The sequence below is a fragment of the Arachis hypogaea genome, chromosome 18 (assembly GCF_003086295.3).
Source record: "Arachis hypogaea cultivar Tifrunner chromosome 18, arahy.Tifrunner.gnm2.J5K5, whole genome shotgun sequence".
In the NCBI taxonomy this organism is placed as follows: domain Eukaryota; kingdom Viridiplantae; phylum Streptophyta; class Magnoliopsida; order Fabales; family Fabaceae; genus Arachis; species Arachis hypogaea.
In genome coordinates, this window is record NC_092053.1 from 74,884,757 (window position 1) to 74,956,845 (window position 72,089).

The 72,089-nt window shown below is 37.8% G+C and overlaps 2 non-coding genes across 2 annotated transcripts; both read left to right on the plus strand.

Moving 5' to 3' along the window:
- The first annotated feature begins 17,260 nt into the window (after positions 1–17,260).
- On the plus strand, positions 17,261–17,368 carry LOC112773527 (small nucleolar RNA R71). Its single transcript, XR_003188074.1, has one exon. It is a non-coding gene; the product is annotated as a small nucleolar RNA R71 (small nucleolar RNA).
- A 17,415-nt stretch (positions 17,369–34,783) lies between these two features.
- Positions 34,784–34,891, plus strand: LOC112774335 (small nucleolar RNA R71). Its single transcript, XR_003188829.1, has one exon. It is a non-coding gene; the product is annotated as a small nucleolar RNA R71 (small nucleolar RNA).
- Positions 34,892–72,089: the final 37,198 nt, after the last annotated feature.

Here is a 72,089-nt window from a genome sequence, read left to right on the forward strand (position 1 = left end):
GTGGACTTGAAATTTGAATCTTTGATCAACTTAAACTTCTCACCTAACCTATGACAACCTATACAATTCAAAACTAACCTAACTACCCATTTTTTACTTTTTGACATACTCAGGCATTTCCCTTTTCATTTCACAACTCATATGCATTGATTTTATTTAGCTTCACTTTGGGGCATTTTCTTCCTTTTTATTTCTTTCTTTTTTTCTTTTCTAATTTTTCTTCTTTTATTCAAATTGTTTTCTTTCTTCTTTTTTTCTTTTTCTTTTTCTTTTCCTTTTGTTTTTCTCATTTTTCTTCTTTCAAACTATATACAAGAACATCAATGCATAAGGTCTATACATTTAATCAATACATGAGTATGCACCCAATTCCCAAATATAGAAATACAAAACACCCTTTTATCCCACCAATGTCCTAAGTTTCCCCATACTTGAATGATAAACACACTCACTAGCCTAAGCTAATCAAAGATCCAAATTAAGGACATTTATTGTTTTCTGCTTTAAGGCTTGTAATGTGCTAATATTAAGAACTAGTGGGTTAATCGTAGGCTCAAATTGGCTAATAATGGAAGATAAAAGGTAAGGCCATTTGGTTAAGTGAGCTAAATGAAATGATGGCCTCAATCATATAAATGCATGTATACATGGAATAATGGACATAAAGAATCAAACAAATCAAAGATTACAATTATAGAAAGAGACTAGTGCACACAAGAAGGGAAAATAAGTGGTTATAAGATGTAACCACATCGTTAGGCTCAAATCTCACATGCTTGTGTTCTTAGCTCAAAAATCATGTTCCACAATATATATATATAATTCAAGCAAGTTCAATAAAAGATTTTTACTCAAATCAATTGGAATGTCAATGCCCTATAGATAAATTCTTGAAAAATTTAATTATTTTGACTAAGCTTATTATGTATATATATATATATATATATATATATATATATATATATATATATATATATATATATATATATATATATATATATATATATATATATATGCAAAAATAAGAAAATGTAATTAAAAGTAAAAATCCTGAAAGACCTAAAAAATGAAATGCAAAAGTGTTGGGATTAGAAATTTGTCACCCAAAAGCGCCGAACGGTCGGACGACCTCCCCACACTTAAAAGTTTGCACCGTCCTCGGTGCATTTAAAGATGAGCAAGCGGGTACGACGACCCTCCAGATTGCCACCTTCAGCTGGCAGATCAACCGGTGCTGCGTGTTCTTTCTCCCGCTTCCGTTTTTGCTTGTGGTGCATCATTCATGAAAAATTGAAAGTAACACCATAAGATAAAAAAATACAAAGGCAAGGAAGCATACATTATTGGTATGAGGTAAATCACTAGAATTGAGTGAGTGAGTTAGTGTGACATTAATGAAACTAGGTGTGTGAGTTCTAAATTATGCGCGGTTTGGAATACACACTAGCATGAAAGGCGATGTCACAAAAGAAGCATACACTTTACACATTCTAGTGTGCTTGAGACACTTTAAGTAAGCTTGTAAGTTGAGACAAGCTATAAAGAAGCGCAAGAGTATTCAAGCCAAACACATATGAATGCATATAATCAAGGAACACAATGCAATTTAAGGTAAATGCATAATCATCCATCATTAAGAATTTGCCTAATTAAAGAATAGGATTCAAAACACATGGTAGCCAAATCATGCAATTCAAAAGAGTTAAAGTGCTTGGAGGCAAAGTTATATGTACTTGGTGTTCTCAAAATTTAAGCATAAAAAATACAAAACCAAGTAATGAAGTGTAACCTCAACAAGAGAATCCAACAACTAATAACAACAGTGATTATGCTAAGATAGCATTCAATTAGTAATAAGTAGCAAGCTATGGTAAACAAAATAAATAATCCAACACGTTGATAAACCCCATTTTTAGGGTTTATCTTGTATTGAATTTAGATGATTTTGTCAACTTTTCTCCCATGTATCCTTTGAAATAGCATGGTTTTGTAAATTCTCCTTTAATTGTGCTTGAGAGTGAAAACATGTTTTTTAGGACTTAAAATAGCTAAATTTAATTCACCTTGATTCTATTAGATGCCTTGATGTGTTTTCTAAGTGATTTCAGGTTTAGGAGGCAAAGATTGGATCAAGGGAATGAAGGAAAAGCATGTAGAAATGGAGAACTCATGAAGAAATGAAGGAATCGCAAAGCTGTCAAGCCCGACCTCTTTGTACTTAATCGTCTATAACTTCAGCTACAGAGGTCCAAATGATGCGGTTCCAGTTGCGTTGGAAAGCTAACATCCGAGGCTTCAAAATGATATAAGATTTGTCATATTTTCATCACGTATAGGGACCCGTACATGCACTGTACGTGTATGCACTGATGGCTGCACGTGATTCACTTAATGCAACTCGTGGCCAGCAATTTTAGGAGCATTTTGGGCCCAATCCAACTCATTTTTGATGCTATTTAAGCCAAGGATTGAAGGGGAATCACACACTTTACACATCTAGTCATTATTAGTTTAGTTTAGATTAGTTTTGGAGGGAAAGTTAGTTTTAGAGAGAGAAGCTCTCACTTCTCTCTAGGATTAGGATTATGTTAGATCTAGATTAGAATTTCTTACATCTAGGTTAATTTCATGCTTAGATTTACTTTTTCTTTATCAATTCTTCTTCCTCTACTTCTCCTCTCTCTGGTTTTGTATTTCAATTCTTGTAATTCTCTACTTTCATGTTGATGCACTTTTGTTCTTCTATTTTCCTTTAATGCAATTTATGATTCATGTTCCTTTATTGTTGATTTGATTTGTTGTTATTTAATTCCTTGCAATTGAGTAGTGTAGATTTACTTTTCGTGCGATTTTACTATGCTTTTTTTTTATGCCTTCCAAGTGTTTGATGAAATGCTTGGAAGGATGTTAGAGTAGAATTTTATGCTCCTGGCTTGGGAAGGTAACTTATGGATTTGGATTGATATAGCTCACTTGACTTTCCTTTACTACTAGTTAGAGGATGACTTAGTGGGATTGATCCTTATCAATTCTCATGTTGTGGTAGAGATCCTTGACCACCAACCTTTGCCAAGACCTTTGTAGCTATTAGTTTACTTCCTTGCCATTTATCTTTCATGTTTTTTATCAAAACTCTAAACATAACTCATAACTAATAACAAGGACACTGATACGTGAAAACTGTCTCTCGACAAATTTCCTTTCAGCAAGTGCACCGGATTGTCGTCAAGTAAAAACTCACTGTAGAGTGAGGTCAAATCCCACAGGGATTGGTAGATCGAGCACATATAATTGAAGAATTATGCTAGTTGAGCGAAATCAGAATTTAATCGGAATTACAGAAAGTAAAAATGGCGGGAAACTTAAATTGTAGAAAATTTAAGGAACAGAGAATTAAATTGCAGGAAATTAAAGTGCAGAAGCTTAAATTGCAAGAAAGTAAATGGGAATGGGGATTTAGCATGAAATTAAATAAGCAGAATATAAAAGAATGGGTAGATCAGAGAATGGGGAATTCATTAGGTTCAGGAGATGTATAATTCTCCGGATCAAATTCATTTTCATCTCTTCCGCAATCAATGCATTCATTGATCTCCTTGGCAATCTTAAGTGATTAGATCCCAATTCCTTGGCTCACCAATCTCTCTAAGCATGAATAATTGCCCAATTCCTTGATTTAAGTGCTCATGGGAAGAGATGAAGTTTGGTCACTGATTATGGGCTGGGCATCGCGAACGTTGGAGGCAGCGTTTGATGCAACGTTACACCTCCAACGTTAGGTTATGGCACGTACGCATATCGTGCGCTTCTAGGCATATGGGTCAAAATTACTCATTTACGCGTACACGTGATGCACGCTTCCGCGCGGATGTCAAAAATTACTTTTCACGCGTACGCGTCATGGACGCTTACGCGCCACTCAAAAATCTTTCAGCCCCAGAATTGATCATTTTCTCACAAAGTTGGGGTTAACGTTGGACCCCCAACACCACCTACAACGTGAACATTAGCCATGTTACAGAGAAGTGCTCTGTTTTTCTTCTAACATTTGAGGCAACGTTGGTGGTCAAACTTGGCCACCAACGTTGCTTCCCCTTCATCCTTTCCATGCTCCTTCTTCAACCTTCCTCCATGCTTTCCTTCACCTATCATCAACCAATGAATACATCAAAGCTGTGCTAAAATCATGAGAATTCTTATCAATCTTAGCATACAAGTAATCATAGCATAAATCCTCATGAAAATGCATCAAATTACTCATGGTTGAATGAATCTAGGCATACATCAATTTTTATCCAATTTTCTTACTTATAGCTCAAGAAAGTGTATAAAATCTATCAAAAACCAAGAAAAAAGCTAGTGAAACTAGCCTAAGATGCCCTGGCATCACAACACCAAACTTAAATCTTGCTTGTCCCTAAGCGAGTACTGAATTATTATGAAGAAAGAATGAAACAGAAGCGAGTATTCACATCAGCAAAGCATTATTTCATAGTTGATGGGGTTTTATGCAGAAAATGCAGTAGCTAACTTCTTATTGATCTTTAAGCACAGAATGTCTCCTTCAAGCATCAATTAACACACTGCTATGACCTCTTATTATTTACTTATCCTCGATAATTGCTTTTCTTCATTTTCTTTTCCTGTAAACTTTAGCTCAGTGTCATGTGTGTAGCAATTTCTCAACTTATTTGTGCTCAACACATTATTCACTATAGACACTTGGCTCACATTTCTTCTTAGAACATTGATGCCCAGCACCTCTTTGGGTTACTAAATATCTTGTAACTAGGTTGCTCTTGATAATGGACTTTTGGTTGATAATCCCGGGTTAGTTAACCCAAGTTACCAAGTGTTAAAGCACTCCATAGAATTTAATCATCCAAGCAGATCCTAGTACACAGACACTACAGGCATATGTCCTAAGGTCCAAGCTATTAGTGTCTAGCCTTATTTATTGCTTTCTTTTGTTTTTGCTGCCACTTTGGCTTCTCTTTTCTTCTTCTTTTTTTTTCTCCAAGGACTTTTATTTGCTAAGGTTCATAGACAGCTTTATAAGTGAGCTACTACACAATCAAACATATATACCACCACTTACTGTTATTTCACTACTTGCTAAAAAGGAACTATTCACTTCTTGTTCAAACATTTCTTTTATTTAATTGAAAAAGACTTGGGAAACAAGACAAGCATTTAACAAGTGAAAGTGAAAGCACACACACTTAGGCTAGTACACTTATTGCAAGATTAAACATAATAGGATGTAAAACAACTAAGACTAAAGGTTATTGTCAACAGGGGAACATTCATACTTCTAATTCAGAGCAGTTTAAAACGGATGGAATTAAGTGACAATACAACCTCTTGGTAGTGCCTGCTAGTTGCTTCCTCTCTGCTATCACCATCTGTGGCTTTAGTGTCCCTTGACGATAATGCCTAATTCTTCCACAGGTTGATTGAATTCTTGCAAAATCTACTGAAAACTTCTCGTTCCCCAAGCACTTGCGAGATTGTTAGCATGCATGTATATTTGTAGGCTTTTAAACTTAGATTGGTGTGTGAACACCAAACTTGGTTTCTTGCCTTATGCAGCAAATTGAATCTATGCAAATAATCATCAAGTACTTTTATTTAAGAAAGTAAACTATGGACCATAGACTGACTAAAGACTACATAGCAGACTAAAAACTAGAAAGCAAACTATTGTTAAGTAGTTTCCTTAATTGGCTGGAGCTAGTGACTAGTCATGCGGAGGGTTACAATATGTTCTTTTAATGACATCTTTGGTGGAACACCAAACTTAGAATTACACATTCTCCCTTGGATTGTTTTGGTGTGGAATACCAAACTTGCTCCCTGCAATACAGAGAATTTACTTAGCTCTTTTATTGACAAGCTATAAAAAGAAAATTACCTTTGGTTGGGTTGCTTCCCAACAAGCGCTCTTTTATCGTCACTAGCTTGATGTTCCTCTTTGTCATGGTGGATTGTAATGCCTTAGGTCTTCTCTCCTTACAGTGAAGCAGTCTCCACTTGATTCCTTAATGATTTCTACATGCTCTAGGGAGAGGACCTTTCTAATGGTGAACACTTGAGGTAATTGAGATGGAATGGTTGGAAAATGGGGTGGGATTGGTAGATGATGGGCTGATATCACTTTGGCTACTGGGGAAAAACCCTCTGTAAGAATCTTTTTATTTCTCCATCCCCTTGGTAATTTCTTCACAACTCTTCCCTCTTCTTCCAGTGGAGCTCCCATGAGTGTTGTGTCATGAAGTCCGTTGCTAGCTGCTCCTCTCAACTCTTGTGGCTTTGGCTCTTCCTTGAACTCCATTGGTTGCTTTTTCTCTTGAGCTTCTTGTTTATCCATTAAGAAAAGCTCCAGATGCTGCCCTTGTTGTTCATTTCTGTTCTCTTTCAGGGGGCTCTCAATGTGCTCCTCTTTTAATTCCTTGCTCTCTTGTTCAGAATCATGAACGGGTTTGAAGGCTTGGAAAGTGAGCTGCTCATCATGTATTCTCAATATCAATTCTCCTTGTTCTACATCAATGAGAGCTTTTCCAGTAGCTAGAAATGGCCTCCCCAGAATAATGGGATGGAGGTAGCTTTCCTCCATATCCAGAATAATAAAGTCAGTGGGGAGAAAGTAGTTTCCTACTTTCACCAATACGTTTTCAATTAGTCCTTCAGCCTTCTTCTAAGTTTTATCTGCCAATTAGACGATTACATCCGTAGATCTCAGCTCATTGATTTGCAACTTCTTCATAAGAGATAGAGGCATTACATTTATGCTAGTTCCTAAGTCGCAGAATCCTCTGTCAATTTTTGTCTCCCCTATGGCACATGGAATATGAAAACTCCCTGGATCTTTTTCTTCATGAGTATGTCTTTCTTGATGAGGGCACTGCATTCCTTGTTCATTGTCACTATTTGTCCCCCTTTTAGGGTTCCTTTCTTGATCAACAATTCTTTCATGCACCTGATGTATGTTGGCATCTGTTGAAGAATTTTGATGAAGGGGATGTTGACACTGAGTGTTGCAAAAATGTCTAGGAATCTTGAATATAACATGTCTTCCTCATTTCCTTTGAGTCTCTGTGGGAATGGTGCTTGTGGCACAAAGGGCTCGAGGTATTCTTTCTCTTTTTGTTCTCTCCTCTGTTCAGGGCTAGCCATTTCTTCTATCTCTCTTACATCCTTCTTTGGTTTTTGATGAGCGGATAATTTATACGCTTTTTGACATTGTTTTTAGTATGTTTTTAGTAGGATCTAGTTACTTTTAGGGATGTTTTCATTAGTTTTTATGTTAAATTCACATTTCTGGACTTTACTATGAGATTGTGTATTTTTCTGTGATTTCAGGTATTTTCTGGCTGAAATTGAGGGACTTGAGCAGAAATCAGATTCAGAGGTTGAAGAAGGACTGCTGATGCTGTTGGATTCTGACCTCCCTGCACTCAAAATGGATTTTCTGGAGCTACCGAACTCGAAATGGCGCGCTTCCAATTGCGTTGGAAAGTAGACATCCAGGGCTTTCCAGAAATATATAATAGTCTATACTTTGGCCAGGAATAGATGACGTAAACTGGCGTTCAACGCCAGCTCTCTGCCCAAATCTGGCGTTTAGCGCCAGAAAAGGATCCAAAACCAGAGTTGAACGCCCAAACTGGCACAAAAACTGGTGTTCAACTCCACAAATGGCCTCTGCACGTAGAAAACTAAAGCCCAGCCCAAGCACACACCAAGTGGGCCCCGGAAGTGGATTTATGCATCAATTACTTACTCATGTAAACCCTAGTAGCTAGTTTATTATAAATAGGATCTTTTACTATTGTATTTGACATCTTTGGTCTCAATTTTAATTCATTATTCATCTTAGGAGACTATTGATCACGTTTTAGGGGGCTGGCCATCTCGGCCATGCCTGGACTTTTCACTTATATATTTTCAATGGTAGAGTTTCTACACTCCATAGATTAAGGTGTGGAGCTCTGCTGTTCCTCAAAGATTAATGCAAGTACTACTGTTTTCTACTCAATTCATCTTATTTCGCTTCTAAGATATCCATTCACACCCAAGAATGTGATGAAGGTGATGATTATGTGTGACGCTCATCACCATCTCCCCTATGAACACGTGCCTGACAAACACTTCCGTTCTACATGAAATAAGCTAGAATGAATATCTCTTAGATCTCTTAATCAGAATCTTCGTGGCGTACGCTAGAATGATGGCGGCATTCAAGAGAATCCGGAAAGTCTAAACCTTGTCTGTGGTATTCCGAGTAGGATTCAATGATTGAATGACTGTGACGAGCTTCAAACTCGCGATTGTTGGGCGTTAGTGACAAACGCAAAAGGAGGGTGAATCCTATTCCAGCATGATCGAGAACCGACAGATGAATAGCCGTGCCGTGACAGGGTGCGTGAGCATATTATTCACTGAGAGGAGGGGATGTAGCCACTGACAACGGTGATGCCCTTGCATAAAGCCAGCCATGGAAAGGAGTAAGACTGATTGGATGAAGATAGCAGGAAAGCAGAGGTTCAGAGGAACGAAAAGCATCTCCATTCGCTTATCTGAAATTCCTACCAATGATTTACATAAGTATTTCTATCCCTATTCTATAAATAAATTTCGAAAACCTCATTACTATTTTATATCTGCCTGACTGAGATTTGCAAGGTGACCATAGCTTGCTTCATACCAACAATCTCCGTGGGATTCGACCCTTACTCACGTAAGGTATTACTTGGACGACCCAGTGCACTTGCTGGTTAGTTGTATCGAAGTTGTATCTCTCTCTCTCTCTAATTTTTGAAAATATCTTCCCTCTTTTTCAAAAATTTCTTTTTAATTAACTAATTATTCTTATTTTTATTTTAAAAAAAAAATTTTCGAAAAAAATACTAACAATTTTCAAAAACCATTTTCGAAAATCACTAACTCTTTTTCAAAATAATTTTCGAAAATTATCCCTCCCCCATCTTATTCTATTTATTCATTCATATCCTAACATCTCACCTCACATCTCTGCCATCCTCACAGTTGTGTTTCTTCCATTATATTACATTCTTTGTCTCCCCCTCTTCTTCTACTCACACAGGGATCCCTATACTGTGGTATAAAGGATCTTTATTATTATTATTATTTTTCTGTGCCTTCTTCTTTGTCATATGAGCAGGAGCAAGGATAAGAACATTCTTGTGGAAGCAGATCCAGAACCTGAAAGGACTCTAAAAATGAAACTAAGAGAAGCTAAAATACAACAATCCAGAGATAACCTTTCAGAAATTTTCGAACAGGCAGAGGAGATGGCAGCCGAAAATAATAATAATGTAAGGAAGATGCTTGGTGACTTTACTGCACCTAATTCCAATTTACATGGAAGAAGCATCTCCATTCCTGCCATTGGAGCAAACAACTTTGAGCTGAAACCTCAATTAGTTTCTCTGATGCAGCAGAATTGCAAGTTTCATGGACTTCCATCTGAAGATCCTTTTCAGTTCTTAACTGAATTCTTGCAGATATGTGATACTGTTAAGACTAATGGAGTAGATCCTGAAGTCTACAGGCTCATGCTTTTCCCTTTTGCTGTAAGAGACAGAGCTAGATTATGGTTGGATTCTCAACCCAAAGACAGCCTGAACTCTTGGGATAAGCTGGTCACGGCTTTCTTAGCCAAGTACTTTCCTCCTCAAAAGCTGAGCAAGCTTAGAGCTGATGTTCAAACCTTCAGACAGAAAGAAGGTGAATCCCTCTATCAAGCTTGGGAAAGATACAAACAGTTGACCAAAAAGTGTCCTTCTGACATGCTTTCAGAATGGACCATCCTGGATATATTCTATGATGGTTTATCTGAGCTATCAAAGATGTCACTGGACACTTCTGCAGGTGGATCCATTCACCTAAAGAAAACGCCTGCAGAAGCTCAAGAACTCATTGACATGGTTGCTAATAACCAGTTCATGTACACTTCTGAAAGGAATCCTGTGAGTAATGAGACGCCTATGAAGAAGGGAGTTCTTGAAGTTGATACTCTGAATGCCATATTGGCTCAGAATAAAATATTGACTCAGCAAGTCAATATGATCTCTCAGAGTCTGCATGGAATGCAAGCTGCATCTAACAGTACTCAAGAGGCATCTTCTGAAGAAGAAGCTTATGATCCTGAGAACCCTGCAATAGCAGAGGTAAATTACTTAGGTGAACCTTATGGAAACACCTATAACTCAACATGGAGAAATCATCCAAATTTCTCATGGAAGGATCAAAAGCCCCAACAAGGCTTTAATAATGGTGGAAGAAACAGGTTTAGCAATAGCAAGCCTTTTCCATCATCAACTCAGCAACAGACAGAAAACTCCGAACAAAATGCTTCTAATTTAGCAAACTTAGTCTCTGATCTGTCTAAGGCCACTGTAAGTTTCATGAATGAAACAAGATCTTCCATTAGAAATCTGGAAGCACAAGTGGGCCAGCTGAGTAAAAGGATCACTAAAATCCCTCCTAGTACTCTCCCAAGCAATACAGAAGAGAATCCAAAAGGAGAGTGCAAGGCCATTGACATAAGCGCCATGGCCGAACCCAATGAGGGAGAGGAGGACGTGAACCCCAAGGAGGAAGACCTCTTGGGACGTCCAGTGACCAATAAGGAGCTTCCCTCTGAGGAACCAAAGGAATCTGAGACTCATCTAGAGACCATAGAGATTCCATTGAACCTCCTTATGCCCTTCATGAGCTCTGATGAGTATTCCTCTTCTGAAGAGAATGAGGATGTTACTGAAGAGCAAACTGCCAAGTTTCTTGGTGCAATCATGAAGCTAAATGCCAAATTATTTGGCATTGATACTTGGGAAGTTGAACCTTCCTTGTTCATCAATGAACTAAGTGATCTGGATCAACTGACATTGCCTCAGAAGAGACAGGATCCTGGAAAGTTCATAATACCCTGTACCATAGGCACCATGATCTTTAAGGCTCTGTGTGACCTTAGTTCAGGGATAAACCTCATGCCCCTCTCTGTAATAGAGAAACTGAGAATCTATGGGGTGCAAGCTGCTAAAATCTCATTAGAGATGGCAGACAGTTCAAGAAAACAGGCTTATGGAAAAGTAGAGGACGTGTTAGTAAAGGTTGAAGGCCTTTACATCCCTGCTGATTTCATAGTCCTGGATACTGGAAAGGAAGAGGATGAATCCATCATCCTAGGAAGACCTTTCCTGGCCACAGCAAGAGCTGTGATTGATGTTGACAGAGGTGAACTAGTCCTTCAATGGAATGAGGACTCCCTTGTGTTTAAAACTCAAGGATCTCCCTCTGAAACCATGGAGAGGAAGCATGAAAAGCTTCTCTCAAAGCAGAGTCAACCCAAGCCCCCACAGTCAAACTCTAAGTTTGGTGTTGGGAGGCCTCAACCAAACTCTAAGTTTGGTGTTGAACTCCCATATCCAAACTCTAAGTTTGGTGTTGGAGAGTCTCAACAAAGCTCTGCATATCTGTGAGGCTCCATGAGAGCCCACTGTCAAGCTATTGACACTAAAGAAGCGCTTGTTGGGAGGCAACCCAATTTTTATTTATCTAACTATATTTTCCTTAGTTATAAGTCTTTGTAGGTTCATGATCATGTGGAGTCACAAAATAAATATAAAAATTGAAAACGGAATCAAAAACAGCAGAAGAAAAATCACACCCTGGAGGAGCATCTGTCTGGCGTTCAGCGCCAGAACAGAGCATGGTGCTGGCGCTGAACGCCCAAAATGGGCAGCTTCTGGGCGCTGAATGCCAGAACAGGCATGGTTCTGGCGTTCAACGCCAGAAATGGCATACAAATGGGCGTTGAACGCCCAAAATGGCCACCAACCTTGCGCTGAACGCCCAGAGTTGGTTGGGTACAAAGGCATTTTTACATGCCTAATGGGTGCAGGGATGTAAATCCTTGAACACCTCAGGATCTGTGGACCCCACAGGATCCCCACCTACCTCCACTCACTTCTTCTCACCACTTTCTTTCACACAACCCCATAAACACTCTTCCCCAAAAACCCTTCACCAATCACCTCAAACTCTCTTCCCCATCACCTCTTCACCACTCACATCCATCCACTCTTCCCCATAAACCTACCTCATAAACTCCACCTACCTTCAAAATTCAAAACCAATTTCCCACCCAAACCCACCCATATGGCCGAACCTTAACTCCCCCTCCCTTCCCTATATAAAGCCCTCCATTCTTCTTCAAACTCACACAACACAACCCCTCTATACCCTTCTTGGCCGAACCACATCACCCTCTCCCTCTCCTCCATTTCTTCTTCTTCTTCATCTATTGTTTTGTTTATTACTCGAGGGCGAGCAATATTCTAAGTTTGGTGTGGTAAAAGCATAGCTTTTTTGTTTTTCCATTACCATTGATGGCATCTAAGACCGGAGAATCCTCTAGAAGAGGGAAAGGGAAGACAAAAGCTTCCACATCCTAGTCATGGGAGATGGAAAGGTTCATCTCCAAAGCCCATCAAGACCACTTCTATGATGTTGTGGCCAAGAAGAAGGTGATCCCTGAGGTCCCTTTCAAACTCAAAAGAAATGAGTATCCGGAGATCCGACATGAAATTCAAAGAAGAGGTTGGGAAGTTCTAACAAATCCCATCCAACAAGTCGGCATCCTAATGGTTCAAGAGTTCTATGCCAATGCATGGATCACCAAGAACCATGATCAAAGTAAGAACCCGGATCCAAAGAACTATGTTACAATGGTTCGGGGGAAATACTTAGATTTTAGTCCGGAAAATGTGAGGTTGGCGTTCAACTTGCCATACATGGAAGAGAACGCACGCCCCTACACAAGGAGAGTCAACTTTGATCAAAGGTTGGATCAAGTCCTTATGGACATATGTGTAGAAGGAGCTCAATCGAAGATTGACTCCAAAGGCAAGCCGGTTCAACTAAGAAGATTGGACCTCAAGCCTGTAGCTAGAGGATGGTTGGAGTTCATTCAATGCTCAATCATTCCCACTAGCAACCGGTCTGAAGTTACTATAGACCGGGCCATCATGATTCATAGCATCATGATTGGAGAAGAGGTGGAAGTTCATGAGAATATACCTCAAGAACTCTACAAGGTGGCTGACAAGGCTTCCACTATGGCAAGGTTAGCCTTTCCTCACCTCATTTGCCACCTATGCAATTCGGTTGGGATTGACATAGAGGGAGATATCCTCATCAAAGAGGACAAGCCCATCACTAAGAAAAAGATGGAGCAAGCAAGAGAGTCCAGTCATGGAGCTCAAGAGGCGCAAGAAGCTCATTTCTATGAGATCCCGGAGATGCATCAAATGCACTTTCCTCCACAAAATTATTGGGAGCAAATCAACACTTCCCTAGGAGAATTGAGTTCCAATATGGGACAACTAAGGGTGGAACATCAAGAGCACTCCATCATGCTTCATGAAATAAGAGAAGATCAAAAAGCAATGAGGGAGGAGCAACAAAGACAAGGAAGAGACATAGAAGAGCTCAAGGACATCATTGGTTCCTCAAGAAGGAAATGCCACCATCACTAAGGTGGATTCATTCCTTGTTCTTCTTTCTTCTGTTTTTCGTTTTCTATGTTATATGCCTATCTATGTTTGTGTCTTCATTACATGATCATTAGTAGTTAGTGACTTTGTCTTAAAGTTATAAATGTCCTATGAATCCATCACCTCTCTTAAAGGAAAAATGTTTTAATTCAAAAGAACAAGAAGAACATGAGTTTCGAATTTATCCTTGAACTTAGCTTAATTATATTGATGTGGTGACAATGCTTCTTGTTTTCTGAATGAATGCTTGAACAGTGCATATGTCTTTTGAAGTTGTTGTTTAAGAATGTTAAATATGTTGGCTCTTGAAAGAATGATGACTAGGAGACATGTTATTTGATAATCTGAAAAATCATAAAAATGATTCTTGAAGCAAAAAAAAAAGCAGCAAAGAACAAAGCTTGCAGAAAAAAAAAATATAGGCGAAAAAAAATAGAAAGAAGAAGAAAAAGCAAGCAGAAAAAGCCAAAAGCTTTTAAAACCAAGAGGCAAGAGCAAAAAGCCAATAACCCTTAAAACCAAAAGGCAAGGGCAAATAAAAAGGATCCCAAGGCTTTGAGCATCAGTGGATAGGAGGGCCTAAAGGAATAAAATCCTAGTCTAAGCGGCTAAACCAAGCTGTCCCTAACCATGTGCTTGTGGCGTGTAGGTGTCAAGTGAAAACTTGAGACTGAGCGGTTAAAGTCAAGGTCCAAAGCAAAAAAAGAGTGTGCTTAAGAACCCTGGACACCTCTAATTGGGGACTTTAGCAAAGCTGAGTCACAATCTGAAAAGGTTCACCCAATTATGTGTCTGTGGCATTTATGTATCCGGTGGTAATACTGGAAAACAAAGTGCTTAGGGCCACGGCCAAGACTCATAAAGAAGCTGTGTTCAAGAATCATCATACTGAACTAGGAGAGTCAATAACACTATTCGAAATCTGAAGTTCCTATAGATGCCAATCATTCTGAACCCCAATGGATAAAGTGAGATGCCAAAACTATATTCTCTTCTTTTTATCCTATTTGATTTTCAGTTGCTTGGGGACAAGCAACAATTTAAGTTTGGTGTTGTGATGAGCGAATAATTTATACGCTTTTTGACATTATTTTTAGTATGTTTTTAGTAGGATCTAGTTACTTTTAGGGATGTTTTCATTAGTTTTTATGTTAAATTCACATTTCTGGACTTTACTATGAGATTGTGTGTTTTTCTGTGATTTCAGGTATTTTCTGGCTGAAATTGAGGGACTTGAGCAGAAATCAGATTCAGAGGTTGAAGAAGGACTGCTGATGCTGTTGGATTCTGACCTCCCTGCACTCAAAATGGATTTTCTGGAGCTACAGAACTCGAAATGGCGCGTTTCTAATTGCTTTGGAAAGTAGACATCCAGGGATTTTCAACAATATATAATAGTCCATACTTTGGCCAAGAATAGATGATGTAAACTGGCGTTCAACGCCAGCTCTCTGCCCAAATCTGGCGTTCAGCGCCAGAAAAGGATCCAAAACCAGAGTTGAACGCCCAAACTGGCACAAAAACTGGCGTTCAACTCCACAAATGGCCTCTGCACGTAGAAAACTAAAGCCCAACCCAAGCACACACCAAGTGGGCCCCAGAAGTGGATTTATGCATCAATTACTTACTCATGTAAACCCTAGTAGCTAGTTTATTATAAATAGGACCTTTTACTATTGTATTTGACATCTTTGGTCTCAGTTTTAATTCATTATTCATCTTAGGAGACTATTGATCACGTTTTAGGGGGCTAGCTATCTCGGCCATGCCTGGACCTTTCACTTATGTATTTTCAACGGTAGAGTTTCTACACTCCATAGATTAAGGTGTGGAGCTCTGCTGTTCCTCAAAGATTAATGCAAGTACTACTGTTTTCTATTCAATTCATCTTATTTCGCTTCTAAGATATCCATTTGCACCCAAGAATGTGATGAAGGTGATGATTATGTGTGACGCTCATCACCATCTCCCCTATGAACACGTGCCTGACAAACACTTCCGTTCTACATGAAATAAGCTAGAATGAATATCTCTTAGATCTCTTAATCAGAATCTTCGTGGCGTACGCTAGAATGATGGCGGCATTCAAGAGAATCCGGAAAGTCTAAACCTTGTCTGTGGTATTCCGAGTAGGATTCAATGATTGAATGACTGTGACGAGCTTCAAACTCGCGATTGTTGGGCGTTAGTGACAAACGCAAAAGGAGGGTGAATCCTATTCCAGCATGATCGAGAACCGACAGATGAATAGCCGTGCCGTGACAGGGTGCGTGAGCATATTATTCACTGAGAGGAGGGGATGTAGCCACTGACAACGGTGATGCCCTTGCATAAAGCCAGCCATGGAAAGGAGTAAGACTGATTGGATGAAGATAGCAGGAAAGCAGAGGTTCAGAGGAACGAAAAGCATCTCCATTCGCTTATCTGAAATTCCTACCAATGATTTACATAAGTATTTCTATCCCTATTCTATAAATAAATTTCGAAAACCTCATTACTATTTTATATCTGCCTGACTGAGATTTGCAAGGTGACCATAGCTTGCTTCATACCAACAATCTCCGTGGGATTCGACCCTTACTCACGTAAGGTATTACTTGGACGACCCAGTGCACTTGCTGGTTAGTTGTATCGAAGTTGTGACAAATTATGAATGTGTAATCACGATTACGCGTACCAAGTAGCTCACGTGCCAGGTATTGTTTGAACCTGGATATCACAATTTCGTGCACCAGTTTTCCTTCATCATGCTCTGAGTGTATGGAGCATTCTTCCTTCAGCCTTTCTTCACTGCTTAGATTGATTGACTTGCATTCTTCCCACGGTACCTTCTTCATTTTCCCTCTTGGATTTTTCTCTGTATCACTTGGGAAACTAGCAGTGGGCCTTGGAAATTGTTGTGAAATATGTCCTACTTGAAGTTCGAGATTCTTAAGAACCTCCCCTCGACTTTTTATAATACCTCTCTCCTCTTCCCGGAATTTTTTCAGGTTTTCACACTCTTTGCAAAGGTTTGCAAGCATAGCTTCCATCCTGGCCATTCTGTCAACATCATGTGGTGCTAATTGGTTGGAATTGGGGTATTGAGAGTGTTTATTGTGGCTTTGGTATGATGGATGTGAATAAGTGTTTTGTGTGGTCTGGTATGTTTTTTGGTTGGAGTTTTGGTGAGTTGAGTGGTTGTACTGGGTTGAATTATGAGGTCTGTGATCTTGGCCTTGGTTTTGTTGGTTCCCCCACCCAAAGTTTGGGTGGTTTCTCCAACCCGGATTATAGATTTTAGAGTATGGATCATTGATTTTCCTAGCTGAGTTTCCAAGGTAATTAACTTCCTCCCTGTTGGCTCCTTCTTCTGTCTCCAACTCTTCTTGAGGTGATGGTTGAGTGTGGATAGATGCAACCTGATTCTTCTCTATTTGCTTGGTCAATTCAGTGAGTTTCTTAGTGATCATCTTGTTCTGAGCCAGGATTGCATCCATTTGATTCAATTCCAAGACTCCCCTGTTGTTGCTTCTGTCTGAGGCATAAAAATACTCATTGTCAGCCACTGTCTCAATAACATCAATGGCCTCTTCAATGGTCTTCTTCTTGTTTAGGAAACCTCCAGATGAGTGATCTACAGCCTTCCTTGATTCACAATTCAGCCCTTCATAGAAGATGTGAATTTGCACCCACTCATTAAACATGTCAAGGGGGCATTTCTTTGTCAAGTCCTTGAATCTTTCCCAAGCTTCATATAGATTCTCACCATCCTACTGTCTGAATGTCTCCACTTCAGTTCTTAGCCTGTTTACTCTTTGTGGAGGGTAAAATCTTGTCAAGAATCTGCTCATTACATCTTTCCATGTGGTTAAGCTTTCCTTCGGGAATGACTCTAGCCATTTTGATGCCTTGTCTCTCAAAGAAAATGGAAACAGTAACAATCTATAGGTGTCAGGATGAACACCATTAGATTTAACCGTGTCACATATCCTTTGAAATTTAGCGAGATGCTCATTAGGGTCCTCTTGTGCACTTTCACCAAAAGAACAGTTGTTCTGGACAAGAGTTATGAGCTGAGGCTTTAATTCGAAATTGTTAGCATGGATAGTTGGCCTCTGAATGCTGCTACCACAATTTCCTGGATTTGGATTTATGTATGATCCCAAAACTCTTCTCTCTTGTCCAGCAGGGTTAGCTCCACCCCTTCTGGCATGGTTGTTCACATCTTCTTCATAATGATTTTCCATATCATCTTCTATGGTTATATCAAAGTATTCCTCCTCTTCTTCTGCACCAACCACCCTCTTTCCTCTTGCTTCCCTTCTTAATCTCAGGAAGGTTCTTTCCGGTTCACTATCAAAGGAAGTTGAAGTTTCCTTTCTCCTACCTGTCATACAATGAACAAGTACAAGAAATAGCAAATGCAGAGTCTAATAAAACAGAGTATAGTTAGCTTGGTTAGAGCAATTCATCAAATAGTTAGTGAGTTAACTTGCTGGAAAGTGAAGCAGTAAGATAAAATTCAAGAAAAATAACTAAAATTGCAGAAACTAAATGTACAACTGGAAATTAAAATTTAATTAATCAAAAGAAAAAGTAAAGTGCTCAATATAGTTAATTTGGTAATTGTCAATACAAAACCAATCCCCGGCAACGACGCCATAAGCTTGATACGCGAAAACTGTCTCTCGACAAATTTCCTTCCGGCAAGTGCACCGGATCGTCGTCAAGTAAAAACTCACTGTAGAGTGAGGTCAAATCCCATAGGGATTGGTAGATCGAGCAATTATAATTGAAGAATAATACTGGTTGAGCGAAATCAGAATTTAATCGGAATTACAGAAAGTAAAATTAGCGGGAAACTTAAATTGCAGAAAATTTAAGGAACAGAGAATTAAATTGTAGGGAATTAAAGTGCAGAAGCTTAAATTGCAAGAAAGTAAATGGGAATGGGGATTTAGCATGAAATTAAAGAAGCAGAATATAAAAGAATGGGTAGATCAGAGAATGGGAATTCATTGGGTTCAGGAGATGTATAATTCTCCGGATCAAATTCATTTTCATCTCTTTCGCAATCAATGCATTCATTGATCTTCTTGGCAATCTTAAGTGATTGGATCCCAATTCCTTGGCTCACTAATCTCTCTAAGCATGAACAATTGCCCAATTCCTTTATTTAAGTGCTCATGGGAAGAGATGAAGTTTGGCCACTGATCATACGACACAAATTCATAGATCAAAGTATTGGTAGGATTACATGTCACTATATCTATCCAAATCCCAACCTAATCCAATGTGAGAAAGCAATTCTAGCATGATCTCCTCATTCCTCTCCCAAGGTTCCGAGGAGATCCAATTATGAATAGCTTCTTTCCCAAGATAACTATCCAATTAGATTAAGAACGAACGTTTTCTAGTAGAATCAAGAGAAAAGAAAGAAGAATAAGATTGAAAACTAGTATTGATCCATTGAATCTACACAGAACTCCCTAACCCAATGAAAGGGGTTTAGTTGTTCATAGCTCTCAAATTGCAAAATGGAATTGACAGATACATTCTAAAAATCAAAGTGCAGTAAGAAAAACTTTCCAAAAAAAATATGGAAAAAGAGGTTCTGTCTAACTTAAATTCTAAGCTATTTATACACTTTCTTCCATTGATCTTCAAGCCTTGAATTCGGCTTTTAGCCTTGATGGAATTGGGTTGAAGATGGCTCCAATTGGTTGTTCTTTTGTGTCGAGAAGAGATCTGTTTGAAATTTGGAACACTGATGCTTCACGTTTGAGTCAACGTTTGAGGGCCAACGTTCACTAAAATGCCACTTTAAATCAGACCAGCAAAAACCAGAAAGCTTGCTGTCATCGGCGTTTGACTCAATGTTGGAGGGCCAACATTAGCTGATCCGCGCGTACACGTACCGTGCGCTTCCGCGCAAAAGGCCAAAAATTCTCATCCACGTGTACGCGTGCGCGTGGATGCAAAATTTTCATTTTCCAGATTTAAAACAAGGTAGGGGACGTCGGAGGCAGCGTTGGACCTCCAATGTTCCCTCCAACGTTGGCGTTTTGGCGCGTACGTGTACAGTGCGCTTAGGCGCCCATTGCTTTTTTTTCATCCGCGCGTACACGTCACTGACGCGTATGCATCGATTCAAAATTTTTCAATCTCAATTATGGGATGGGCATCGCGGACGTTAGAGGCAGCATTTGATGCAACGTTGGACCTCCAATGTTAGGTTATGGCGCATACGCGTACCATGCGCTTCCGCGCAAATGGGTCAAAATTACTCATTTACGCGTACGCGTGATGCACGCTTCTGCGCAGATGTCAAAAATTACTTTTTCACACGTACGGATCATGGATGCGCACGCGCCACTCAAAAATCTTTCAGCCCCAAAATTGATCATTTTCTCACAAAGTTGGGGTTAATGTTGGACCCCAACGCCACCTCCAACGTGAACGTCAGCCATGTTACAGAGAAGTGCTCTGTTTCTCTTTCAACGTTTGAGGCAACGTTGGTGGTCAAACTTGGCCACCAATGTTGCTTCCCATTCATCCTTTCCATGCTCCTTCTTCAACCTTCCTCCATGTTTTACTTCACCTATCATCAACCAGTGAATACATCAACGCTTTGCTAAAATCATGAGAATTCTTATCATTCTTAGCATACAAGTAATCATAGCATAAATCCTCATGAAATTGCATTAAATTACTCATGGTTGAATGAATCTAGGCATACATAAATTTTTACCCAATTTGCTTACTTATAGCTCAAGAAAGTGTATAAAATCTATCAAAAACCAAGAAAAAGGCTAGTGAAACTAGCCTAAGATGCCCTGGCATCAGACACTTTATTGCAATTCTTAGGGAGAATGACCCGAGGTTTAAATACTTCATTTTATAGATTTTAGGGGTTTGTACTTGGGACAAATAAATTTTTGTATAAAAGGATTATTGTTTGGTTTAGAAACTATACTTGCAACGAGAATTAATTTGTGAATTCTAAACCATCAATTTTTCCATTCATCACACGTATTATGAAAAATAAAAATTAACCGAAAATAAAACTAACTAAACAACTAACCATTTAAAAGGGATAGTTATAAATGGTGTTTGAAAGTGTTGGATGATGGTAGGAGAAGGGAAGGAGAAAGGAGAAGGGAAGAAATGGAAAGAGGAGAAGAAAAGAAGTGTAGTGAAGGGAGGGTGCCCACGTGTACGCGTATGTCATGCGTGCGCGTGGGTTGAGGTGAAATGGACGTGACGCGTACGCGTGGGTCACGCGTACGTGTGCATGGCAAACCTGAGAGTTGACGCGCACGTGTCTATCACGCTTACGCGTGGGTTGATGGTTGTGCCTCAAGCACAACGTTAGCACAGTGCAGGCGCAACTCTCGGGTCCTTGGCTGGAAGGTGAAAATCTGGTACCCACGCGTACGCGTGCATGGCGCGTGCACGTGGATGGGCGAGAATGCTTGAGGCACGCGTACGCGTGAGGTGCGCGTACGCGTGGATGGTGCTCTATTTTTCAAAATTTTTCTATGTTTTTGCACCAATCCAAGCATTCCAAACCTCCAAACAGCTACCAAAACACCATAAAACCTTATTTAACATACTAAACTACCAAATAAACTCAACAAATCAATCAAAACATGAAATTTAACTAATTACCAATATTTATAAAAGAGAAAAAAAAAGAAAGATTTTACCATGGTGGGTGTCTCCCACCTAGCACTTTTGTTTATTGTCCTTAAGTTGGAGTTATAGGGAGCTCCTCTCAAGGTGGCTTATGCTTGAAGCTATTCTTGAACATCCACCAATGCTTGAGTCTCCAATAAGCTCCACTATTCATGATTAATAACTTCAAGCTTTGATGGAGTTCGTCACAAACCATGAGCTCCCAAATTTGATTTTCCTTGTTTGATCTGGGATCCCACACTTTATTTTGACACCCGTCTTCAAATTGATCATCATTGTTCCATCCGGGTGGTAAGTGGGGTGAATTCTCAATAAAGTGGCCAAACATTCTCCTAGACCCAAGCGATCTAGCTCTATACCAACCCTTGCTATCAAGCTTTGAACATGTCACCATAATGAACCTTGATTTACAATGCCAACCACTAACCATCTCCCTTTTGCTCTTAAAGCCACAAATATGTCTAAGTTGACCATCCGTCTCAAGTAAACCGTATTCAAGGGGAATCTTGAAGCTTAAGTATAAGGAATTTACCCACTTGAATGAAAGAATGGATGGTGATGGCTTGGGGACAGGTATTTCCAATGTTCTTACAAGCTCTATTCCCTTGTGTTCTTCCTTGGGTACCTCCACCTCTTCACAAACTTCTTCACTTTTAATCCTTTGTTCATCAATTTCATCTAACTCTTCTCCATCACTCAAATCATAAATGGGAGGATGAGAAAAATCTACCTCCACATTGCTTTCTTTCTCATTCGGAGAAGGTTCTCCAAGTTCAAAGGATTCACCACCAAGAAGATTGGATGCATGATCTTCATCTCTAAGGGAACTCCATCCTTGCTTCATTCCCTCCAAGTTTTCATTCAAAAATTGTTTTGGAGATTGTGCACTCTCCTCCTCAACATCAAATTCAATCGTCTTGGAGAGATTTTCTTCAACTCTAGGTTCCCAAGGAGGTTCCAAATCTCCTAAGTCTTCAACCACGTCTTCCTCTTCTTCAATGATCATAGGCTTCTCCAATTGTTCTAACACAACATAGCATTCCTCCTTCTCCACCTGAGTTTCCAATCTCTCCTTCATGCTATACTCTTCAATTGATTCCCCATATGTGGCCATGGAAGTGCTTTGAGTGCTAAAGCATTGGGAGGCTAACCGGCTTACTACCTCAGTCTAGGTAGCCACAAATTCTAGTGTCTCCCTTTACATTTCTCCTTGCCCTTGATGTATAAGGCTAAGGGTTTCATCCATTGAGGATTGGGGTGGATAAGAGGGTTCATTGCCTTGGAGAAAGGGTTCATGATAGGAATGTGGTTCTTCTTGGTAAGGGTATGATGGTGTATATTGAGGTTGTTCTTGGGAGTATTGATATTGGAATGGTGGTTCCATGTATGGCTCGACTATGATACCATAATGTAACACTCAAACTATCAAAGCTCACGCTTTCGGCTGCGCGACTCTGATAGCTCAGACATTACGACGACTCTTATACTATTTAATACTAAAATATGAGCTTGTTTGAAACTTTAAACCGCAATACCGCTCAAAAATACCTTTGTTATGTAACATACATCCATACATAGCATACAACTTACAAAACTCTCAAAGAGTACATATATATATATAACTTTACAAGCATTAACAAATGCTTTTCCTATCCCTCTTACATAATATATATACATAAAGGCGAGGGAACAATAAGCAATAACTAAAGCAATACAAAACATCACAACATCAACTAGATAAGCTCTTCGTGACTTCAGCGTCCATATCCTGAAAGGGGAAATTGTAGGGGGGTGAGAACATCATCCTCAAAAGGGTTCTCAGTAGAGGGTTTTTGGGAATTACTGTAATAGGATACATGAAGATAAACCGTACCAGTGATTAATAACTGTCTTATGCCTCTTTTCAAAAACAACGGTTTACAATAAAAGTAAAGTCGGAAATCTTTTTTTTGAAAGAGGAATCGTTCAATTCTCAAAAACTCAAAAGCCTTTCAAAAAGGTTTATCTATGCTGGACCAAAATAGCCTTTCATATTTTTCCAAACCAGAAACACAAAACCGAACCAACCATCGGTCCATCTTATTTCAACCACGGCCCTAGGCCCAAACAATCCAACAACAGCCAATCCACCACAATCCAACAGAGTTTCAGTCGCAAACACAAGTAGGAAGGTTCAAGCACAAACAAACAGTTATTGCAAGTAGAATAATTAGCAGTTAATCAGAAGTAATCACAAAGGCAAACCAAGTACAATATGCACACCCAAACAATGTCACATAGATGCATATGATGCATGCCTGTCCTAGTGGCTGATGATATCATCTGTCGGTTATAAAGCCAACCCGACAAGTCCTGGTAGCTAACCATTGGACTGTCCCTCTGTCGTGCATCCCCAACTTGAGTTATTTCTCGATCATCATCATGATCATAATCATAATCCATATCCAACACCCTCAGAGGTGTATATTCACGGGGGCGAGCTCATCCGGGGCTTTCACAGTGTCCGGCCATACTTACGACATAGGGTCAGTAGAGTATCAAGTCTCAACTTGGAGCACATGGTGGCTAGCCACTGCTACTACTCAGGGAAACCCGTATCTCAGATAGTGGAAGTGCAAAATCACAATTATCAATATTTCAGCATATATGCATTCGTTCTCAGCCGTGAATCAACATTCATCTCAGCCATTCCGGCTTAAATTCATAATTCATAGTCAGCCATCCGGCTCATAACATATTTCGCAATCAGCCATGATTTATTATCATACACAGCCACTCCGGCTCATAACAAAATAGAACTTCCACCATTCAACATCATCAAATTCATAAAATCGGCATTTAAGTCATAAATCACTTTTTCTCAATTCATTTAACTTTGAAATCGAATTTCAACTCTTTTCAGCCTTGGCTTTAAAGATCTCATTTCTCAAATCATCTTAGGCTCATAAGCCACTCTTACTCAAGGAAAGTTCCCTTTTTAAAACAAAGCCACTCTCGGCATCCTCTTTCCAAAACTTCCAAAACCATGGCAAGTTAAGGATTCATTTTGAAATATTCAAATTCATCCATCCAACAACGGGATTTTATAACAAAAGTTCCTCGGTAGAGTCTCAAGTCTTTAGGGGAGAATAACATAACTCATTTCATCAAATTCACTCAAAATCATTAAAACCTTGGCTTCCTGATTTGAGTAATAAAATAGGATCTAAGCCAAACCAAGTCATGTAATCAATTACTCTTTTCAAAGCCGTTTCTTTTACTTAAACAAAAACCAGCTTCAACCCCATAGGAAATTCTAAAGCGTTTCAACTGCTCAAAAATTGTTTTAGTCTTGCAAAAATTCAGAACTCAAAGAGTATTTAAAACTTTTCCCAAAATATTTTGGAATGAAACTTGTCAATAGATATTCAGGTTCTTTCAAAGTCACTAAAACTTCTCTAATTGAAACCCTCAAGTCAAATTCAAAGGCATAAACCCTTTTCACATTTAAAACAACCTTAAAGCATAAGTTTCATCTAAATAACTTGTTCACAAGGAAAATATAATACTTTTCTTAAGAAACAAGACTAAATCACAATTTCCTTTTTAATAATTCATTTCCGAAGCATAAGTCATCCCTTTCTTAATAATTCAGATAAAATAGTATAAGTCTTTAACTCATAATTTTTCCAAATAACATTTCAATAAAGACTCGGATTTTATAGAAATTTCGGCAGCACCTCCCCTAAAACTTAGACTTTGCCACCCGGTTCGGGTCCCAACTAAACCGTTTCACAATCCTTTTCAACAGTTCAGATTCAGTTCAAAAGCAAGCTAAATCCAACAGTCACCTCATTTTCATATCTCAAGGAAACCATTTCAAACTCAATTCATTATCATCTGATAAAACTCATTTCCAAAGCTTTAAAGAAACGGTTCAGCGACAATTCATTTATCAAAACCAAGTCAATTAAAGCAAACCAGGCTGAATTTCAAAGAGTATTCTATTTTTCACATTATCAAGAAAGTCAACTCAACTCAAATCAATTCCCAATGGATTAAACTCAAATTTCAAATCTTTAAAGAATCAACTTCAAAAACATTCCGTTTTACAAAGCTACACAACAGTTCAGCCAAACAAAAATTCATAATCATTCGAGACAATCAAATAATACATAAGGCTGCTACAACCACCAAATACACATTGTCTCACATCAGCATCCATATGTAATAATTCCAATATATAAAATATAGTTTTCGGAAAGCACCCCTACCTTAAAACTCAAACCATAACCCAAACGCCTAACAGAGTCCTTTTCGCCTCAGCTCAAAATCACCGGCAACCAAAACCTTGGCTCGAAGCCACTTTCACAATAACCATAGCAACACTAATCGCAACATACAATAATCAAGACTCGACCCCACGTTATCAAAACTCATATTCATTAACCGAACACAACAGAATACTGACTCGAGACTTTTCGAAACATAAATACTTACTGAACTAGCAAAACGAAGCAGCTGCAATTTCGAACAGGCCCGACAACAGCTCCGGCGGCGGCCAGAAGCTCTGGTGGATTAACTATAAAAACCACGCAGCATTAAAACCTTCTCGAAATCCAAAAAGGCAGAAACCTCAATTAAAACCCTTACCGGAAGAGTTCTCCGAGGATGGCAGCGAGGTTTTCCAGTGACAGAGGCTTGGCCTGAAGTTCCGACGGTGGTCCCAGAAGTCACAGAGCCACTCTCGGTGGTCATAAATACAGAGGTGCAGCTCCCTTCTCCAGCAGCGGCACCCGCGGCGGTCTGACCACTCTTCCGACTGCGGTTCAGCTTACCATCACCAGCAACGGCGAGCTCAGATGGTGGCAGTGGCAACGGCCATTCCAACAAAGGTGGTGGTGCCCTCGACGACACCACAGTGGCAGCGCTGGTTCTTCCCAGCTCGTCAAGGTTCAGGCTCAGTCTCTCCTCTCATCTGGGCTCGACGGCGACACGGACTTCAGGGAACGGCGACGCCAACCTCTCCTCGCGCGATCCTTCCTCTGGGTTTTGGTTTTTCTCCACGACGGTGTGCAGCAGAATGCGACAATCAGCGGTGGAATAGGTTCGGCGGCAGCAGGCAGCAATGCCATGGTGTTTGAGCAGTAACGTGACGACGGCTGGGCGGCGAGATTGATGGCGGCTCGGCTGTAGAACGCATCCCTCCGTTGCTCTCTCCCTCAACCCCTCTCTCCGTGTCTCAGCCTCGACGCGGCGGCGGCAATAGTGGCTCCTCGCCGGCGCCGTTCCTCCCATCTCCCCTCTCCTTCTTCCCGTTTCCTCCTAACCCCTTTCTTTCTTTTGCTTCATTTTGCAGCTGTTGCTGAGTATTGTTTTGAGAAGGGGGAAGCATCTGTTTGCTGCTGCTGGGTTGGGTGAGAAGGGTACCGGGTCACTGGGTTAGGATTTCAGGGTTGGGGCTTTATTCATTTTTTTGAAAACTAGGGTTAGGGGCATTTTAGTACTTTCAAATAAAAATGGGAATAATATATTAATTGAAACCCAAATTAAATCTAACACTAATTATATATAGAAAATACTATTTTTTCATCAATTTCACAAATTATTTTCAATAAAATGCTTGAATCCAAAAATTAGGAATAATATAATTAGTTTCTCTATTTTCCAAAATAGTAGTATTAATATTTTGAAATATTAATTATTTAATCCAAATCATGTAAAATCCTTATTATTTTATAACTGCCAATTTTATAATTTAATTATAGAAAATAACCCAATAATTATGAAATTAAGTAAAATCTTCATTTTAATTATCAACACTTGATTTAATCATTGTCAATGAAATAATTTCTAAAAGTAAAGTCCCTAATAATAAATATATTCAAAATCAGCTCATAATAAGATTCTTCAAAAGTTCTGGGTCTTACATTCTACCCACCTTACAAAAATTTTCGTCCTTGAAAATTAAAGTAATACATAAGATAGTACATAGTCTTAGTACTCTCAAATACTTTTAGAAAAGTAAGAAGTCTTAGCATATATGTATAAATGTTCTAATACTGAAGAACCATAAGATTTAAATATACGGATAAGGTATGGTGTAAAGCAGAAGATACTCGATAGGCTCCATGCAAAAGATGACATGGTTCAAACATGTGATAGTAAAGCAAGACATCGAAGGCTATAAAACAGAATGGGGTTAAAACGGCGTGATTAACATCCGCACACTAATCTCATATCAACATCAAAGCTTCAACTTTCCAACTCCTTCAAGCACTTTACAATCCCCTTATCAGATCATAGCCTAACACCCACAAACTTGTTTGCAAGGGACAAAACACCCACAACTCATAACGTGGTACACCTACCGCTTCAACTTCCATATACACATATCACATCTCAAAGGACTAACGCCTCGTATTACTACATCTACAGATCACACGTGACATCAAAATAATTCTCGAGTCTACTCAGAATGATACAAGATTTAGAACGGAGAGACAATTGTCAAGGACAATACTCATAGATTTGAAAGAATGTATCCAATTCCAGATAAACAAGGATGTTCAAGCAATGAAGTTTGCTAGAAGCAATTCAATTGACAACCTGAAAGATAACCCTTGGGTCAAAGAAATTCAGTAGGATCAATAAGAAGAAAATCAGTGCATTGGTTTGAAACAATTTCAAGCTGAGTTGAAGATGCATGAGGTTTACAGGAAAGAATATCTCAAACCCAAGGCAAAGCTCATAGAACTCAAGAGCAAGATTAAAGATACTTCCGAATACATTGTTTATAAAAGAATCGAAAACTTGTGGAAAATCACTTTGTAGTCTAAAAGAAAAGTTAAGCAACAAACATTCTTCAAGAGAGTAACAAAAGCATAAACATAGTTTTGCTCTAATAAAAATTTCATGTTGAAGTAGATCATGAAAAGTTTTACAAACAACATGTACACAGGTTTGGTTAAGCGCTAAAATATTTCCTCAAATATTTTAGAAAGATTGTTAGGCACACATCTCAACCAAGGCAATCATAAAACTCGGAAGAAATATCAAATGCTTGTTCAAAATTCTCAAAGTTCATATTCAAACAAGCATGTATAAAAATTATAGCAAGGACGGAAGAGAAAATTAAACTCTATTTAGAAGAGAAAATCCGAGGTAGAAATTTTGCTTAAAAATTGGTAAACGAAACAAGTGGTGCGTTACCAACAAACAGGTTTCCACTAAACAAGGAAGTTCTTCAAAACTTTATCTAAAATAGCGCATGCCAACTTTAAAACAACCTTGTCAAAATCAAACAATGGTTTCACTCTCAATCAAGCAACAAAAAATAAATTCTGTTTAGAATTTCTTACAAGAGAATTCAAAACTCATTTAAACAAGGGTCGAAACAAGACTCCAAAAGTATACTTGAAATCACCATCTCAGAAGGATATTCAAGAAAATTATGGTGTACTTAAAAAGAAGTCAAGCCATACAACAAAGGATCTTAAATCAAAGTAGTTTAAACAAGATCCACTAGGCATGAGACATCAAACAAGCTTTCAATTGATCCAAAAAAATACAAAAGTCATAGGAAAAGACAACTCAATCATTAGTAAGTTCTCAAGGATAAATCTTTAACTAAAAACTCTAGTAGAGACAATGAGAGGATAAACGATACCCTATTTTAAAACGAATTAAACTGACTCACATAAGAATGAGATTCAACAGAGAAGGGGAAACTGAGATTGTTTGTAGTGCTCACAAGAGATAGAAGAATAATTAAAACAGAATCAATATGACATTCATAGAGATAAAAAGCTTAATAAGGAACGAGTCCGCTCATAAGAAGAAAGCCATGAGTCCAACATTTTCGAAAGAACAATGGAATAAACAATGTAGTATGCTAGGCCAAACTCAAATCAAAATGAATTAAGTAAAGTTTGTCAAATGAAACTCAATCGGAATGAAAGCGAAAAATCCTTTCTTTTCGGAATTTGGAAAAATGGCTGGTGCACGAAATTGTGATCTCCAGGCTCGAACAAATCCTGGTAATGGCTCCAAATCTTGGTGCTCTGATCTTAATTCATAATTGTCACAACTTCGATACAACTAACCAGCAAGTGCACTGGGTCGTCCAAGTAATACCTTACGTGAGTAAGGGTCGAATCCCACGGAGATTGTTGGTATGAAGCAAGCTATGGTCACCTTGCAAATCTCAGTCAGGCAGATATAAATTGATAATGGTGTTTTCGAATATTAATTAATAAAATAGGGATAGAGATACTTATGTAAATCATTGGTAGGAATTTCAGATAAGTGAATGGAGATGCTTTCGTTCCTCTGAACCTCTGCTTTCCTGCTATCTTCATCTAATCAGTCTTACTCCTTTCCATGGCTGGCTTTATGCAAGGGCATCACCGTTGTCAGTGGGTACATCCCCTCCTCTCAGTGAATAATATGCTCACGCACCCTGTCACGGCACGGCTATTCATCTGTCGGTTCTCGATCATGCTGGAATAGGATTCACCCTCCTTTTGCGTCTGTCACTAACGCCCAGCACTCGCGAGTTTGAAGCTCGTCACAGTCATTCAATCATTGAATCCTACTCAGAATACCACAGACAAGGTTTAGACCTTCCGGATTCTCTTGAATGCCGCCATCATTCTAGCTTACGCCACGAAGATTCCGGTTAAGAGATCTAAGAGATATTCATTCTAGCTTATTTCATGTAGAACGGAAGTGTTTGTCAGGCACGTGTTCATAGGGGAGATGGTGATGAGCGTCACACATAATCATCACCTTCATCACGTTCTTGGGTGCGAATGGATATCTTAGAAGCGAAATAAGATGAATTGAATAGAAAACAGTAGTACTTGCATTAATCTTTGAGGAACAGCAGAGCTCCACACCTTAATCTATGGAGTGTAGAAACTCTACCGTTAAAAATACATAAGTGAAGGTCCAGGCATGGCCGAGATGGCCAGCCCCTAAAACGTGATCAAAGGATCATAAGGTAATCCCCCGATGGTCAAAAAGACTAGTAAAAGGTCCTATTTATAATAAACTAGCTACTAGGGTTTACATGAGTAAGTATTTGATGTATAAATCCACTTCCGGGGCCCACTTGGTGTGTGTCTGGGCTGAGCCTGAGTGTTGCACGTGCAGAGGCCATTTGTGGAGTTGAACGCCAGTTTCCGTGCCAGTTTGGGCGTTCAACTCTGGTTTTGGATCCTTTTCTGGCGCTGGACGCCAGATTTGGGCAGAAGGCTGGCGTTGAACGCCAGTTTACGTCGTCAATTCCTGGCCAAAGTATGGACTATTATATATTTCTGGAAAGCCCTGGATGTCTACTTTCCAACTCAATTGGAAGCGCGCCATTTCGAGTTCTGTAGCTCCAGAAAATCCACTTTGAGTGCAGAGAGGTCAGAATCCAACAGCATCAGCAGTCCTTTTTCAACCTCTGAATCTGATTTCTGCTCAAGTCCCTCAATTTCAGCCAGAAAATACCTGAAATCACAGAAAAACACACAAACTCATAGTAAAGTCCAGAAATGTGAATTTAACACAAAATTTATTAAAAACATCCCTAAAAGTAACTAGATTCTACTAAAAACATACTAAAAACAATGCTAAAAAGCGTATAAATTATCCGCTCATCACAACACCAAACTTAAATTGTTGCTTGTCCCCAAGCAACTGAAAATCAAAATAGGATAAAAAGAATAGAACATACTATAAATTCCAAACTATCAATGAAACATAGCTTCAATCATATGAGCGGGACTTATAGCTTTTTGCCTCTTGAATAGTTTTGGCATCTCACTTTATCCATTGAGGTTCAGAATGATTGGCATCTATAGGAACTTCAGATTTCGAATAGTGTTATTGATTCTCCTAGTTCAGTATGATGATTCTTGAACACAGCTATTTTATGAGTCTTGGCCGTGGCCCTAAGCACTTTGTTTTCCAATATTACCACCGGATACATAAATGCCACAGACACATAATTGGGTGAACCTTTTCAGATTGTGACTCAGCTTTGCTAAAGTCCCCAATTAGAGGTGTCCAGGGTTCTTAAGCACACTCTTCTTTTGCTTTGGACCTTGACTTTAACCGCTCAGTCTCAAGTTTTCACTTGACACCTACACGCCACAAGCACATGGTTAGGGACAGCTTGGTTTAGCCGCTTAGACCAGGATTTTATTCCTTTAGGCCCTCCTATCCACTGATACTCAAAGCCTTGGGATCCTTTTTATTTGCCCTTGCCTTTTGGTTTTAAGGGTTATTGGCTTTTTCTGCTTGCTTTTTCTTTTTCTTTCTATATATATATATATATATATTTTTTTTTTTTCTGCAAGCTTTGTTCTTTGCTGCTTTTTCTTGCTTCAAGAATCATTTTTATGATTTTTCAGATTATCAAATAACATGTCTCCTAGTCATCATTCTTTCAAGAGCCAACATATTTAACATTCTTAAACAACAACTTCAAAAGACATATGCACTGTTCAAGCATACATTCAGAAAACAAGAAGCATTGTCACCACATCAATATAATTAAACTAAGTTCAAGGATAAATTCGAAACTCATGTACTTCTTGTTCTTTTAAATTAAAACAGTTTTTATTTTAAGAGAGGTGATGGATTCATAGGACATTTATAACTTTAAGACAAAGTTACTAACTACTAATGATCATGTAATGAAGACACAAACACAGATAAGCACATAACATAGAAAATGAAAAACAGAAGAAATAAGAACAAGGAATGAATCCACCTTAGTGATGGTGGCGTTTCCTTCTTGAGGAACCAATGATGTCCTTGAGCTCTTCTATGTCTCTTCCTTGTCTTTGTTGCTCCTCCTTCATTGCTTTTAGATCTTCTCTGATTTCATGAAGGATGATGGAGTGCTCTTGATGTTCCACCCTTAGTTGCTTCCAATAATTGTGTGGAAGAAAATGTATCCCCTGAGGTATCTCAGGGATCTCTTGATTTGCAGTCAAATATTCTACCACTGAGCTAGAGACCCTTGATGGAAGCTTTTGTCTTCCTTTTCCTCTTTCTAGAGGTTTCTCTGGCCTTAGGTGCCATCAATGGTTATGGAAAAAAAAAAGCTATGCTTTTTACCACACCAAACTTAGAATGTTGCTCGCCCTCGAGCAAAAGAAGAAAGAATAGAAGAATAAGAAGAAGATATGGAGGAGATGGAGGGAGATGTGTATTCGGCCATATGGGTGGGATTGGGTGGGAAAGAGATGTTGAATTTTGAAGGAAAGTGGGTGTTTGGATGTGAGTGGTAAAGAGTTAATAGGGAAGAGTGTTTATTGGGAATAGAGGATGATTGAGAAGAGAGAAGAGAGTGAGTGGAGGTAGGTGGGGATCCTGTGGGGTCCACAGATCCTGAGGTGATCCTGTGAGGTCCACAGATCTTGAGGTGTCAAGGCATTTACATCCCTGCACCAATTTAGGCATGCAAAATGCCCTTGCACACAACTCTGGGCGTTCAGCGCCAGGTTGGTGCCCATCTTGGGCGTTCAACGCCCATTTGCTGCCATTTCTGGCGTTGAACGCCAGAACCATGCTTGTTCTGGGCGTTCAGCGCCAGGATGCTCCCATTCTGGGCGTTCAGCGCCAGAACTATGCTCTGTTCTGGCGTTTGAACGCCAGACAGATGCTCCTCCAGGGTGTGATTTTTCTTCTGCTGTTTTTGATTCCGTTTTTGATTTTTTTGTTTATTTTGTGACTCCACATGATCATGAACCTAAGAAAACATGAAAAACAATAAAAATAAGAATTAGATAAACATTGGGTTGCCTCCCAACAAGCGCTTCTTTAATGTCAATAGCTTGACAGTGGGCTCTCATGGAGCCTCACAGATGTGCAGAGCTTTGTTGAGACTCTCCAACACCAAACTTAGAGTTTGGATATGGGAGTTCAACACCAAACTTAGAGTTTGGTTGTGGCCTCCCAACACCAAACTTAGAGTTTGACTGTGGGGACTCTGGTTGACTCTGCTTGGAGAGAAGCTTTTTCTGCTTCCTCTCCATGGTTGCAGAGGGAGATCCTTGAGTTTTAAACACAAGGGAGTTCTCATTCCATTGAAGGAATATTTCACCTCTGTCAACATCAATCACAGCTCTTGCTGTGGCCAGGAAAGGTCTTCCTAGGATGATGGATTCATCCTCTTCCTTTCCAGTATCCAGGACTATGAAATCAGCAGGGATGTAAAGGCCTTCAACCTTTACTAACACGTCCTCTACTTGTCCATAAGCCTGTTTTCTAGAGCTGTCTGCCATCTCTAATGAGATTTTAGCAGCTTGCACCCCATAGATTCCCAGTTTCTCTATTACAGAGAGGGGCATGAGGTTTATTCCTGAACCAAGGTCACACAGAGCCTTAAAGATCATGGTGCCTATGGTACAGGGTATTATGAACTTTTCAGGATCCTGTCTCTTCTGAAGCAATGTCAGTTGATCCAGATCACTTAGTTCATTGATGAACAAGGGAGGTTCAACTTCCCAAGTATCAATGCCAAATAGTTTGGCATTCAGCTTCATGATTGCACCAAGAAACTTGGCAGTTTGCTCTTCAGTAACATCCTCATTCTCTTCAGAAGAGGAATACTCATCAGAGCTCATGAAGGGCATAAGGAGGTTCAATGGAATCTCTATGGTCTCTAGATGAGCCTCAGAGTCCCTTGGTTCCTCAGAGGGAAGCTCCTTATTGACCACTGGACGTCCCAGGAGGTCTTCCTCCTTGGGATTCACGTCCTCTCCTCTCCTCACAGGTTCGGCCATGGCGCTTATGTCAATGGCCTTGCACTCTCCTTTTGGGTTCTCTTCTGTATTGCTTGGGAGAGTACTAGGAGGGATTTCAGTGATCCTTTTACTCAGCTGGCCCACTTGTGCTTCCAGATTTCTAATGGAAGACCTTGTTTCATTCATGAAACTTACAGTGGCTTTAGATAGATCAGAGACTAGATTTGCTAAATTAGAAGCATTTTGTTCAGAGTTCTCTGTCTGTTGCTGAGTTGATGATGGAAAAGGTTTGCTATTGCTAAACCTGTTTCTTCCACCATTATTAAAGCCTTGTTGGGGCTTTTGATCCTTCCATGAGAAATTTGGATGATTTCTCCATGTTGAGTTATAGGTGTTTCCATAAGGTTCACCTAAGTAATTTACCTCTGCTATTGCAGGGTTCTCAGGATCATAGGCTTCTTCTTCAGAAGATGCCTCTTGAGTACTGTTGGATGCAGCTTGCATTCCATGCAGACTCTGAGAGATCATATTGACTTGCTGAGTCAATATTTTATTCTGAGCCAATATGGCATTCAGAGTATCAATCTCAAGAACTCCCTTCTTCATAGGCGTCCCATTGTTCACAGGATTCCTTTCAGAAGTGTACATGAACTGGTTATTAGCAACCATGTCAATGAGTTCTTGAGCTTCTGCAGGCGTTTTCTTTAGGTGAATGGATCCACCTGCAGAAGTATCCAGTGACATCTTTGATAGCTCAGATAAACCATCATAGAATATATCTAGGATGGTCCATTCTGAAAGCATGTCAGAAGGACACTTTTTGGTCAACTGTTTGTATCTTTCCCAAGCTTCATAGAGGGGTTCACCTTCTTTTTGTCTGAAGGTTTGAACATCAGCTCTAAGCTTGCTCAGCTTTTGAGGAGGAAAGTACTTGGCTAAGAAAGCCGTGACCAGCTTATCCCAAGAGTTCAGGCTGTCTTTGGGTTGAGAATCCAACCATAATCTAGCTCTGTCTCTTACAGCAAAAGGGAAAAGCATGAGCCTGTAGACTTCAGGATTTACTCCATTAGTCTTAACAGTATCACATATCTGCAAGAACTCAGTTAAGAACTGAAAAGGATCTTCAGATGGAAGTCCATGAAACTTGCAGTTCTGCTGCATCAGAGAAACTAACTGAGGTTTCAGCTCAAAGTTGTTTGCTCCAATGGCAGGAATGGAGATGCTTCTTCCATGTAAATTGGAATTAGGTGCAGTAAAGTCACCAAGCATCTTCCTTATATTATTATTATTTTCGGCTGCCATCTCCTCTTCCTGTTCGAAAATTTCTGAAAGGTTATTTCTGGATTGTTGTAATTTAGCTTCTCTTAAATTTTTTTTTTTTTTCAGAGTCCTTTCAGGTTCTGGATCTGCTTCCACAAGAATGTTCTTATCCTTGCTCCTGCTCATATGACAAAGAAGAAGGCACAGAAAAATAATAATAATAATAATAGAGATCCTTTATACCACAGTATAGGGATCCCTGTGTGAGTAGAAGAAGAGGGGGAGACAAATAATGTAATATAATGGAAGAAACACAACTGTGAGGAGGCTAGAGATATGAGATGAGATGTTAGGATATGAATGAATAAATAGAATAAGATGGGAGAGAGGGAATTTTCGAAAATATTTTTGAAAAAGAGTTAGTGATTTTTGAAAATGGTTTTTGAAAAATGTTAATATTTTTCGAAAATTAAGATTTAAAAATTAAATTAATTAATAAATTAAAAAGAAATTTTGAAAAAGGGGGAAGATATTTTCGAAAAATGAGAGAGAGAGAGTTAGTTAGGTAGTTTTGAAAAAGTTAAGAAACAAACAAAAAGTTAGTTAGTTAGTTGAAACAAATTTTGAAAACCAATTTTGAAAAGATAAGAAGTTGGGAAGTTAGAAAAGATATTTTGAAAAGATATTTTTGAAAAAGATAAGATGAGAAGATATTTTTGAAAAGATATGATAGAAATTAGTTTTGAAAAAGATTTGATTTTTAAAATCACAATTAATGACTTGATTCACAAGAAATCACAAGATATGATTCTAGGACTTAAAGTTTGAATCTTTCTTAACAAGCAAGTAACAAACTTAAAATTTTTGAATCAACACATTAATTGATTATGGTATTTTCGAAAATTTGATATAAAAATGAGAAAAAGATTTTTGAAAATTATTTTTGGAATTTTCGAAAATAACCAAGAATTTTGAAAAAGATTTTATTTTTGAAAAAGATTTTGAAAAAGATAAGATTTTCAAATTGAAAATTTGATTTGACTCATGAGAAACAATTTGATTTTTTAAAAATTTTTGAAAAAGTCAACTCAAATTTTCGAATTTGATGAGAGAAAAAGGGAAAGATATTTTTTTTATTTTTGAATTTTTATGATGGGAGAGAAAAACAAGAAAAATGATGCAATGCATGGCAATTTTAGATCAAAATTATGAATGTGTGCAAGAATGCTATGAATGTCAAGATAAACACCAAGAACACTGTGAATATCATGATGAACATCAAGAACATATTTTTGAAAAATTTTATATGCAAAGAAAACATGCAAGACACCAAACTTAGAAATCTTTCATGTTTAGACTCTAATAAATAAAAAATGTACATGTAAAACAAGAAAAGACACAAAACAAGAAAAACATCAAGATTAAACAAGAAGACTGACAAAGAACAACTTGAAGATCATGAAGAACACTATGAATGCATGAAATTTTCGAAAAATGCAAGATTCACATGCAATTGACACCAAACTTATAACATGACTCAAGACTCAAACAGGAAAACATGAAATATTTTTTATTTTTGTGATTTTCTAAAAAATTTTTTTTTTGAATTTTTATTTTATATTTTTCGAAAAATTATTTTGAAAAAGAAAAATAAGGATTCAAAATTTTTAATATGAATTCCAGGAATCTTATGCTATAAAGCTCCAATCAAAGGGTCAGGCACGGCTTGATAGCCAGCCAAGCTTTAGTATGTAACTCAGACATGACACGCCTGACATTCGTTACATTCAACAGCCAATTGGCTAAGAAAGATAAAGAAGCTCTTCTCTTGAGTATAAGAATTGAGACATGGCTTTACAGCCAGCCAGGCTTTAACATGCTTCATGAAACACTAGAATTCATTCTTAAAATTCTGAAGGAAAATATATTTTTGAAAACATTTTTATTTTAAAATATTTTTTATTTTTTATTTTTTTATTTTTTTTTTTGAAAACAAAAGAAAAATTTTTGAAAGATTTTTGAAAAATTTTTGAAAACAAAACAAAAAGAAAATTACCTAATCTGAGCAACAAGATGAACCGTCAGTTGTCCAAACTCGAACAATCCCCGGCAACGGCGCCAAAAACTTGGTGCACGAAATTGTGATCTCCAGGCTCGAACAAATCCTGGTAATGGCTCCAAAGCTTGGTGCTCTGATCTTAATTCATAATTGTCACAACTTCGATACAACTAACCAGCAAGTGCACTGGGTCGTCCAAGTAATACCTTACGTGAGTAAGGGTCGAATCCCACGGAGATTGTTGGTATGAAGCAAGCTATGGTCACCTTGCAAATCTCAGTCAGGCAGATATAAAATAGTAATGAGGTTTTCGAAATTTATTTATAGAATAGGGATAGAAATACTTATGTAAATCATTGGTAGGAATTTCAGATAAGCGAATGGAGATGCTTTTCGTTCCTCTGAACCTCTGCTTTCCTGCTATCTTCATCCAATCAGTCTTACTCCTTTCAATGGCTGGCTTTATGCAAGGGCATCACCGTTGTCAGTGGCTACATCCCTTCCTCTCAGTGAATAATATGCTCACGCACCCTGTCACGGCACGGCTATTCATCTATCGGTTCTCGATCATGCTGGAATAGGATTCACCCTCCTTTTGCGTCTGTCACTAACGCCCAGCACTCGCGAGTTTGAAGCTCGTCACAGTCATTCAATCATTGAATCCTACTCAGAATACCACAGACAAGGTTTAGACCTTCCGGATTCTCTTGAATGCCGCCATCATTCTAGCTTACGCCACGAAGATTCCGGTTAAGAGATCTAAGAGATATTCATTCTAGCTTATTTCATGTAGAACGGAAGTGTTTGTCAGGCACGTGTTCATAGGGGAGATGGTGATGAGCGTCACACATAATCATCACCTTCATCACGTTCTTGGGTGCGAATGGATATCTTAGAAGCGAAATAAGATGAATTGAATAGAAAACAGTAGTACTTGCATTAATCTTTGAGGAACAGCAGAGCTCCACACCTTAATCTATGGAGTGTAGAAACTCTACCGTTAAAAATACATAAGTGAAGGTCCAGGCATGGCCGAGATGGCCAGCCCCCTAAAACGTGATCAAAGGATCATAAGGTAATCCCCTGATGGTCAAAAAGACTAGTAAAAGGTCCTATTTATAATAAACTAGCTACTAGGGTTTACATGAGTAAGTATTTGATGTATAAATCCACTTTCGGGGCCCACTTGGTGTGTGTTTGGGCTGAGCCTGAGTGTTGCACGTGCAGAGGCCATTTGTGGAGTTGAACGCCAGTTTCCGTGCCAGTTTGGGCGTTCAACTCTGGTTTTGGATCCTTTTCTGGCGCTGGACGCCAGATTTGGGCAAAAGGCTGGCGTTGAACGCCAGTTTACGTCGTCAATTCTTGGCCAAAGTATGGACTATTATATATTTCTGGAAAGCCCTAGATGTCTACTTTCCAACGCAATTGGAAGCGCGCCATTTCGAGTTCTGTAGCTTTAGAAAATCCACTTTGAGTGCAGGGAGGTCAGAATCCAACAGCATCAGCAGTCCTTTTTCAACCTCTGAAACTTGATTTCTGCTCAAGTCCCTCAATTTCAGCCAGAAAATACCTGAAATCACAGAAAAACACACAAACTCATAGTAAAGTCCAGAAATGTAAATTTAACACAAAATTTATTAAAAACATCCCTAAAAGTAACTAGATTCTACTAAAAACATACTAAAAACAATGCCAAAAAGCGTATAAATTATCCACTCATCAATGGCCAAATATATAATCAAATAAAGATGTGCATTGGAACTATGGTAAAATTACTAGAAAGTCAAATTGTATTTTAAGTAAGTGCAGTTCCATAAACCAGTAAAATCACAGGCGGGGTATTAGAAATAAATAGTTGTTAAACTGTATAAGAAATTTTCAAAGATTCATATATAGATTAGTATATATTTAATCAACAACAATTTTTATAAGAATCTCAAGATTGGATGTAATCACTGTCAAATAAGAGAAAAACTGAATCAAAATTTTCTCTAAGAATGGACTCGAAATCTGGAGTTAAAATGCACAGCGTAATAGGACAAGTTCAAAACTATATCAAAGAATACATGAATCAAGAAGAACTCAAACAGATGAAGATAGACGCAACAAGGATTCCAAACAAGCATATGCAATTAAGATCAAACAAGAATGCATATGAATACAGGAATAGAGTTGAAAAAATCAAACTACTTTTCAAAAGGATTAACAAACAAGAACTTCAAGTTAGGACATGAAAGAACATGTTAACTCGAACAGAATTCAAGACATACAACTGAATAGCCTCGAGAAAGAGTTTCTAACGTTCCCAAAACTCGCGATTTACTTTACTCAAAACTCATATATCATCTATGATAACCCATTAGTGCTCTCATATACATAATTCACTAGTATTAAGCCGGCGAAACTTAATATCAGGAACTATGCAGTGCAAATCTAATGGCATTAATCAATAGACCGTCATGCACTTAAAGCTCTAATTCTCGTCATTCGACAAGACCTAATATATGACAAATGCCCAGAGTATGCAACTGAAGCATAGTCGGTCCATTCCTCAGGCTCTATAGGAAAGACTGCTCTGATACCATAATATTCATGCGTATGCGCACCTGGCGCATACGCATCGATTATCCTGAATGCGCTACCCACGCGTACGCGTGGGCGACGCCTACGCGTCAACTGCGTCACCTGTACCTCAAGTATAGTTTTCAGAGAGTTAGGCAAACTCCGGGCTGGCACTATGCTCTGAGCCTAACCCGGCTCACGCGTACGCGCACCTAGCGCGTACGCGTCCTTCTGTCCACCTGCGCATCAACGCGCCAATGTGAATGACACGCCCGCGTCGATCGCGTAACTCGAACTCTTGGTACTTCAAACCCGAGAGTTGCGCAAACATTCCGCCAACACTGTGCTGGGAGCACAACTCCCATTGACGCATCAGCGCACCTGATGTTTGCGTGTCCATCTGCTTCATGAACAATCCACACGTGTGCGCACCGTGCGCGCGCGCGTCGATACTCTTGCAGCCAGCTCCTGGTACTTCAAACCTGAGAGTTGTGCGAGGTTCGTGCTGACATTGGGCTACTGGAACAACTACCCTCACACGTGCACATACGGGTCCAATCTTCTTCTGTCACCAATGCTTACGCGTGGGTGACGCCTCCGCGTCCCTGCTATCTTCATCCTATCCACGCGTACGCGTAGAGGGTGCGCGCGCGTCGACCTCGCGACGCAACTTACCTGTAACGTGCCTCTTTTCAAATCCCCCTACCCCTCTTCTCGTATTTCCATCTTCTTCCTCTAGTCCCACCTTCTCTACCCCTTCAACCACCACTATCACTCTTTCTCGGCCCCTTCCACCGGTGGCACTGATCACCGGCGACCACTACTTCCGGTGGGTCCTCTCCTCTCTTCCCCCGATTCTCGTCCTCTCTCTTCTCCCTTACATTCCCCATTACCTTTTTCTCCCTCACAAGGTACTCTCATCTTGCATTTTTCTTTGTTTTGCCTCTTTCTTCTTCTTTCCTTAGTTGCATTTCTTTGTTCTTCTACCTAGCTAGCTTCATTCATGCTTACTTGCTTGTTTGCTTTTTTTTCCTTTATTTTTTTTCATTTCTCATGGGTGTTAGGAGTGGAGATTTCTATGGCATTAGTGGGTCCATTTGTTTTATTTGATCTCCTTACAATAGGTGGTGCTCTATGATAATTGATACTGCCTTGTGAGATGCTACCTTGTCATATTTCCTCCATCAGCTTGTTACTTAAGGGTTGCACACCAAGTGTTTGTTGAAAGGCACATATGAGTTTTTGTTTCAACTTTGACTTAATGCTTTCCACTTAGTGTCCTTTCTCACTCACTTGCTTACTCCTATGTGCATTGATCCTATTATTCTTCATGTTTCTTATTTCACATGCTCACCCCTTATGACTTGCTTCTTGTTATTGATGCTTGGTTACATACTTCTCATGCCTTTTTTCTTTACATGCTTATACCACTCTTGCATCACATGCTAAGTGACATGCCATTATTTCCTATTGTCTTGCTTACATGTTGCAGCTGTCATGTCTCCAAGACACCTATCTTTTTGTGGCTCTCTTTATCACTTGCATGAGATTTTCCATGTGTGTTTCTTTGAGTTTAATGTATGCTCTTTCCTTTCTTTAGGATGGTCCTCACAAAGGATAAAGGAAAGGCACCAAAGAAGCCGCCTACCAAGAAGTTACCTCAAAGATCCACCACTAAGGTGCACCAAGCACCGACGGCTAAGCCCCTCCTCAAAAAGACGAGGAGCATCATTAAGATTGATGAACAAGAGAAGGAAAACCCTGCAAGGGACTCTACTAAGTTTCCCAACTGGTATTGTGAGCTCATGTTCTCCCTTCTGACTGAAAGGAACTATCACCCGGAATCTTTTCTCAACCCTCCGGCCCACATTATTGAGTTTGTCATACCCCGCATTGAGCGGCGGCAGTGGGGGTTTCTCTTGAGAAGTCTGCAGGAGGCTAATCTCTCATGGGTGGTGGAGTTTTACTCCAACTTCTACTGACCTTCTCTCACATCCATATTTGTGTGCCAAAAGCAAGTTTCTGTCTCAGAGGAGGCTATTCAAGGAGTACTTAAGACCGGACCATTGGCGGATGGGATAGACGCCTACCAGGAGGCCTTGAGGTAGCATTGCGAATTTGATTTCAATTTCGATTGGGATGCCGTTCTCCTGGTAATTGCCAACCCGAAAGCTTTTTGGATCCAAGGGAGAATGAGATTCCGGACCACGGGCATTGACGCGCATTATCTCATTGTGGAGGCCCAAGCATGGGCCCAAATCTTATCCCACTATGTACTCCCAAGCACCCACGGGTCCTCTATCACCGTGGAGCTAGCCTTGTTGGTTTGGTGCATACTTACAGAGAAACCGGTCAATGTCCCTCTTCTCATCCGACAAGCCATGAGTCATGTCCATGCTAGGGGAAACCTACCCTTCCCTGCTTTGGTAACCGAGTTAGTTGCTGCGGCCGGTGTCCCTCGGGAGGCTAAGGATCGGAAGGCACTAATTCCAATGGACGGTGATGTCGTCCCATCTGGAAAATATCTCAAGCCCCCGACATACATCGGGAACCTTGACATAGCAAATCCCATGGGCATTCCCACCACTTCATCCGCACCACCTAGATCATCCCACCAACGCCTTGAGGATCTCCATAAGAAGATGAACCGATATGAACGGCAGAACCAACGCCAGTTTGCTTATGTGAAGAAGCTTTTCAGTTTTGTGGCCCCACCTATGGAGGAACCGGAGATTTCCACTACCACCTCAAACGTGAGTGGAGATAGCTTGGATGGAATGGATAGTGGAAGCTCCAAGGCCGTTTTCCCCTTGCGCCTCACCAATAGCACCGAGAACGGTACTAACTCTTAAGTGTGGGGAGGTCGTTCGACCGGTCTCCGTAAGTAACACCCAAATAAACTTTGATTCTCTTTAGGTAATTAGGATAGATTTCATGATTAGGTTTTGCTTTTGTACACTTTTCTGCATGATAGTTATTTCTTGTTAGGTCTACTTGGTTAGTATAATGACTTCCTTCCCAAGAAACTATAATTTTTGGGGAACCCTACCAATTTAAAATTTTTTTGTGCTAAACTTGCCTGGTGAATGTATTTTGGAACATAGTTTTAGAGTTGAGAACACAAGCAAGTGAGACTTGAACCAATTGCGTGGTTACATCTTATAACCACTTATCTTCCTTCTTGTGTGCATTGTTCTCCTTCTATGAGTGTAATCCTTGATTTGCTTGACTTTATATGTCTATTATTGTGTCTATGAATGCATGTATGTGATTGAGGCCATCATTTCACTTAACCACTTACCCAAATAACCTTACCTTACAACAACCGTTGTTAAGCCAAATTAAGCCTACAATTAACCCACTTGTTCTTAATTTTAGCACATTATAAGCCTAAGGCGGAAAACCATAATTGTCCTTATTTAAATCTTTGATTGGCTTAGACTAGTATGTGTATTATTTAAGTGTGGGAAACGGGGGACATTGGTTGAGGTAAGAACATGTTTTTGTTTTATGGGAAATATTGGGGAGCGGGTATATACTCATGTGTCTATTGAATATGTAAACCATATGCATTGGTACTTTTTGTATATAAGTACGTCAAAAGAAAAAGAGAAAAGAAAGAAAAAAACAAAGAGAAAAGAAAAATGAACAATGAAAAGAAAAAAATATAGAAAGAAAAAAAACAAAGGAAAAAAAAGAAGAAAGAAAGAAAAAGGGGACAAAATGCCCCAAAGCAAGATTCAATAATCATCAATGCATATGTGTGGTGACCGAAGGTGAACACGTGAGAATATGGAAAAGTGAGGAATGGGTAGTTAGGTTAGCACTCGAATGTATAGGTTGTATATAGGTTAGGTGGGACACTTAGGTTAATCAAAGATTCAAATTCTAGCCCACTTATCCGTACATATATACCCCTACCTTAACCCTAGTCCTATTACAATACAAGAAAAGACCTCATGATATGTGTATGCATGCATGAAATAACTGTTGATTGTTAGCGGAAGAACAAATTTTGGAAAGCATGAAATAGAGGAGAATTGAGTGATCAAACCTATACACCGAGCGAATAGAGTGCAAACACTTCCGGTGAGGGTTCGAGGCTCAATTCCTTATTCCCGGCTCTCGAGAGCATTCTTCATGCAAGTTATGCGCACTTCACCTTGATGATTGAAATTGGTAGAGCTCATATATTATTTATCATTTTGCCCTACGTGCTTATATGTGTCTTGGAAGATTGATTTGCTCTTGACCAAGTAGATAGTAACATTCATCTTAGTTGCATTCATTTAGGTACATTGCATTTTATAAATCCCATTCTCTTGTGATTCTTTAGTCTTTGGCTTTCTTATAAGCATGAGGACATGCTTGGTCTAAGTGTGGGGAGGTTGATAAACCCCGTTTTCAGGGTTTATCTTGTATGGATTTTGAGGGTTTTATCAATGATATTCCACACTTATTCATAGAAAATGCATGGTTTTGTGTTCCTTTCCCAACCTTGCTTCATGGATGAAAACATGCTTCTTTTACACTAAATATGCCATATTTGAATCCTCTTCTATTATCATTTGATGCCCTAATCCATTTGTTAAGTGATTTCAGAGTCTTTAGGATAAGGATGGCTTAGAAGGAGAGAATGAAGCATGCATGAATGGAAAGGGGCATAGAAAATGAAGCTTTGAAGCTTGAGCAATGACGCGCACGCGTACCTTGCACGTACGCGTGGATGCGTGCCACTGGATCGGCGCGAGGAAGCCAAAGCTAGAAGCTGGCGCATTCGCGTGGCTTGGCCAGAACCTCATAGATGCATATGCGTGCTTGGCGCTTGCGCGTGGATCGTGAAAAACCTTAGGGACGCGCACGCGTGCTATACGCGTACGCGTCGGTGTCTGCACGTGATTTTTAAGAGGAAAACATGCCCAGCAAATTCAGAAAAGCTGTGGGACCCAATTGGAACTAATTCTGGCGCCAAAACCCATAAGAAGACCAAGGGATGAAGGGGTTCTCATCTATTGACTCATTTTTAGATATTTTTAGTTGGAGGTTACATTTTGTAGAGAGAGAAACTCTAACTTCTCTTTAGTTTCTCTCTAAGGTTTAGCTTCTCAAATTTGGAATTCTCTTGTATTCATTGGTGAGATCTATTGTCAATTCACTTCTATATTGCTTCAAGTTGTAGATCTAGATTCTCCTATTCTCAATTTAGCTCTTGTTCAAATTACTTATGGATCTTAGCTTGTGGATGTTGTTACTTCTATTTCCGTTTATACATTGAGGTAATTCAAGTTCTTAGCCTTCAATTGTTTGATTGTTGTTAATCTCTTGTAGTGGACACCTTTGATTTCAAGTTTACTCTCAATTTTACAATGTCTCTCATCATTGCTCTCCAAGTGTTTGAAAAAATGGCAACTTTAACTATGGAGTAAACTTTTCCTACTTGGCTTGGGGGTTGAGACATTGGAGACACTTGAATTATTAATGTCTTTTGTTGATTATCAATTGGAAAATGCTAATTGATTTGCATGTCACTAAAGCTAGACTACCCTAGGGTTAGGCTAGGACTTGTGAATCCAAATTGATTACTTTCACTTGACTTTCCTTCATACTATAGGTTAACTAAGTGAAGCAATAACTAATTGTGATTACAATTGATAGAAATAATGATGATAGGAAGTCCAATTCTCACTTCTAGCCAAGGCTTTTATATCGTTTGATTTTCATTCACATTACTAGCTTGTTCTTTTCTTATATGAAACTCTAAATACCCATACACTCTCTAACCAACAATGTGCATCTTGGAGCATTCCTAGGGAGAACGACTCGAGACTCATACTCTCGGTTATTGATTTTAGATTGTTTGATGTAGAATTGTGTGTCGTTTTAGACTATACTACGATTAGATTTATTGATAAATTCTATACCGGCATAAAATCACTCATAAAAATGGCGATGTTCCCGGGGAGATTTGATGTTGAGATGGTGGTGGTTTTTTATGTGGCTCATATGGCTCAAAAGGTGGTTGGTATGGTGGATATGGATTAGGGTCATATGAATGTGGTTGGTGAAAAGGGGCTTGTGAGTATGGTTGAGGGTTATGTTGAGGGTATGGCTCATAGGCATATTGTGGTGGTTCTTGAAAGTCACAAGGAGATTCACCATAACCATTGGATTGATATGCATCATAGAATGGCTCTTCTTTATAGTGTATTGGTGGAGGTTGTTACCATGTAGATTGATCATATGCATATGGCTCCTCCCACCTTTGATTGACCCATCCTTGATACACATCTTCATTGTAGCCCTCATTTCCTACAACATAGTTAGAACCAAACTCATAGCCAAAGTGAGAATTCATAATGAAAAGAGAAAATAGAAAAAAAAGCTAATAAGAAATAATGAAACAAAATCCTAAAGCTAGCAAAAACTAACAAGCAATCCAAAAATCAAGCTATTCACAATATTCACATATATACAATAACCAATAACATAACACCATTGCAATTCCCCGGCAACGGCGCCATTTTGATGAATGGATTTTAGTATAGTTTAGAATTTCACAAATGAAATCTCGTTGCAAGTATAGTTTCCAAACCAACAAAGAATCCTTTCATACAAAACATGGTTGTCACAAGCACAAACCCCCATAAAAATAACCGAAGTATTCAAACCTCGGGTCGTTCTCCCTAAGATTTGCAATAATGTGTTCAATTATTGGTTATGAAGTATCTTTTAGAGTTTTTGAGATAAGAAACAAGAAATGTAAATGGCAAAAGAAATAAACTAACAACTAGAAAAGCTCTTGGCAAGGAATGAGAATTAGAAGTCCTATCCTAGCTATCCTTATCAACTGTGACAACAATTGTCCATTGCTCCCACTTAGTTAACCTCTAACCATGGAGGAAAGTCAAGTGGATAGATTAACTTGAGTCCACAAGTCCTAGCCTAATCTAGATGAAAGAATAGCTTTAGTGGCATCCAAGTCAATTAGCAACTTCTAATTATCAATCAACAAAGGAGTTAGATAACTCAAGAGTCACTAATTACTCTACCAAAGCCAAGAGGAGAAAAATCTAGTCTACAATCCAACTAAGCATTTTATCAAACATTTGAGAGGCATAAGAGGAAAATAAAAGGAATTGAACAACAACAAAGCAATTCAACAATAAAGGAACATGAATCATAAATTGCATTAAAAGAGAAATAGAAGAAACAAAAATGCATCAACATAAGAGTAGAGAATTACAAGAATTAAATGCTAAACTAGAGAGAGGAGATGTAGAAGAAGAAGAATTCCAAAAGGAAGAGTAAATCTAAGCATGAAATTAACCTAGATCTAAGAAATCTTAATCTAGTTCTACCCTAATCCTAATTCTAGAGAAAAGAGAGAGCTTCTCTCTCTAGAAACTAACTTTCCCTCCAAAAGTAAACTAAACTAATGTAATATGTTCAAAAGTTGTGATTCCCCTTCAATCCTTGGGTTAAATAGCATCAGAGATGAGTTGGATTTGGGCCTGGGAAGCCCAGAAATCGCCCCCAGCGGATTCACTTTAAGTGGGTCACGTGCGAGCATCGACGCGTACGCGTACAGCACGCGTGCACGTCGCTTGATGAATTGCGTTCCACACGTACGCGTCATGTACGCGTACGCATCGCCATGCGACCTCATCGTTTCATGCGTGCGCGTCTGCTATGCGTGCGCATGGAGTGAATTTCTCCCAATCCTTGATTTTCCATGATTTTTCCACTTTGCATACTTTTCTCTTCATTCCTTTGATCCATTCCTAGCCTTTTCAACCTGAAATTACTAACACACACATCAAGGCATCTAGTGGAATCAAAGGTGAATTATATTTAGCTAATTAAGACTTAAAAAGCATGTTTTCACACTTAAACACAAATTAGGAGACGATCATGAAACATGCTATTTTAGTGGATAAAAGTGGGAAAAGAGTGGTAAAATCCCCTAAATTCAACATAGGATGCACCACCAAATAGCGGTACATCACACTGCAGCAAGTGAAAAATGATATAGAATAGACAGTAAATATTGCATAAGCTTAATTCATTTTAAAGATTTACCATATAAAGATCTTATTATCTTAATAGAGAAAAATGAAATATAAACTAAATCAACAGAACAAGTGAAAAATGATGTGATCACTATCATTTCAAAGTTATAAGGGAAAAGGTGTAACGTGGAGCAGCGTAGCCAAAAGTACCAGCAAATGTTGTCCAACTATATGAACCAGGCTTGAGAAACTTAGTAGTCCCAAAATCTAAAACATGAGCTTCATACTCTGAATCCAACATAAAGGCCTATAAGCACATTCTCTTGGATAATTAGCAGTCCAACTATCATTTATATTTATTTCTAAATAATTAAAATAATTCAAGGATACATCAGCTAGTCATTGATTAGAAGTTTTGGTGTTAAAAGATGAGTTCTTAGCTGCTAATCATTGATTCGAAGTTCTGTATACTAGTGCAGCTAAAGGAAAAAGTTTTGCAGACTAGAAGAAAACATGAATAAGCATATTTTCTTCCATGACCGAGATATTTTGTCTATTTTGTATCGCTCTCATTCTTTAAATAAATGCATCATAGTATTTCACTGAATTCAAACAAAAGTATACAACAGTAGATGAGCCAAATAGGTTGTAGACACACAGCAAAAATCAAATCATAGGTAAGAATCAGGATATTTACTTTTGTGAATAATATTAGCAAATGTCAACATATTCATTGTTCTCATTTAGAAAAGCCAAAATGGTCAACAGGTACATTCTTACTGAAGCCTGTTATCTGAAAGCTTTTTCAACATTTTTTTAATACACTTTCTTTGCTTTCTTCATTTCAACATGCTCTTCTCATATATTTATTTTCAGGAAAACTTATACTGGGGTGATGAAATATAATAACATATGTTTTTCTTTTCTCGCATTTGTTAATCATATTTAATTCTATTTAGTTTACCTTTTGCCTTCTCTTTTCATTCGTCCTTTTATTTCTATTCTTGTTATGGTATAGTAAAAAATGAGACCACCAAACTTTTTTCAATAAAATGAAATTCAAGTAAGCAATAAAATGTTAACAAACAACAAACAGTTAGAAGATAAATAAAGAACTAAACAGGAGAACAGGAAGCTAAAGGGAAAAAAATTATCGACACTAATTCATATCTCCTCAATAGGATCTTCCTCTGGCAATTTCTCCACTGTATCTGAAACTGTTGGTCCCTTACTCTCAGGCCTAAGCATCCAATCCAATCCCATTTCTTTTCTTGAAATTTTATTCTCACTTATAGAATCTACTGCAATATTTGTAGCTTCACCTTTTACCTTGCTCTTTTTATTCCCGTGTTTTCTATTTGTCTTTTGATGCCTCCCCTTTTTTCTCTTTGAAATCCTTACTAACATCTGAAGAAGATGATGAGAATTCCTCAGATGAATATCTCTTTTTTCCACTCCTTGATCTTGATCTGTTACTAGAACTCAAAAGCTGTTCCAAAAACTCTTCCCTTTTTCCTTCAATACTATAGACAACACCATATTATGTTGTCTTCCTTCATCGTTACTACCAGCTTTTAGGGCATTTGTTTTGATTGAAGCAGATCTGCATGAAATCTCATGTTGCAATATTTTTATCTGAAATGAAATGCATCGAATAAAAATTAACAAAACAATTTGCATTTCTGAAATTAAGAGTTTAGTGATGAACTCATTGCGAATGCTTACCCTATCCCTTCCCAAATTAAACTCCTGCAAAAATTAACATAACAGAATCATCAATCACCATTATCAAATCGTATCACAAGAACAACGAAAGGAACGAAACGCTAAACGAACTAACCTCCAAGCGAAGAAAAATGGAGGGCTTCAGTTTCGGTTAATTAGCGGATTAAAAATCTAACCTCCAAGGGACGATGACGAAGGGAGAAGATGCGACGAGAGCGGCGGTGGAGGAGGCTCGTGCGACGCGAGCGGCGGCGGCAGCGGCAAAAGATGCTCGTGCGACGGAGACAAAAAAACAGCTCATTGACCGAGAGAGGGAGAAGCTCGTTAGATTTGTGTGGAGTGTGAATGGAGCTGCCGTCTCTGAGCTCAAGAGAAACGTCAAAAGGAGGACGGTAGCACCTCCAGCGAGGGGAGCGGAGGAGCACAAGTTTATATTCCAAAATATGAAGGAGAGGAAGAAGCTCGTGCGATGAAGAGAGCGTGGACGGAGAGAGGAAAAAGCTCTCACTTTTGTAGGGTGTGGATGGAGCTCGAGAAGGTAGGGTTGAGTTAGGGTTACCTCAATATTTCTGACGGAAATTTAAATTACAGATGGATTTTTCATCTGTAATAATTTAATAAAACACAACGTTTTGTCTATTTAATTATAAACAGATTTTCCATCTGTAATCATTTCCCACGAAAAAAAATAATTTTATCGACAGAATTATCGACGGATTCTATTTTCCGTCTGTAATTTATACTAATTTATTTTTTTATTTTCCGACAAAAAATTCTTTTGAAATTTCGTCTGTATTTCCGTGGAATAAAATCCGTCGAAAATATCCATCTGTAATAACTAGTTTTCTAGTAGTGCATGATTATACTAATTTAGAAAAATAGCTTTATTATAATTATATTACAATATTACAATTATATTAAAATTAGCATTTAATAAATAGTGCATGATTATACTAATTTAGAAAAATATCTTTATTATAATTATATAAAATTAATATTTAATACATTATTAAATTAATTATCAATCAAAAATATTTTTAATTATTTTAATTATATTAATACAATTCTAATTCTCATTCATTATGCAATAATAATAATAATAATAATAATAATAATAATAATAACAATAATAGATATCAATAATTAAATGCTAAAATAGTTGCCAAACATTGTTTACCTAACTTAAATTAGTTAACAAATTTAATTTTAGTTGCCATGTTTTATTTTCTATATAATTATGTTAATTATTGTCAATCATTATACATCAAATTAGCATTTAACACATAATTGTGTTAATTGTCAATAATATTTTTATGATTATACATCAAATCAATATTTAATATATAATTATATTAATTATCAATAATTTTAATTTTAAATTATTGTAATATAATTTTAAATTAATCGTAATTTCTAACAAGTTGATATTGATATCAACCTTAAAAAATTAAAGCAAAAATCTATGATTCTAATCATGATAAAATGTATATAATATGATAATGACTTATTCAATCACGGCAAATATATGATGTATAACGTAAATAATAAAAAATTAATTTAATAATAACTAATTTATATAATTATTTTTGTTCTAATAAAGGCTATATATAGTATTTTTTTTGTGGTTCGTGAGCCTAGATTTGAGACTCAACTCATTTTTTTAATTTATTATTTTTTGTTGACTACTTCATAGAATACGAATATATTCTTCATTTTTCATTGAAGTTAATCCTTTTAGGGTACAATTTATAATTTTTTATAGTATTTTTTATATACTCATTTTATTATATTATTCTTTTGATAATTTAATGATTGTTCTTAATCCAACTTATTCTTTTCGTCTAATGTTCCAGTGCAATTGTCTCTTGCCGCAATCATTTACAATGCACCACATCCATCAAATCTCATCTCAAGTTATAGTCACTGATTCAGGTTCTAATTACATGGATGTAAGCGTCCAATGAAGGGGCAGTAAACTCTATTTTACCGAAGGATGGTTGGATCTACTCACATACTATGACCAATCTAATGGAATATGGGTAAAGTTAGTTTTCTTGGGAGGAGCTTGATTTTTTATTGAGGAATTATTTTCACAGAACTTTGTAGGCCAAATTCAAGCTCTATCCCCTCCATGTTTTCTACGTCTGCCCTGAAATCTTCGAAGTGGAGCACATATGACATTGAATTTCCTCAATTTAAATTAAGTTTTGGTAAATTCGTGTCAAATTTGGAGATGCAATTTCAACGATTGGTAATATATTCAAATTTTTTATTTTAAGCTTTTCGTAATTATAATAATTTTATAATATATTGTGATTTTTTTTCAGAAATTACCGGCCTTCTTTTGCGTCAATGCAATGCCATTGAGGGAAATAAAGATTAGTTTAGTTTCTCAGTTTGGCAATTCTATACCTTGCCGCATTGCATGGATAGCGGATGATGAAGCTTATTTAATAAGGAGATGGTCAGAATTTGTACGAATTCTAAATGTTCGAACTTATGATGTTAGTTTAGTTGGTTGTTATTACGAGAATGACTCTAATCGATACGTGTTTAAGGATTAATAGATTAAATATTATTTAAATAATTTATTTCTAATATTGGTATTTGATTAAATTAATTTTAGATTAATTTAAATTTAAATTGTTGCCTCCATTTATATTACGACTATTCTTTTTTAATATATTATTTTTAGATTTTTTAAAAGGAAGTTTCTTTCTTTTTTCAGTTTTTAAATTATTTTTATTTCTATTTTTATTTGCTTTCAGTATAACTAAGAAAAAAATAGTTAAATTAAAAAAATTATAAATAATAAATATTATTTTTTATATTACAATTATTTTAATCAAGTATGTAAAATTATTATAAATAAATAATAAAATAATTAATAATTGGATCCGAATAAATCAACAATAATATTTATTAAAAGTTTTACATGTCCAATAATATTTTTAGTTGTATTTAAATTTTGATAATAAGTTTAACTTACTTATTTTATATAACGAATACAGAGATTATATCATTTTTTATAGAATACGAAATTTTATACTCTATATTATTTGATAATTATTTATTTATCTAGTATTATATCTTTTTTCTCTTCTTTAACTATTTAGATAATATATATATATACTGAACAAGTATCTCCATTGAATTAATTATAAAGGTTAAACAAAACATAATGGCATAATTTTTACCTAATTTTAATAAGTATCTCCATTGAAAATATTGGCTAATTATTGCCGTGTACAATTAGTGTGTGTGATATACACACACTGAGTAATAGTGATGTCTTACAACTATTTTTTATTTAGAGGAATCATAATTCAAACATAGTTTGTCTTCTGTTTTTTATTTTTCATACCTAATGGCTACTAATTATGATTCTATCAATAGTATTACCTATGGTAGATATGTGATGAAAAATTTGAAAAATAAAGGCAAAAATTATAATGTTATGAAAAATTCCATCTAAATTTGACCAGAGCAAGACGGCTTACATAGAAATGGTTCTAATGGATGATAAGGTTAGTTGATTATTTTTCATGATTCTTTTAAGTGATACTAGGTCCAATTTATAAATATTTTTAATAGCTTTATAAGTGCTAATAATTTTTATATAAGTAAAGTATCATTTTCGTCCCCAATATTTGGAGTAAGTCCCAAATTTTTCCCTAATGTTTCAATCGTCCTATTTAATCCTTAACGTTTCAAAACTGATTCAATATTGTCCTGCTGTTAGGAATCCGTTAACAGAATTGACGGCGAGACAAAATTGAGACGATTTTGAAACGTTAGGGACTTAAATAGGACGAAAACGTCAGGGACAAAAATGATACATAGAAATAAATTTTAATTTTATCTTTCAATAATATCAATTTTTTACTATACATAGTATTCAATTATTTTTTAATCACATCTAAGTAAATTACACTTAATTATATTACTTTTATTTTAAATAAATTATTTTTTTATAATTTTATTCTTAAAGATTATTAGTTATCATGAAATATTTGTAGAATGACTAGTATATAAACTTGCAGAAAAGAAAAAAATAATATATATATATAATAAAATATAAATTATACCTTTTGTCTCTAATGTATTAAAATTCTTTAAAATTATAAGAAAATAAATTTATTTAAAATGAAAGTAATGTGATTAAGTGTAATTTATTTAGATGTAATTAAAAAATAATTGAATACTATATACAATAAAAAATTAATATTATTGAAAGATAAAATTAAATTAAAATTTATTTTTATGCATTGTTTTTTTTCCTAACGTTTTCGTCCTATTTAAGTCCCTAACGTTTCAAAATCGTCTCAATTTTGTCCCGCCGTCAATTCTGTTAACGGATCCCTAACGGCATGACAACATTGAGTCAATTTTGAAATGTTAGGGACTTAAATAGGACGATTGAAATGTTAGGGACAACTTTGGGACTTACCCCAAATGTTGGAGACAAGAACGATACTTTACTCTTTTTATATTTAATTTGATTTACAGTGTCATAAAATTCATTGTTCAATCAAGAGTTATTTTGTAAACCCCGCTAAAATTAGTAAATAATTAGTCAATAAATCGAATTTTAATTAAGAATATTAAAAATACAAAACTAATATCAAAATAAGATAGAGCTCATCAAAACGAGAATTTTGATACCAATTCAAAGAATTTGGCCCAAGATTAGGCCGGACGGGCCGGACCGGATGAACCGGACCCAAAATGGGCCCACGGCCCAACCAAACCCAACCCATTAAAGAGACACAGCTTCTTATTTATCTTCTTCTTCATTATTCACGCTGGAAAACATTTCATGGAGGAAGAAGAACATAAGCAAAAACCTAACCCTCACTTTAATTTCAAATCCACGTAACTTTTTATCCGGAGCTCCGATCGTCGCACCGCTTGCGACCACGCGTTCGCGACGTCGAGCTTTACAAAGCCCATAACATTGTAAGGTAAGAAAGTCAAGTTTTCTTCCTCAATTTCTGCATTTCTAGTTCTGAATTTATTGGGCTTTGGTGTTGAGATTTTGTATAATTTTGTGTTTTAGGTTCAAGTTAGCATCTGAGACTTATGGGCTCAAGCTATTGAGCATATGGGTATGGTAAGGATACCCTAACCCTAGCTCAATCTTGCTTTTGTAGTGGAAAAACTGAAATTGGAACATATATATATATGTATTAGGTGAAGGTTAAGTGGGTGTTTATGCATTGCATTTGAATTGGGATTACTTGAAGGTTTGTTGGTGACCAAGGCTTGTTTTAGGGCTGCTTTATTGAGCTTGGAGGGGCTGTAATTTTGTGTTGTGAGGCTGCCTTGGGTGAATTAAGTGATCGGCCAAGGTATGGTTTAAGTTTTACACGTTTAATATTTACGGTGTTGTAAAAACGTAGGATAGAGGAACCATAGGATAAGTTGAATTGGTTATTGTACTTAATGATTAGTTTTGTAATGCTGTTGGAATAGATTTATTGATGGATATGTATTGGAATTTTGAGGTGAGGAAGTTATTAATGGTATGCTCTTGTTTTTATTTATGATGGATTATGGTTGGTGTTTGTGAATAAAGATTTGTTATATGAGTTGATGGAGTTGTATGAAGAGTTACAAATGTGTTAATAGAATAATATGTGTGAAGGATTGATGAATGCATTAATGGAATGGTTTATGTGAAGGGTTGATAATTGCTTAATGGAATGGTCTATGTGAAGGGTTGATAATTGCTTGAATGGAATGGTTTATGTAAAGGGTTGCTTATATATGTAGATATGATATGTGTTAATGAAAAGTTGTGGGTATGGCTCATTGAATTGGTTAATCGTAGCTTGAAATGGTTGTTGATGAGTTGAGATTGGTTATGTTAGCAATATGTAGGTTTTAAAGGTAAGGATTTATGAATATGGTGAAAATCGGGTTTGGAAGAGTTTTGATAAAAAGTGATTTTGGGTGAAATTTGAAGGTCCATAACTTTCTTCTCAAACTTTGGATTGAGTTCTGATTTGTTGCAAATAAAAGATGGTTTTAAGAGCTTTTGATTGATATCAACTTTGTGGAAAATGGAATCTTGTAGAGAAAGCTATGGATGTTGCAAGTTCAATGTTTAAATCTGTGTTCAGGATAGACAAAATTGGTTTGCTGCAGGCTTTCTGCGCATTCTGCCCATTTTTAAAATAATGCCCACCCACGCGTATGCATGGCATGGAGTTTTGGAGATGCATGCGCGAGATGCATGCGTACCCATGTGTGCATATTCACGCGTACGCATGACTCACGCGTACGCGTGACTTGATGTACGCTCCACGCGTGCGCGTGGCCTACGCGTACGCGTGGATGCTGCCTACTGCAGAAATCGGTTTTGACTGTTTTAAACCAATTTTCCCACTTCTAAATTTCCATTTTCTTCCCTTTTAGGCTTAAGGTATGGTACTAAGACCATTAGCTAGATGAAGCTAGGAAAATAGGATAACTTGAGAGTGAAGTAAGAGGTAAAATAAGGAGTTTTATAAAGAAGATGAGAATCTTAAAGGAAGTCTAATGCTATGGCTTGATAAATGATGACATAATGATTATAAATATGAAATGGCTTATGAATGATGATATCTGAGATACGAGTTCCCTGGTTAAGAGCCGTGGCACGCCACCACGTGTTCCAGGTTGAATCTCGATACTCTGTTGACCCTACGTCGTAAGGGTGACCGGGCACATATAAATCTCGATACTCTGTTGACCCTCCGAGTATGGATAGCCCCCATTGAGTGATTATATGATGATTGAATGTAAACTCTATGCATAGACTCTTGGGGATGCGCGACAGGGGACAGTCTAAGGTTTTCGGACTTGTCGGGTTGGCTGGATAACCGACAGATAGGCTCCATCAGCCATAGGATAGGCATGCATCACATGCATTTGTTTGTTTTGATTGCTATGCATTTCTTGGGTTTGCCTAATTGATATATATCTCCTGCTATCTGTTATACTTGCTACTTGTACTATCTGCTCATTACTTGTGCAAGAACTTGTTTGGTTGCTTGTTTCTGTTGCATTAAGAATGATGGAGGGATGAAGGAAATGGAGAAATGGTTTGGTATTAAGTTAGGATTAGAATTGAGTAAGTTAGGTAGATTTAGTATAGCTACCCGTGTTTATGGCTTTTGTTTAGTGCTTAAGTTGGATAACTGAATAATGGAGTTCTAGGATTGCCTGTGGCATTCTCTGGACCTTATTTATTATACACGTGGCACTTTTACCATGCTGAGAACCTCCGGCTCTCATTCCATATTGTATTGTTGTTTTTCAGATGCAGGTCGAGAGGCTCCTCGCTAGGCGTCTGGATCCTGGAAAGCGAAGTAGTCCTTAGGTGTATTTTGGTTTCTGTTTGTATATATGTATATGTATATTTAGCTTACTCTCCAAGTAATTTATGTTTGCCGCTCCTCTTAGAGGTTGAGGGAGAGATAGGAGTTTATCTTGGTATTTTGGTGCCTTTTGGGAATACTTATGTATATATATATATATATATATATCCTCCGGCCAGTCTTAGCTTCGCAGGCTGAGTCAGGGGCTAGTTATGCTGTTTCCTTGGCTTTCCTTTATTCTTTTGCTTATCCTTATCATGTTCCTATTAGGTTTCTTAGCACGCAAGTAATCCTTTCCTGAGCGTTGCGCTTTTTATTTTGCGATTTTGTTTTACCCATTTTTCAAGGCTCCTAGTTAAATATCTTTTCCTTATTATATATATATATATATATATATATATATTTTTTTTTTTTTTTTATTTTCTAGAGGTCGTAATACCTTACTATCTCAGTCTTATGACTTAAACATAAGATTAAGTTTGGTAGGGTGTTACATTATAGTATCAGAGCAATTCGTTGCTATAGAGCCTGAGGACGGACTGGATTTGCTACTGTGCATTCTCTGTGTATGTGTTTATGTGCTATTAGGATATCTAACTGATATGTGTAGCATACATATTCGTGAGCATGCATTTGGGACTCTTAAGCACTAAACTTGAGATATTGAGACTGATCACCTTAATATCAATTGTATGGTGTGAACAGGGACCAAATGTCAACTCGCGGATCTGAGCGAGGTAACTGGAAAGAAAATCCTAGGACCGAACCAATGCGAGGACCCCGAGATGGAAGCTCGGGTGCTGGTACGAGCAATACAGGTCAATACTATAGGTCCACGACCCTTACTGATTTCCTCAAGAGTGGTCCACCCCGGTTTAACGGAAATGCCAATGCGCTAGAGGCTGATCGGTGGTTTTGAGATGTGGAGAGATTCTTATACACTCAGCACATACCGGAAGTACAGTCGGTGAAAATAGTGACTTACATGTTGGAAGGATATGCTCAGGAATGGTGACAGGAGTTATATCACACCTTGCAGATGGAGTTAAAGATATCCCTTGGAGTAGATTCAATACGGAATTCTACGAAAAATATTTCTTACATGCTATTCGCATTGCAAAAGAATTGGAGTTAATGCAACTGAAGCAAGAAGATATGTCGGTTGCTGACTATAACCGTGAATTCAACAACTTGTGTTATCTCTCAAGAGTTTGTTAAGGAAATCCAGCCGACTATAAGGCGTGGAAGTGTGTTCAGTATGAGAAAGGGCTTAGAAGAGACATCTTCAACTGCGTGAGTCCACAAAGGTTAACGGATTTCCCTGAATTGGTTATGAAAAGTCAATTCGCAGAATGTTACTCCATGAAGTCAGCAATGTTACAGGAAGGTTATGGAGAGACTACTCCAGATGAGCCGCACAGAGCCGGACTAGGCGTATGTTACAAGTGCGGGAAGCCGGGGCATATAGCTCGAGACTGTCCACACAAGAAACGCCAAGATGTAGACGAATCCGATCTTCAGACCCGAGGTAACCATAAGCTATCATTTGAGTTTTAACTACCTTGCATATCCTTAATATATGTATGATCCAATTGTGAAGCACGACAAGTTTTGATGATCGTAGAATCCGAGCCGATGATTAGTCGAAGCCTACTAGTTGTCGAGATGGAGTGATACTTAGCTAACTTAGATGAGTGGTTAGGTTCTAGGAAGATAAGAATCAGAATGACAAAGTGGAAGCCGGGTGAATTATATATAAGGAATTGGAACCGTTGAGAGCTATGCGGAGTTACCATTTGAAATCCAATGACGTTAAGACTTTGAAGAAGAGGAATAGAGTGAATTCAACCTTTAGTTGCTAATTAATTAAGAGACGAGTCAAGGTAAGACCAAACCTCTACGCGAGAGAGTTCTCGAGACCATTCTTGAAGATGTACCAGAATTCCTACTTTAGAGAGAGAGAATGTGAGTTGCGACAAACCTGGTGCCCAAAAGCCGGATCAGCATTGATTGCAGTGAGGACATTATTATAACCAGTGAAACTTAGGACCGAGTTGAAGGGAGTACTGGAAGGGAGAATCTAAGTGTTTCTTTGAGAGAGCACGCCAACTAATCTCCATGACTTAATCTAATCTTTCTTTTATAGCTTACATTGAAAAACTCCTACTTGAATCTTTTCTTATGAAAGCCCAATTCATCGGTCTTCTAATCTTATTCCTTACTCGAATAAAGCTTTCCTCTTTTGGAATAAGCTTGAACTCATCCTAATATAATCACCTAATCTTTGAATTCTGGAGACCTGCGGTGCGTGGAGTTGCCCTCTTGTGGAAGCTCGTATTCCTTTAAAGCCAAATAGAACCTATTTAATCCGATATGCCTTATTCTTTCTATTCAAACTTTGATTCGAACTTCTCCCCTGAGATGCCACTAGGTTTCTTTTCTTGTGCACTCCATTAGTTCCGTTCAACTTTAGTTAACCGTATGCAAGACTTTCTTTTTGAATTCTCGTGAACACCGTTCGTGTTTCTTGTTCGTCCCTTTGAACATAACATTTCTTTGAAAAATCTACTCGTATTGGATTTTGCGTCACGCATAATTCCTAGATGTATTTAGTAGAGTGCCGATTCTTTAAGGCAAGACTATTAAATATAAAAAGAAACCAGCGACATTACTAGAAAGTTTAGAGCCTTTATCCTCACCAATCGTATCAATTGTGACTAAATAGATGCAATGAGGTGCACCGTGTGAATGAAATACCAGGATACGCTGGAAGCCTTCGAGCCATAGAAAGAAAATTGATCCTTATGCCAATACTTGTATCACTTAAACCTAATGAACCATTTGGGGATCTATTACGATGCATTATTAGAAGACTTAAGATGCGTGCTGAAGCGACATCGTAAGATCGTAGCAGACGCCTTAAGCAAAAAGTTTCTAAGGAATTCCTAGACGATAATTCCAAAGGAGAAAATGTTAGATGAGTTAAAGTTCTAAGTTGGAGAGTGAGAGTGTAGTTGGAAGGGTCGGACTAAATCCATTGCCAGTTTACAACATGGTAACGATGAAGTACGACACGCGTAATGAGTCAATAAGGAACCGCCAAAGGTGTCGAAGTCTCGTAAACAAAAGGGAATTAAGAAGAGATTTACATATCCAATGCCAAAATGAAGATTGTAGAGTCAAGAACTGAGGGAGCGCAAAAATGGTGACAAGGAGCTACTAAGAGTACTGAAGCCGGTTGAATCAATAAGATACCAAGATACGATTATGTATCGAGGTCAGAAGTTGAAGTAAGAAACTATTGTCCGAAACTTACAAGAGATGATTTTCGAATTTACCTTAAGAATTCTAAAACCTACCACGAATATAAGAAGATATTTTGAGCAGCCAAAAGTGAAGAACGAAGTGGAAATCTATGTGATTACAAGTTTGACGTATGAGAAAGAAATGAGAGACCACCAGAAGCCGTTCGAAATGCCACAACCATTGAAGGTTCTACATTAAAGGTAAAAAGGGGAATAGCTATCAGTTTCATAATAGATTGCCAAGGTCTAGGACAAAAGGTGATGTTGTTAGAAATTCGTGGACTAAGTGATCAAGTCCGTGTTGCCCATCGGAGTAAACTACTTATTGGGGATATCAACGAGACTATACATTAGGGAAGAGGTGACACTTCACAGTACACTAAACACTTCTGAATTTATCGGAAACTGGAACATTGGACGTCTTAATTCCTGAAATTTGATAGTCGAGACAATAGAGATTCTTGAGATGAAAGTCGACAAAGAGCTAGACAGAATTAAAAAGAAGACTTCTCATGTTGGAAGGGAGAGGATAAATGTTTTTGAAGATTACTTCAACAAACTAGAATTGGATGGGCAATCAAAAACTAAAAAGGTTAAATCCCCATTACATTGGGCCATTAGAAATCCTAAAGGAAATTGGACCAGTGGCATGTAGGATTGCTTTGCCACCACATCTATCGAACTTGCATGACGTGTTTCACATATCGCAGCTTCATAAAAAATACTTTCGATCCTAGTCATGTCCTAGAACAAGAAATGGTTCAAGTGAGAGAAGATATGATGCTTCCAGTAACTCCGGTTAGGATCGATGATACCAACATCGAGCGATTACGCGGGAAAGAGGTTTCTTTAGTAAAAGTAACTTGGAGTCAAGCGGGTATTAAAGAACATACCTGGAAGCTTGAGTTCGAGATGCGGGAACTACCCACACCTCTTTTCAGGTAACTCACTCTGAATTTTGAGGACAAAATTCCTAATTAGGTGGGTAGGATGTAAACCCCGCTAAAATCGATAAATAATTAGTCAATAAATCGAATTTTAATTAGAAATATTAAAAATACAAAACTAATATCAAAATAGGATAGAGCTCGTCAAAACGAGAATTTTGATACCAATTTCAAAGAATTTGGCCCAAGATTGGGCCGGACGGGCCGGAACGGTTGAATCGGACCCAAAATGGACCCAAGGCCCAACCAGACCCAACCCATTAAAGAGACACAGCTTCTTATTTATCTTCTTCTTCATTATTCACGCTGGAAAATATTTCATGGAGGAAGAAGAACATAAGCAAAAACCTAACCCTCACTTTAATTTCAAATCCACGTAACTTTTTATCCGGAGTTCCGATCGTCGCACCGCTTGCGACCACGCGTCCGCGGCGTTGAGCTCTACAAAGCCCATAAAATTGTAAGGTAAGAAAGCCACGTTTTCTTCCTCAATTTCCTCATTTCTAGTTCTGAATTTATTGGGCTTTGGTGTTGAGATTTTGTATAATTTTGTGTTTTAGTCTCAAGTTAGCTTCCGAGACTTATGGGCTCAAGCTATTGAGCATATGGGTATGGTAAGGATACCCTAACCCTAGCTCAATCTTGATTTTATAGTGGAAAAACTGAAATTGGAATATATATATATATATATATATATATATATATATATATATATATATATATATATATATATGTATTAGGTGAAGGTTAAATGGGTGTTTATGCATTGGATTTGAATTGGGATTACTTGGAGGTTTGTTGGTGACCATGGCTTGTTTTAGGGCTGCTTGATTGAGCTTGGAGGGACTGTAATTTTATGTTGTCAGGCTGCCTTGGGTGAATTAAGTGATCGGCCAAGGTATGGTTTAAGTTTCGCACGTTTAATATTTACGGTGTTGTGAAAACGTAGGACAGAGGAACCATAGGATAAGTTGAATTGGTTATTGTACTTAATGATTAGTTTTGTAATATTGTTGGAATAGATTTGTTGATGGATATGTATTGAAATTTTGAGGTGAGGAAGTTATTAATGGTATGCTCTTGTTTTTATTTATGATGAATTATGGTTAGTGTTTGTGAATAAAGATTTGTTATATGAGTTGATGGAGTAATGTATGAAGAGTTAATAAATGTGTTAATGGAATAATGTGTGTGAAGGATTGATGAATGTATTAATGGAATGGTTTATGTGAAGGGTTGATAATTGCTTGAATGGAATGGTCTATGTGAAGGGTTGATAATTGCTTGAATGGAAATGTTTATGTAAAGGGTTGCTTATATATGTATATATGATATATGTTAATGCAAAGTTGTGGGTATGGCTCAGTGGATTGGTTAATGGTAGCTTGAAATGGTTGTCGATGAGTTAAGATTGGTTATGTTAGCAATATGTAGGTTTTAAAAGTAAGGATTTATGAATGTGGTGAAAATGGAGTTTGGAAGAGTTTTGAAAAAAAGTGATTTTGGGTGAACTTTAAAGGTCCATAACTTTCTCCTCAAACTTTGGATTTAGTTGTGATTTGTTGTAAATAAAAGATGGTTTTAAGAGCTTTTGATTGATATCAACTTTGTGAAAAATAGAATTTTGTAGAGAAAGCTATGGATGTTGCAAGTTCAATGTTTAAATCTGTGTTCAGGATAGCCAAAATTGGTTCACTGCAGGCTTTCAGGGCATTCTGCCCATTTTTAAAATAACGTCCACCCACGCGTACGCGCGTGGAATTTTGGCGATGCATGCGCGAGAAGCATATGTACGCGTGTGTGCATAGTCACGCGTACGCATGACTCACGCGTACGCGTGACTTGATGTACGCTCCACGCGTGCGCGTGGCCTACGCGTACGCGTGGATGCTGCCTACTGCAGAAATCGGTTTTGACTGTTTTAACCAATTTTCCCACTTCTAAACCTCCATTTTCTTCCATTTTAGGCTTAAGGTATGGTACTAAGACCAGTAACTAGATGAAGCTAGGAAAATAAGATAACATAAGAGTGAAGTAAGAGGTAAAATAAGGAGTTTTATAAAGAAGATGAAAATGTTAAAAGAAGTTTAACGCCATGGCTTGATAAATGATGACATAATGATTATAAATATGAAATGGCTTATGAATGATGATATCTGAGATACGAGTTCCCTGGGTAAGAGCCGTGGCTCGCCACCACGTGTTCCAGGTTGAATCTCGATACTCTGTTGACCCTACGTCATAAGGGTAACCAGGCACGTATAAATTCCCGGGTATGGATAGCCCCCATTGAGTGATTATATGATGATTGAATGTAAACTCTATGCATAAACTCTTGGAGATGCGCGATGGGGGACAGTCTAAGGTTTTTGGACTTGTCGGGTTGGCTGGATAACTGACAAATGGGCCCCATCAGCCATAGGACAGGCATGCATCATATGCATTTGTTTGTTTTGATTGCTATTCATTTCTTGGGTTTGCCTAATCGATATATATCTCCTGCTACCTGTTATATTTGCTACTTGTACTATCTTCTCATTACTTGTGCGTGAACCTGTTTGGTTGCTTGTTTCTGTTGCATTAAGAATGATGGAGGGATGGAGGAAATGGAGAAATGGTTTGGTATTAAGTTAGGATTAGAATTGAGTAAGTTAGGTAGATTTAGTATAGCTACCCGTGTTTATGGCTTTTGTTTAGTGCTTAAGTTGGATAACTGAATAATGGAGTTCTAGGATTGCCTATAGCATTCTCAGGACCTTATTTATTATACGCGTGGCACTTTTACCATGCTGAGAATCTCCGGTTCTCATTCCATATTGTATTGTTATTTTTCAGATGCAGGTCGAGAAGCTCTTCGCTAGGCATCTGGATCCTAGAAAGCGAAGTAGTCCTTGGGTGTATTTTGGTTTCTGTTTGTATATATGTATATGTATATTTAGCTTACTCTCCAAGTAATTTATGTATGCCGGTTGATAAACCCCGATTTCGTGATTTATCTAATGCTTATTTTGGGGGATTTTATCACCTTTTCTCACATTTATTCAATAAAATAGCATGGTTTTGCAATTCTCCCTTGAATTGTGCTTAAATGTGAAAACATGCTTTTTAGGCCCTAAAATTGGTAATTTTAATTCACTTTAATTCTATTCGATGCCTTGATATGTTTGTTAAGTGATTTTAGGTTCACAGGGCAAGTATTGGATGGAAGAAGTGAGGAGAAAAGCATGCAAAGTGGGAGAACTCATGAAGAAATGAAGGAACCGTAAAGCTGTCAAGTCCGACCTCTTCGCATTCAATCGACCATAACTTGAGCTACAGAGGTCCAAATGAGGCTGTTTCAGTTGTGTTGGAAAGCTAACATCCAGGGTTTCGAAATGATATAAAATTTGCCATATGTTGCTTCGCGTTAAGGGGCGCTCACGCGCCATGTACACGTGCGTGCCGATTCTGCCGTGGCCCACTAAAGTGAATTCGCCCCCAGCGATTTCTGAAACACTTTGGGCCCAACCCAACTCATTTCTAATGCTATTTCATGCAGAATTCAAGCTTGGGCAAAGGGGGGAGCAACTATTTTAGCCAATATGAGCCTTTAGTTAGATTTCTAGAGAGAGAAGCTCCCTCTTCTCTCTAGAATTAGGATTAGGATTTCTTAGATCTAGGTTTAATTCATGCTTTGATTTACTTTTCCTTTACAATTTCTTGTTCCTCTACTCTTTCTCTCTTTAATTTTGTATCTCATTCTTGCAATTGCTTACTTTGTTGTTGATGCACTTTTTGGTTCTTTTATTTTCAATTCAATGCAATTTATGATTCATGTTCCTTCATTGTTGATTTAGATTTGTTGTTGTTTAATTCCTTGCAATTAAGTAGTGTAGATTTACATTCTTTGTAATTTTACCATGCTTTCGTTTTATGCCCTCCAAGTGTTTGATAAAATGCTTGGAAGGATGTTAGAGTAGATCTTGAGCATTCTTAGCTTGGAAAGAGTAATTGGGCAATCTTGAGTCATGAAAACCCAACTTATGTTGGTGATCTAGAGTTGTTAGCTAGTATTGTTTCCATTGACGCTAATCTTTTGCTAATTTAATTAGTGAGTTGATTAGGACTTTTGGAATATTGTTTTCATTGACGCTAATCTTTTGCTAATTTAATTAGTAAGTTGATTAGGACTTTTGGATTGAGATTAGCTAATCTCGTTAGACTTTCTCCCTATTTGTTGGAGATGACGTAATGAGATAAATTCTTGTTTATATTTGTGACATGATTAATTAGTCTTGTTTGACATTCTCCCGATGTGTGAGTTAACTAAATAAGGTGAATTAATCATTGCATGACTAGGATGGAAAGCCTATGATCTCAATTCATTGCCATGAATGTCTCTCTTTTTATTACTTGCTTTCTTTAATTACTTGCTCAATTTACTTTTCTTGTCTTTTTATTTTATTGCCCCTCTAATCAACCAAAACCCCCTATACCCCTCATAGCCAATAATCATACATTTCATTGCAACTCTTTGTGAGACGACCCGGAGTCCAAATACTCCGGTTATAAATTCTTATTTGGGGTTTGTACTTGTGACAACCCAAATTTTTGATGTGGGAATTGTTTGATGGTTTAGAGTTATGCTTACAACGAAGTAATTCTTTCTATAAGAAGAAAATCTAGACCATCTTGCAAAACTCGTTCATCAAAATGGCGCTGTTGCCGGGGAGTTGCAATGGTGTTATGTTATTGGTTATTGTATTTATGTGAATATTGTGAATAGTTTAATTTTTGGATTGCTTGTTAGTTTTTGCTAGTTCTAGGACTTTGTTTCATTATTTCTTGTTAGCTTTTGTTTCTTATTTTTACTTTTCACTATGAATTCTCACTTTGGCCATGAGTGTGATTACAACTATGTTGTAGGAAATGGGAACTTCAATGAAGATGTGCATCAAGGATGGGATAACCCAAGGTGGGAGGAGCCATATGCATATGATCAATCCTCTTGGCAACAACCTCCACCAATGCACTATGAAGAAGAGCCATTCTATGATGCATATGAATCCAATGGCTATGGTGAATCCTCTTGTGACTTCCAAGAACCACCACCATATGCCTATGAGCCATATCCCCAACATAACCATCAACCATACTCACAAGCCACCTTTCACCAACCATCTTCATATGACCCTAATCCATACCCACCATACCAACAATCATATGAGCCATATGAACCACACATAGAGCCACCACCACTCCAACATCAACATTTTCAAGAACCACCCCCTCCATATTATTACCAAGATGAACCACCTCCAATACATGAAAACTTTCAACCACAAGATGAACTCTACTTTCCACCACAACTCTACCTAAAAGAACCACCTTTCGACTATAATACCTTTCCCCCAAACAATGAACCCTCTCTTCCACCATCACCTTCCGATGAAGCCTCTATGCTAGAATTAAGGGATCTTGAATCTCATATCTTAAGGCAATACGAGGAGGATGAAAAGAATTTTGAGGAGTTAAGAGCAAAAATGGCTATCATGGTAGAAGCCATTGGCAACATAGTCTCATCCCACCTAAGCCTATGCAATCAAGGCACTTCCATTGTGGAATATGGAGAAGCAACGAAGGAGCTTAGTGAGGGAGTGAACTTGAAGCTCCAAGGTGAAGAAGAGGAGTTAAAGCAAGAAATGCAACAAGAGGATGAGATAAAGATTATTGAACAAGAGGAAGAAGTGGTTGAAGACTTAGGAGATGCGGAACCACCTTGGGAGTCTAAGATTGAAGAAAACCCCTCCAAGATGATTGAATTTGATGCTAAGGAGGAATGTGCACAACCTCCAAGGCATATCTCTTGTGAAGAACTGGATGGGATAGAGTAAGAATTGAGTCCCCTTGGTGATGAAGATCAAGCATCAAGTCTTAGTGGTGAAGAATCCTTTGAGCATGAAGAACCTTCTCCCAAGGAGATGGAAAGCAATGTGGAGGTAAATCTCTCTTGTCCTCCCATTTGTGATTTGAGTAAGGGAAAAAGTTTAGATAAAATTGTTGAACAAGGGATTGAAATTAAGAAATCTTGTGAAGAGGTGGAAGTTCTTAGAAAAAGGAGGATGGGAATTGAATATGCCTTAGCAAGACCCTTGGAATCACCTTTGCCTAGGTTGCCATCTACACCTTCATTTGAGTGGATGAAACTCATTTCTATTATCTTTGTTATCCCACTTGAATATGGCTTGCTTGAAATGGATGGTCAACTTAGGATGCTTTGTGGGATGAAGCATAAAAGAAAGATGTTTTGTGGTTGGCGTTGCAAATCAAAGCTCATTATGGTTGAAGCTTCAAAGAGCAAGGGTTGGACTAGTGCTCAATTGGACGGGTCTAGGAGAATAGATTGGTGCTCCCATGAGAATTCATCTCTCTTGCCACCCGGAGGAAACCACCATGATCAACTCAAGGATGGGTGTGAAAACAAAGTGTGGGATCCCGGATCGCACAAAGAAGATCAACTTTGGGAGCCTATGGTTTGTGAAGAACTCTATCAAAGCTTAGAGTTATTAACTTTGAATGACGAAGCACAATGGAAGTCCAAGCATTGGTGGATGTTCAAAGATGGATTCAAGCATAAGCCACCTTGACGAAGAGCTCCCCATAAGTCCAACTTAAGGACAATAAACAAAAGTGCTAGGTGGGAGACACCCCACCATGGTAACATCTTTTCATTTTTTCCTTTTGTACATATTGGTAAAATAAGTTTAATTTCATGTTTTGTTTGATTAGTTGAGTTTAATTGGGAGTCTAGTAGGTTAAATAAGGTTTTATGATGTTTTGGTAGTCGTTTGGAGGTTTGGAATGCTTGGTTTGGTGCAAAAACATAGAAAAATTTTGAAAAACAGAGCACCACCCACGCGCACGTGCACTCCACGCGTACGCGTGAATCAAGCGATTTCGGCCATCCACACGGACGCGCCATGTACGCGCACGCGTGGATTGAATTTTTTCACTTCCCATACATTCACCCGAGAGTTGTGCTTGAAGTGTGCCAACTTTGTGCCCAAAGGCACGCGAACGCATACCTTGCGCGTCCGCGTCGACTCTCTGCCTTGCCATGCACGCGTACGCGTACTGCACGCATATGCATCGCTTCTATTTCATCAATCCACGCTTACGCGCACATGACGCGCACGCGTGGATTGCCCTGTTTCACCTTCTTTTCTTCTCTTTCCATTTCTTTCCTTCTTCTCTTTTCTTTTCCACTCTTAAAACATCATCCAACACTACCAAGCATCATGTAACACCATTTCTTTTAGTTAGTTAGTTGGTTTAATTTTTGTTTTCCATTATAAGTGTTGGATTACTAATCTTGTTTACCATTTACTGCTGCTTATTACTAATAGGATGTTAGTTTAACATCATTTTTGTTATTGTCATTGTTGGATTCCTTTATTGAGGTTACAATTTATTACTTGGTTTTGAATTTTCATGTTGAACAATTGTGAATACTAAGTACATGTTACGTTGCCTTCATGCATCTTAACTCTTTGAATTGCATATTTTGGCCACCATGCATTCATCATCCATTGTTAGGCAATTGTATACTATCAATGCATTTTTTTAGGATGCTTGTTCTAATTGATCATCACCTATTTCATACATTGAGTCTGTGGAATCGTGAAATTGGATCGAAAGCTTACCTAGTGATATATTTTTGAGCTTTTCAAGCTTTGTGGACGATGCTCGCTATGTGATTGATTTTCACTTCTATATTCTTTTCTCTAAGTTCCATAACATTCATGTGTTCCACTTCTATGTCACTTAGGTGTTGCAACAACTTCAATAGGTGTCATTGATTGTGGTGTAAGTTTCATATACCATTATGTTCATTAAGTCCACTTACACATCAATCAATGCCTATGCATTATCCAATTTCACAATTGCTTGATTGTTGCTTGAATGCTCTTATGCTTCTTCACTACTTGTTGGGTTATTTTAGCCTACAAGTCTTTTAAAGTATCTCAAGCACACTAGAATGAGTGAAGTGCATATTTTCTTTTGTATAATTGTGACATGATTTTTAAATACTAGGGTGTGAGTTCTAAACCGCATACAAGTTAGACCCCACACACTTATTTTTCATTAATGTCACACTAATTCACTCACTCATTTCTAGTGATTTACCTCATTCCAACAATCCATGCTTCCTTGCTCGTGCATTTACTTGTCTTATTATCTCCTGTTTTCTATGTTCAGGATTAGTCATCATAAGCAAAAACGGAAGCGGGAGAAGAACACGCAGCATCATTTGACCTACCAGCTGAAGGTAGCAACTAGGAAAGTCGCCGTACCCCCTTGTTCATCTTTGGATGCACCGAGGACGGTGCAAAATTTTAAGTATGGGGAGGTCGTCCGACCGCTCGGCATTTTGGGTGACAAGTTTCTAATCCCAACACTTTTGCATTTCATTTTAGGATTCTTAGTTGCATTTTCTTATTTTGCATATATATATATTAAGCTTAGTCAAAATCATGATATTTTCCAAGGATTTTATCTATAGGGCACCCCAATTGATTGAAAAAATTTTTTTTTAGAACTTGCTTGAATTATATACTTTATGGAACATGATTTTTGAGCTAAGAACACAAGCATGTGAGATTTGAGCCTAATTGTGTGGTTACATCATATAACCACTTATTTTCATTCTTGTGTGCATTATTCTCTTCCTATGATTGTAATCTTTGATTTGTTTGATTCTTTATGTCCATTATTTTGTGTATACATACATTTATATGATTGAAGCCATTGTTCAAATAGCTCACTTACCCAAATAGCCTACCTTTTATCTTCCATTGTTAGCCAATTTGAGCCTATGCTTAACCCAGTTGTTCTTAATTGTAGCACATTACAAGCCTAAGTGAAAAACAATAAATGTCCTTTGTTTGGATCTTTGATTAGCTTAGACTAGTGAGAGTGTTTATCATTTGATTTTGGGAGAGTTGGGAACATTGGGTAAAGATAAAAGTGTGTTTTTATATTTGTGTTGAGAATCTTGGGAATTGGAAACATACTCATGTATTAATCATGTGTAAACCATATGCATTGATGTTCTTGTATATATATTTTAGTTTGAAAAGAAAAAAAAATTATGAAAAAAAAAATAATAAAAAAAAGAAGAAAGACAAAGAATTGCAATAAAAAGGGGACAAAATACCCCAAAAGCAAGGTTCAATAAAAGTCAATGCATATGGGTGGTGATCAAAAAGAGATTGAGTGTATGAAAAAGTGAAGAATGGGTAGTTAGGTTTGTTTAGAATTGTATAGGTTGTCATAGGTTAGGTGGGAAGTTTAAGTTAATCAAAGATTCAAATTTCAAGCTCACTTGACCATATGCATCCTACCTTGACCCTAGCCCCATTACAACCTATGGGAAAGCCCTCATGATATTTGTATGCATGCATAAAGTAATTGTTGATTGTTAGATGAAAAACAAATCTTGGAAAGTATGATTAGGGGAGAATTGAGTGAATCAACCCCATACACTTGAGCGACTAGAGCGGATACACATCCGGTGAGGGTTCGATTGCTCAATTATATGTTTCCACCCATGATCATCTCTTTTCTTGCAAGTTTGTAAAATCTTTTTAATAATTCAATTCAATTGTTGGTTGAGTGATTTTTATTGCCTTAGCCCTTATGTTTGTATATGTATTCTTTAAAATTGATTTATCTTGACTAAGTGGATGCATTCATATAGATAGGTTGCATGTCGTTAGTTTGCATTGAATAAATGTTGATGTCCCTTTGCTTCTTTCTTGATTTTAGCATGAGGACATGCTTCGTTTAAGTGGGGGAGATTTGATAAACCCCGATTTCGTGATTTATCTTATGCTTATTTTGGGGGATTTTATCACCTTTTCTCACATTTATTCAATAAAATAGCATGGTTTTGCAATTCTCCCTTGAATTGTGCTTAAATGTGAAAACATACTTTTTAGGCCCTAAAATTAGTGATTTTAATTCACTTTAATTCCATTCGATGCCTTGATATGTTTGTTAAGTGATTTTAGGTTCACAGCGCAAGTATTGGATGGAAGAAGTGAGGAGAAAAGCATGCAAAGTGGGAGAACTCATGAAGAAATGAAGGAACCGTAAAGCAGTCAAGTCCGACCTCTTCGCATTCAATCGACCATAACTTGAGCTACGGAGGTCCAAATGAGATGGTTCTAGTTGTGTTAGAAAGCTAACTTCCGGGGCTTCAAAATGATATAAAATTTGCCATATGTTGCTTTGCGTTAAGGGGCGCACACGTGCCATGTACGCGTGCGCGCCGATTCTGCCGTGGCCCACTAAAGTGAATTCGCCCCCAGCGATTTTTGAAGCACTTTGGGCCCAACCCAACTCATTTCTAATGCTATTTCATGCAGAATTCAATCTTGGACAAAGGGAGGAGCAATTATTTTAGCCAATATGAGCCTTTAGTTAGATTTCTAGAGAGAGAAACTCCCTCTTCTCTCTAGAATTAGGATTAGGATTTCTTAGATCTAGGTTTAATTCATGCTTTGATTTACTTTTCCTTTACAATTTCTTGTTCCTCTACTCTTTCTCTCTTTAATTTTGTATCTCATTCTTGCAATTACTTACTTTGTTGTTGATGCACTTTTTTATGCAATTTATGATTCATGTTCCTTCATTGTTGATTTGGATTTGTTGTTGTTTAATTCCTTGCAATTGAGTAGTGTAGATTTACATTCTTTGCAATTTTACCATGCTTTCCTTTTATGCCCTCCAAGTGTTTGATAAAATGCTTGGAAGGATGTTAGAGTAGATCTTGAGCATTCTTGGCTTGGAAAGAGTAATTGGGCAATCTTGAGTCATGAAAACCCAACTT